This window comes from Anopheles ziemanni, chromosome X (assembly GCF_943734765.1).
Source record: "Anopheles ziemanni chromosome X, idAnoZiCoDA_A2_x.2, whole genome shotgun sequence".
NCBI classification, from domain to species: Eukaryota; Metazoa; Arthropoda; class Insecta; order Diptera; family Culicidae; genus Anopheles; species Anopheles ziemanni.
The window spans coordinates 18,727,275-18,799,363 of record NC_080707.1 but is presented as its reverse complement, the minus strand read 5'-3'; the positions used below and the strand labels follow the sequence as shown (position 1 = coordinate 18,799,363).

Below are 72,089 nucleotides of genomic sequence, written 5' to 3'. Positions count from 1 at the left end.
CATAGCGCGTCTTGCGCCGACGCCATCGCGTACGCTGCCGATGAATCCCGCCAAATATTGTTGGGTCATTACACGAGTGTCCGGTTACTTTCTTTTCACTTCATTTCGCGAACGCGTACTTTAGTCGAAATCAATCGCGAAGCACTTTTTACTGAGAATGACTTTACTAATGTACTGTACTAATTTTTTAGAATGTTGCAAATGCAACGTGAGTGAGAAAACAAAGGAATTCTTTAAGAATTTCGCTAGTGGAATAAACTAAAAAATTAGTCCTTTATTCGTATTGGATTTTTTCACACTAAGTCTGTCACGTCTGTGGCCCCCCTTTATATCCTTTTGCCCGTGAGTTCCACGGGCAAAATAATACGTTGGTACTCATCCCGTTACGTTAAGCTGCTATCGTTACAGGGTTTCTACAAACCATTTGTAACAGTCGGACTTCGATAAACCTAGCCCGCTCGGGGCAGGTAAGATCGTTGGCTTGGTGGTTTCCTCCACAGTTCGCGCAGCAATATTCTCTATTCATTTCGCAAATATTGGTGAGGTGGGCCAAACCGCATTTGGCACATCGTGGGTTTAGGTGGCATGAAGAAGCACCGTGGCCAAACATGAGACAACGATGGCACTGTGTGACATTATTGCGGTTTGGCCGTTCTGGTTCCCACCGGATTTTTACATCACAAAGGAATCGGATGTTGGCTTGTAGCAGCTCCAAACTAACGTCGCCTTTTCTAAACTTTGCTATGTAGATACAGTTGTCTAGGGTAGCTCGACCAATTGGGAAAACCCCCAGTGGTTCGATTCCCAGTTGTTGCTTTAGGTCGGCTTTGATTTCAGACGGCTCAAGCGATGGTAGGCCCTTGATGATTAGTTTAACTGTCTTCATGGTTCTTTCCGGGTGCGTAAAGTAGTTGATTTTACTCTTAACCAGGAGAGCTTCTATTTTTTGCCGGTCTATTGATGTTTTGGTGAAGAATTTGATGCCAATCGAACATGACTTAAATTGTGCATTCAATCCGGCATTTTTTATTAAGTTGCGCATGGCCAAGAGGTTGGTGTCCATGGCCATTATAGTGGAGGAGGACCCAAAATTGGGTGACATGGCAGTCAAAATGTTAATAAATGCCCGGGCAAGCGAATCACTAATAAAAGTCCGAATGCTTACATTTAACCGATTACCATTTAGCCACATGTCATTATTGTACATGTCGTTTATCTCTGCCACTAGTGGATTGAGAAATGACGCGGAGCAAAGCGGTTTTTTACTGCCACAGAATATGGCAACTGGCATCGGGCTAATTTTGAGCATCTCGTGTATCGAAACTAGTATAGGCCAAAACTGCGTGGAGCTTGAACAAAACACGGATATCACATCGACATTCATATTCAATGAGATGGAGTTTGGGACATGCAGATCTCTGAAAAAAGCAAAATAAATTTCTATGATGTATCATACTGCATGTGTTTATTACAGTCTATTTGTTACACAATTAAATCTTACTTACTTCAGAACATGTGAAAGACTTTTTGCAATGCCTTTGTACCAATACTTTCCTCCCGGTATTCCAACAATTATAGTTGTCTCTGTTTTTGATGTTTTCAGCAGTGTTTTTGCTGAACGTGGTAGGTTCGACAATCGACTGACTTGTGACACTGGTTGGTCTTCAGGGCCCACTGTCTAAGCCGTTGAACATAGCTCATCCCAAAAGTTTCAAGCGAAAAACGATTGAGCTGCAATTAAGTAGAAACATACATTATACATGCAGGGAGCTCTGAACTAGATAAACTTACTGGATTAGGTTCACGGACTGGGCAAGATGGATGAACTGGGCTGGAAGAGCCAATTGGGCGTGGTGTACGTAATGGACTTGGCGAGCGGGTAATCACAGATCCATCTGGAACATTTTCCGATGGCTGGCTGATCAAATCTGTTTCAAGGAAGGTAATTCACGTTGTAGTTTGGCAAAATAATGGTATTGTTTACTAATTCACAACTAACCCACCTTCATTAGTGCACTCTAATTTTTTATGCTCTACGAATACTGTTTATTTGACGGTAAAACGTGCCACTGCGCTTCATTCTTACAAGACTGTCCATTTCACACACAATAATACGGCTATAACAAAAACCAAACAACTTATGAAACAACTAGGTTTTTTAGGCCAGGTACCTGGCCCGTCAGCAGTTCCTGGCTCATCTACCGGTCCATTAAAGGTTCCATGTCGTCCCCGTTACAGTTTCTAGGTCTTTCTGCAGAAGGTATATTGTGTTGACAATTGCCGAGCAGTTAGCAGGTTCAAATACAAATATGAATTGTGGGATCAAAACTAACGAAATAATCTGACCCTCTCCCTGTTCGACCAGTGCCTGGTCTTGGCGCACAGAATTTATCCCTTTAACTGAAGCCCCCATCGACATAAATGTAAAAGCACTGTGTTGTAACTACAACTTTCGGATTTCGAAGAAGTTCGAAGCGAATCATTATTTTAGACTTAGTCAACTGACTCGTCAAAATTAAGTTAATTCATCCGTTTTCCTGATCCTAACCCCGAGTCCCTTTCGGGTTTCCCTTTTATATTCCGTCCCGGGCTCCGGTTCAAACATTTGAACTATATACAGTCGACTCTCGATAATTCGAAGTTGGAGGGACCCAGGAAAAAGTTCGATTTATCGAGAGTTCGAATTATCAAGAGTGGTAGGAAATAAGTAGCTACGGTTGCTGAGTTATGAACTGGAAATAAGTATGCGTGTATTGATTTACGCTATGCCTTTACCCACCGTTTTCGCTAACTGTTTTTTCTTCACTTTTCTTTGTGCACCTTCCTACAAAGCATGTGTGCCCCAAATATGTCCGTCTGCCCGTCTACACCATGTAGTCTAATTCGGACGAAAATCTTCGTCCCTGTTCAACAGAGTGTTATAGGGCACCCGCAATGTGACGCGTTCTATTGCGTTTCAACTTGCTCAGAACTTCGAATTGTTGCGAGTTGAGTGGATACAGCTTCGAATTACCGCGTGAAGAGAGCAACCTAGCTTCGAATTTTACTTCGCTTTATCGAGTGTATCAAATAGTATTGTTTTTATTCGAAATAGTGAGAGTTTTCCAAGGGACTACTGATATACTTCGAATTATCGAGAGTTTCGAATTATCGAACGTTTGAATTATCGAGAGTCGACTGTAGTTCTAAGCTAATATTAGTCCCGAGTGAGCGTTCCCGTTCTCACTCCTCAATTCTCACGCTATCACGCATGCAGCCCTGTCGTTTTGACACACTGTAATATCGCAAAATGTTACCAAAAAACTAAACGCGTCTATCACACAGCTCGGTTAATAGGAAATTTTTCAAAGACAGATACTTGTACCGAGTTACAGCATATTGTAACAGTTTCTGTGCTCCACAGCGCATGCCCTGTGGTTGCACCACTTTTTATGCTTAGCTTACATGAACCGCAAAGCAACCTTTGCAAACGGTAAAATGTTGTTAGTGAGTCAGTCAACGGTCAAAATCTGCGCACATTTGTTTTTCGGCCAGCGTGTGAAAAAAAGGTTTACAAAAAAATGTTTTTTGCGTCTCGTGTAAACTAAGCATAACACTCCTACTACGCATGATAATCCGTAAATGCGATTTGCGATGTGAATTGCGCATTGTTTCGGCCAATTGTAAGAATCCTCTCAAACAGTATTAAAACAATTCAGAGATGTCAATTGCATTGCACCTCCTTCTCTCTCCATGCCATCCGTGCCGCATTCGCTGCAAATTCTGGGGCTCACTATTCCCCACGTATCAGTTTCTCCTTTCTTGCGTTTGTAATGAAGAATTCCTTCCATGTGCGTGACGATTCGCGAAAGGCGCAGTAACGACTCGACGTTCGGCACACTCTGCCGCTTTCTATCCCGCACTTCCTGTGTTTCGCGGAAGGAACGACCCCCATCTCTTGCCTTGTTCGTTTCGCGGAAGGTAAAGCTACCTGTCCGAACAACAGTACTCTCGGATCGGTCGTCCGTCTACTCTGCCGTGGATAGCGGTCCCCACTTCTCGCATTCTTCTTTTGTTTTCTTGTATTCGTAGATCCACAAACACAAGCATTGAGATTAGAATACGAATCGATTGGCTGCGTTATAAGCTAATCCTGTATGCGAGCGTGATTGTTCTCACTTCCTCTCACATAATCGCGAAGTGAACTCGGACATACCGTCCAATGCCGTTGGATTTCTCTCTATCTCTCTTTTCTCTCTTTTCCTCTGTCTTTCCCTCTGTCTGTCTTTCTCTGTATTTCTCTCTCTCCCTCTCCCTCTATCTCTCTCTCTCTTTCTCTCTCTCTTTTTCTCTCTCTCTCTCTCCCCTCTCCATCTTACATTTCCCATTTCACATCTAACATCTACCACCTCCCACCTCCCACCTCCCACCACCCAACACCCACCACCCAGCACCCACCTCCCACCACCCACCACCCAACTCTCATCTTTCACCTCCCACCAACATACCTCCCATCTCCCATCACAAACCACAAACCTCCTGCCACAAATCACCCATCTCCCATCTCCTATCTCCCATCGCATTCACACTGTCTCTCTCTCATAATCTCTCTCCCTATTTATTCATCTCTCTCTCTCTCTCTTTCGCTCTCTGGCTATATCTATCCCTATCCCTATGCCTCACTTTGTCATACTTTCCATTTTTGTCTCTCTTTTTCCCACTATGACTGCCTCTATCTTTACTGTATGTCTCTCTCTTTCTCTCTCACTTTCTCGTTCCACCTTTCCCTATTTCTTTCTCTCACTCTTACACACACTTACAACTCAAAATTCCAACAATTGCGCACAGAAGGGTCGGTTTTGTTTAGCAGGCCCTGTTTTCTGATTTTGAATTAGTAGCGACATCGAATCAGACTTCGATCGAATAAGGGTTACTTTTCGCGCGCGTGTTTATTGGGCCATGGTCGACCCTCGGAAGGAAAATTATTATATAGGACGAATACGCTGGTAAAAACACGGTAGAATGCCTGCTAGTTGGCCAGACTTGCACAGTAAACAGTAAACAGTAAACAAACAAAGGTTTAACAGCCTGTTCCTCTCGAAACATTGCGGTGCCTACCAAAAAAAAAAAACATCATTGGTAGGTTATGAGGAGTACATGCCTACCAAAAATACACTTGGCAAGGTTCTTTTTGGTAGGTATGTGCACTTTTGGTAGGAAAGTGCAGCACGGTTCTCCTTGGGGAGGCTTTGAGGATAGTCGTCCACATAATTATCTTGAAGAATAGCATTAGGGGCGTCTGGAAACTCCTTCGACTGAACCTGGGCGTTCGGTTTCTTTACATATTGTGGTGATATGAAAGTCGCCACGTCCATCACGTCCATTGGATCTGGTGGTTTCTTGCGGTAAACGAATGGTTGCAATTGGTGATCAAGGTGGCGGATTCCGATTTGATGAAATATCTGCGTAAGGTCCCCCCCCGACACGGCCACGGGATAGTTTTTGAAGCGACCCAATACTTGGCTGAGCGTTGGCAGGAAATCGGGCCCTTTCATCATTCTTGAGTTAAGGTAAACACCCTTCACCTTAGCTGTAGCCTCCCAGACCAGTCTAAACTTATCAGGATTTTTGGATTTTGAATCACTCCTAGAGGCAAGTAGAAGGCTTTCTCGAATTTGCTTTCTAGTGACTCCATACTTCTTACTGCCGTGGGGTAACCTTCCGTCCAGACGCGGTTGTCTAATTCATTGCGTTGCTCATCTTCCGGGTCCAGGATCCCGCTAACGATGCTGGTGCCATATTCTTCCATTGTGAAGTCCCGGTTGAACAAAATCACTCAGTTCACTCAGATTCCACCCGTCTCTCCATGTTTCCACTATGTATGTTGCCCTGCATGTCCACAAACTTGCTCATCGTGCAACAACATAGAGTCCTCGCCATATAGTTTGAAATCTCAGCTGGATCGGCAGCTTGTTGTTTTCATGCGTTGTAAGTGGAAGTGCAGGCAGCCTTTGCAAAATTAAGCAAATAGGGCTGATAAGATGATTGGCACCGAGCGGTCAGATAAGATAGATAGCTAGACAATAAGAAAGAGACTGATAAATCGAAATATAATTATAAATAGATAGGAAATAATTCCACAAGAAAGGTTATTGAAATTATGGTAATTAGGAGTATAATTTAGGGGTCCGCGACAGCCGAGCGGTAGCGCCGGTTAGAACATCGGCCCATGAGCGCCGGGGCTCACCACCTCGACGGCGTGGGTTCGAATCCCAACCGAGACCGGACCCTCCCCTGTACGAGAGGACTGACTATCCACGTACAACAGGGAAACAAGTCTCGTAAGCCCTTAACGGGCAGGCATGACCAAGAGGTCGTTACGCCAAGAAGAAGAAGAAGAAGGAGTATAATTTAGATAGGGTAAGGTGATCAAATTATATATAGATTCCGAAAAGGATAATATTGCGCATCACAAGCACGCGGTCACCTTACTTTAATTACGTCGTGTCATTGGGCCTTTTGTGAAAGATTAATATAAAAGCGCGCTGCGTGCGAAGGAAGGCTTCGGTGCGCTCCGTTTGGACCGTCTGCTCCATCTGGGCCGTCTGCTCGAGCTCCAAGCTCAACGGCTACTACAATTGTCCCTGGTTCGGTAGCGAGCCGAACCGCCAACCGCCTGCTACGGGACAGCGATCGCGGCCACGATCGAACCGTCACCTTGCTTGAACCTTCTCCCTCAGCGGGCGAATCGGGCAGCCGCTTGCCCTGCTTTTTTTTTTTTTTTTTTTTTTACATGAGGGTTTGTATATTTCTCACTTCAAATTCTATGTCTTACTACTATCACAGATAACCGAGAAATAGCCTAATCCCTCCTCTTGCCCTTGCGTTGCCCCCACACAGCATGCACCTACACGGTAGAGCTGTGTGGGGGCGGGCATCAGACCGTATGGCCCTACTTTCTAACTCCCGATCGGGACCTCAATTCCGTTTATTTTGTTTTTATTTTACAAACTAGGTTTTTTAGGCCAGGTACCTGGCCCGTCAGCAGTTCCTGGCTCATCTACCGGTCCATTAAAGGTTCCATGTCGTCCCCGTTACAGTTTCTAGGTCTTTCTGCAGAAGGTATATTGTGTTGACAATTGCCGAGCAGTTAGCAGGTTCAAATACAAATATGAATTGTGGGATCAAAACTAACGAAATAATCTGACCCTCTCCCTGTTCGACCAGTGCCTGGTCTTGGCGCACAGAATTTATCCCTTTAACTGAAGCCCCCATCGACATAAATGTAAAAGCACTGTGTTGTAACTACAACTTTCGGATTTCGAAGAAGTTCGAAGCGAATCATTATTTTAGACTTAGTCAACTGACTCGTCAAAATTAAGTTAATTCATCCGTTTTCCTGATCCTAACCCCGAGTCCCTTTCGGGTTTCCCTTTTATATTCCGTCCCGGGCTCCGGTTCAAACATTTGAACTATATACAGTCGACTCTCGATAATTCGAAGTTGGAGGGACCCAGGAAAAAGTTCGATTTATCGAGAGTTCGAATTATCAAGAGTGGTAGGAAATAAGTAGCTACGGTTGCTGAGTTATGAACTGGAAATAAGTATGCGTGTATTGATTTACGCTATGCCTTTACCCACCGTTTTCGCTAACTGTTTTTTCTTCACTTTTCTTTGTGCACCTTCCTACAAAGCATGTGTGCCCCAAATATGTCCGTCTGCCCGTCTACACCATGTAGTCTAATTCGGACGAAAATCTTCGTCCCTGTTCAACAGAGTGTTATAGGGCACCCGCAATGTGACGCGTTCTATTGCGTTTCAACTTGCTCAGAACTTCGAATTGTTGCGAGTTGAGTGGATACAGCTTCGAATTACCGCGTGAAGAGAGCAACCTAGCTTCGAATTTTACTTCGCTTTATCGAGTGTATCAAATAGTATTGTTTTTATTCGAAATAGTGAGAGTTTTCCAAGGGACTACTGATATACTTCGAATTATCGAGAGTTTCGAATTATCGAACGTTTGAATTATCGAGAGTCGACTGTAGTTCTAAGCTAATATTAGTCCCGAGTGAGCGTTCCCGTTCTCACTCCTCAATTCTCACGCTATCACGCATGCAGCCCTGTCGTTTTGACACACTGTAATATCGCAAAATGTTACCAAAAAACTAAACGCGTCTATCACACAGCTCGGTTAATAGGAAATTTTTCAAAGACAGATACTTGTACCGAGTTACAGCATATTGTAACAGTTTCTGTGCTCCACAGCGCATGCCCTGTGGTTGCACCACTTTTTATGCTTAGCTTACATGAACCGCAAAGCAACCTTTGCAAACGGTAAAATGTTGTTAGTGAGTCAGTCAACGGTCAAAATCTGCGCACATTTGTTTTTCGGCCAGCGTGTGAAAAAAAGGTTTACAAAAAAATGTTTTTTGCGTCTCGTGTAAACTAAGCATAACACTCCTACTACGCATGATAATCCGTAAATGCGATTTGCGATGTGAATTGCGCATTGTTTCGGCCAATTGTAAGAATCCTCTCAAACAGTATTAAAACAATTCAGAGATGTCAATTGCATTGCACCTCCTTCTCTCTCCATGCCATCCGTGCCGCATTCGCTGCAAATTCTGGGGCTCACTATTCCCCACGTATCAGTTTCTCCTTTCTTGCGTTTGTAATGAAGAATTCCTTCCATGTGCGTGACGATTCGCGAAAGGCGCAGTAACGACTCGACGTTCGGCACACTCTGCCGCTTTCTATCCCGCACTTCCTGTGTTTCGCGGAAGGAACGACCCCCATCTCTTGCCTTGTTCGTTTCGCGGAAGGTAAAGCTACCTGTCCGAACAACAGTACTCTCGGATCGGTCGTCCGTCTACTCTGCCGTGGATAGCGGTCCCCACTTCTCGCATTCTTCTTTTGTTTTCTTGTATTCGTAGATCCACAAACACAAGCATTGAGATTAGAATACGAATCGATTGGCTGCGTTATAAGCTAATCCTGTATGCGAGCGTGATTGTTCTCACTTCCTCTCACATAATCGCGAAGTGAACTCGGACATACCGTCCAATGCCGTTGGATTTCTCTCTATCTCTCTTTTCTCTCTTTTCCTCTGTCTTTCCCTCTGTCTGTCTTTCTCTGTATTTCTCTCTCTCCCTCTCCCTCTATCTCTCTCTCTCTTTCTCTCTCTCTTTTTCTCTCTCTCTCTCTCCCCTCTCCATCTTACATTTCCCATTTCACATCTAACATCTACCACCTCCCACCTCCCACCTCCCACCACCCAACACCCACCACCCAGCACCCACCTCCCACCACCCACCACCCAACTCTCATCTTTCACCTCCCACCAACATACCTCCCATCTCCCATCACAAACCACAAACCTCCTGCCACAAATCACCCATCTCCCATCTCCTATCTCCCATCGCATTCACACTGTCTCTCTCTCATAATCTCTCTCCCTATTTATTCATCTCTCTCTCTCTCTCTTTCGCTCTCTGGCTATATCTATCCCTATCCCTATGCCTCACTTTGTCATACTTTCCATTTTTGTCTCTCTTTTTCCCACTATGACTGCCTCTATCTTTACTGTATGTCTCTCTCTTTCTCTCTCACTTTCTCGTTCCACCTTTCCCTATTTCTTTCTCTCACTCTTACACACACTTACAACTCAAAATTCCAACAATTGCGCACAGAAGGGTCGGTTTTGTTTAGCAGGCCCTGTTTTCTGATTTTGAATTAGTAGCGACATCGAATCAGACTTCGATCGAATAAGGGTTACTTTTCGCGCGCGTGTTTATTGGGCCATGGTCGACCCTCGGAAGGAAAATTATTATATAGGATGGCCCGGCTGGCCTCGATTTTCACCATTTCTCCGGTTCGCCCGCTGGCGTTCATTGACGCGCTCACGTCGAGCGCGCCGGAGGTTTCCTTCAGCTTCTTGCATAGCTGCTGCCGCTGCTTGCTGACCCTCTGGACCCGCATCATGAAGCTGGAGCGCTGCGATGTTCCTGGCCATCGTCGCTGCGTACAAGGCTGGCGGCATCCGATGTTGTCGCCCTCGCAGCCGCCGGATGTTTTGGAGCAGCTGCCGCGCCCGCCTCCTGAAAGCTATCCTGGCGGGCTCCTCCATCGCCAGGACTCTTCCCCGGAGGGTCGGGTCACGTCCAAACCGACCCATCCGGCGCCGCTCCTGCGCCGCCGCGACTGCCTCCGCTTGCGCAACGACTCGCCGTCTCCCCGCCGCCGTCGTCCGCTCCGCTTCAGCTGCCCTGTCCGCATTCCACTGGCGCTGCAGCCTGGAACAGATCACCCTTGCCGCCTCAGCTACCCGGTCCCACGCCTCCGGGCTGTGCAGCATGTAAATGCCAAGGTTGTCGGCCGTCGCTGTCTGCATACCGTGGCCAGTCAGGAGCCGCTGCCGTACCTCGTCAAAACGAGGGCACTGGAACATCACGTGCTCGACTGACTGGTCCACTCCTGGGCATTCGGGGCAGCCCGGGGATCGGATGATCTTCACTGCAAAGTACTGCCGGAAAAATCCGTGCCCCGTCAGCACCTGCGAAAGGAAAAAGTCAACCCGTCCATGTTTCCGGGTCACCCATTGCTCCACATCCGGGATGAGCCGATGCGTCCACCGCACGAACCTGCTCCCTCGCTCCGGATCCTGAGCGAGATCGTCCCAGGTGCGCTGCCATCTCCGGAACGTCTCAGCCCGCTCCTGCTGCCGGATCACCGCGGGGGCTTCGGTGGCTGCTTGGCGGCGCTCGTGACATCGATGGTCCTCATGGATCAGTTCCACAATCGGCGGCAGCGAAGCTACGACAGTGGCCACATCGTACTTGACAGTACGAAACGTACTGGCCACCATATTTGCCGACCGATTGTGAACCCGGTTCAGCCTTCTGCGGTTACACTGGAGTTCGGTCCCCTTCCACCACACTGGAGCCGCGTACCGCATCACGGACGTCGCGACGCTGGCAAGGGTGCGGCGACGAACGCTGGACGGCCCCCCATGGTTCCGCAACAAACAGCCAAGGGCACGGCTTCGCTGCCTTGTCGGTGACCGCCCTGACGTGGAAGTTCCACGACAGGTGATCCTCAACTTGCACCCCCAGGTACTTGATGTGACGGCTCGAGCGTAGTACCGATCCTCCAACACGTACCGGCACCTTCGGATGGCCCCTCCGGAGACTGCTGATCATTACCATCTCCGTTTTGTGCAGGGCTAGGGACAGCTGGTGTTGTTGCATCCACCGCTGCACCGCGAAGACGGACTGGATGGCCAGCCTCGATGCTTCCCGTGGTGTACGGCCGGGGACGGTCAGGACGAGGTCGTCCGCGAATCCAACAAGCTCCACACCAGGAGGTAGCCGCGTCTCGAACACGCCGTCGTACATTACGTTCCAAAGGGTCGGGCCCAGGATGGACCCTTGTGGAACTCCGGCTGTTATGTTGCGTGTGACCGTGCCGCCGCTCGTCGCGTACTGCAAAACTCTGCCCTGGAAGTAGTCCCCGATGATCATCCGCAACTGCGCAGGGACTCCCTTCTGACTCAACGCCTCGCCGATGTGCGTCCAGCTGGCGGAGTTGAACGCATTACGAACATCGAGGGCCACAACCATGCAGCAGCGACGGTCTCTTTTGTTCGTCCGGCCGAAGGACATCGCGCGCCTTCCTGCTGCGACCACCTCCTGAATCGCATCCACAGTCGATCTCCTCTTACCGAACCCGTACTGGCGAGGAGAGAGGCGGGGACCATCTGGCTGTGGGGACTCCAGATGGTCATTAAGGCGATCCAGGACTATGCGCTCAAACACTTTTCCGACAGTGTCGAGCATACATAGGGGCCGGTAAGACGACGCCTGGCCCGGTGGCTTGCCTGCCTTAGGTAGCAGCACCAGTCTCTGCAACTTCCACTGGTCCGGGAATCGTGCACTGTCGAGCAACTGCTGGAAAATGCTCCTGAACGTGGCAGGAAACGCTCTGATGGCAGCAGTCACCGCTCCATTGGGGATCCCATCTGAGGCGCGCTGCGATGGTCATAAGCTCGTCCTCAGTGATGGGCCTAACTTCCGGCTCATCGGTGGGTGCTGTATCTGGCCATTCCGTTGGAGCGTGTGTGGGGAATAGCTCGTCGACGATGCCGCCCAGGACCTCGGGGTCGGTCTCCTGGGGCATCCGAGCACCTTTCACCCACTGCTTGACGAGCTTATACGCGTTCCCCCAAGGATCGTCCTCCACGGTGTTCGCCAGCTCCTCGTTACATCGACGCTTGCTCGCATTGATGGCCTTGCGGAGGCTCTTTCGAAGACTCCGGAAACTACCGGCGCGCAGGGATCGCAGCACCTGGTCGCGGGTCCGACGGACGATTGCCTGGGCGCGCTTGCACGCCGTGCGCAGCCCCGCTATCTCCTCGGTCCACCAGTATACGTGCGTCCAGTCGCAGTCGAGCTTTCGAACCGAGCGGACGTGTTCTGACGGAGCTCCCGTACGAAAGAACAGAGAAACAGAGAATAACCGAAAAAAAAACCGAGTGTTCTGACGGAGCTCCCGTACGAAAGAACAGAGAAACAGAGAATAACCGAAAAAAAAAAAAACCGAGTGCGCCACGAGCGAGGCCATACTCAGCGGCGTGTTCGATCGTGTTTGATCGTGTTTGACTGAGGAATCACGAGTCCCAGTCTGGTATAGTGCGAGTGTGTGTGCTTGTGTGCGCGTGGCAGGCGAAAATCTGCACCAACGGAAATTCCCCAGACTGGAATAGTGTGCTGGCGTTGCTGAGGGCCCAAGTTAAGAGCGGATTTGAATGGCAGCTACACAACAAGCGACGCGATACTCGACCCGCCTGGCAGGGAAACCACCAGGCAACCCGCCGACAAGCAAGCTGACGGTGCGCCCCACGCGAGTGGTTAATAAAGCTGGGTTGACGGACCCGATGTCCTCCGCAGCGCCGACCGGGAGTATAGAGGCACATTCGGCCACACCGCCAGTTTCTTCGCCGGCAAAGAGCAGCCAAGAGAATGTAGAGGCAGCCGAAATCTCCCCCACAGCAGATATAATCTCTTCTTTGACTAAGAGAATAGATGGGCTGAGCGAGAGGGTGGAACTCCTGGCCAAGGAGTTAGATCATGAGCGGCAATGCCGGCAGTCGTTGGAGGCATTGCTTAGAGGGAGAGAGAACCTAAACGTGGGGGAACTGATAACCGAATCGACGGCGGCGATACAGAGGATGATCGCGGAGAGCCTTCCCCAGGCAGGAAAAGAAACTGGGAGATCCCGTGGTAGACGAGGGAGACGAAACCGAAACCGAAAACAAGGGAAAAATTCCCCCCCGGCTGCGGGGGAGCCGCGCGGTGTGGATTCCCAGCTCCAGGAGCAGTCGCAGCAGCAAGACCAACAGCAGCAGCAACAGCACTGTCAGCAGCAACAGCAACAGCAGGAACACCGGCAGCAGCAACAGCAGCAGCAACAGCCCTCGCACCAGCAGCAGAAACATGCTGTGAACAGCAGCAAGTCGAAGCAGCAAACTCGGCCCGTTCAAATAAAAGTAACGGTCCCTGAGGGTAGAACCTATTTGGATATGTACAAACAGATTCGTAGCGATCCGCTCATCAACGAGCATGTGTTGAAGGCAACCAGGGCATCAGATAACGTCCTCAGGATAAGCCTAAAGAGAAACTCGGATGGCTCAACAGCACTGGGCATTGTGCGGAAGGCACTTGGGGAAGCGGGTCAAGCCAGACTGCAGGTCCCTAGGACAGTGGCGGTTGTTTCCGGGATAGACATGCTCGCAACGCCCGAGGACACGATGACTGCCATGGCTGAGGTGTTTGGTGTGACGGTTCTGCCTGAGGACATTGCGCAGTGGCGCAGCCCTAGCGGTCTTCAACGTGCCAGGATTAGCGTGCCCACTGCAACGATGGAAAACATCCGAAACGAATACGTGACGATTGGACTAACGCGTTGCGTAGTAAAAGAGCTGCCGCCAGTTCCAGTCAGTGAGCAGCGCTGCGTGAGATGCCATCATCGAGGCCACCAAGCAAGGAGCTGTACAAGCAAAGTTGACAGGACGAACCTGTGCCTTCGCTGCGGCTCAACAGCGCACAAGGCTCGGACTTGTACAGCGCCACCGAAGTGCCAAGATTGCGGCCGATCCCACATCACGGGGGATCCAGTCTGTGCATCTGGACCATCACCATGCTCCCCCTAAACGCAGACGGCAGACAGCGACCCGCGGCTAGATTGAGGGTGCTGCAGATCAATCTAGCCCGCAGTAGGACAGCACAAGATCTGCTCCTACAGACAGCGAGAGATATGAGCGTGGACGTAGTGGTGGCTTGCGAAATCTACCGCTACCCGGGTAACAATGGCAACTGGTCGGTCGATACCACAGGCAAAGCTGCAATCATTGCTACTGGAACACACCCGATTCAGCGAGTTTGGAGTGATGCCCCCGGGATAGTGGCAGCACAAATTGGCGGCGTGGTATTTGTGAGTTGCTACGCGTCCCCGAGCTTGACCATCACCGGTTTCCAATCGTTCCTTCGGGCCGTGGAAATCGAGGCTCGGGCACACCAAAACATAGTGCTAGCTGGCGACTTTAACGCGTGGCATCAGCATTGGGGCAGCTCGCGTACCAAACCGAAAGGAGAGGAGTTGCTGGCGTTGGTTGACCACCTCGGACTTGTCACGCTCAACCGCGGAAACACCCCGACCTTCTGCGGAAACGGAGCGGCGAGATCAAGTGTAGTCGACGTCACCTTCGCTAGAAACCTATTGGCGCTCCCGGAAACTTGGTACGTAGTAGTCGATCGATACTCGTACAGCGACCACCGGTACGTACGTTTCGACGTGCCTAGCGTCTCAGCGACTGCAGGCCCTCCACACCAACATGTACAACCAGCATACAGCAGACAACGAACGTCAGGTAACCGGTGGAAGATGCGTCAATTTCAGCCAGAGGCGTACAAGTTGGCGCTGGAGGTCACTAACTTCCCGGTGACAGCGGACTCCCCTGAGGGACTCGTGGAGGGTCTTATGCGAGCATGTGATGAGATAATGGAGCGTAACAACCTTTCTGGCTTTCACATCAGGCCACAAATGTTCTGGTGGACCCCAGAGATCGGTAGGCTTCGCGAGGAATGTCTAGCGGCCAGCGAGCGCCTACTCTCTCTCACAGACCCTGTACAAAGAGCCATCGCCACTGATCACCATAAAGAGCTAAGGAAGCAGCTGAATCGCTCCATAAAGGCCAGCAAGGACGATCAATTCAATCAGCTCATCGAAGATGTCCAGGAGAATGTTTTCGGGTCCGGGTACCGAGTAGTGATGACTCGCCTGAGAGGTTACCGTGTGCCACCCGATAGAGACCGAGCTGTGCTGGAGAGGATTGTAGATGACCTGTTCCCGGAGCACGGATCGTTCGAGTGGCCCACACCGCAGGCTGCCGTAATGGAGGCCACCGTACGGGCGGTCACCGAGGAAGAGATTCGTGCCATCGCTACTAACTTGCCCTCCAGGAAAGCGCCAGGCTTGGACGGCATATCCAACGCGGCACTCAAAGTGGCAATTAGGGAGCATGCTGGAATCTTCCGCGACATATATCAGGAATGCTTCGACCGGGGTTTTTTCCCCGCCCCTTGGAAGCGACAGCGCCTGGTACTGCTTCAGAAACCCGGCAAACCTCCTGGCGAGTCTTCTTCCTTCCGCCCCCTGGGAATGCTGGATGGAGCAGGAAAGCTGCTGGAACGATTGATTGTTGATCGGCTGAACGAGCACCTGGAAGACGTGGAGACACCTCGCCTGTCCCCCAACCAGTACGGGTTTCGCCGAGGACGCTCGACTGTGCAGGCCATTCAGCGGGTGGTAGACGCAGGAAAGCTTGCGAGATCTCACCATGCAACGAGCAGGAATGCAGATCGATGTCTAATGGTCGTTTCTTTGGACGTTCGAAATGCCTTTAACTCTGCTAGCTGGTTGGAGATTGCCAAGGCCCTGCATGAGAGGGAAGTCCCAACTCCGATCACGCGAATACTGCAGAGTTGGCTCCAGGATCGTCAGTTAGTCTTTGACACCGATCATGGCGCGGTTGAAAGGCCGTTGTCGGCGGGGGTTCCACAGGGGTCCATCCTTGGCCCCACCCTGTGGAACTGTATGTACGACAGCGTGTTGTCGGTTAATCTACCGGAGGGGACGGAGGCAGTGGCCTATGCTGACGACATAGTGCTACTCGTCCCTGGCCCGACCCCCGAAGTCGCCTCCCGCCGAGCAACCGCAGCCACAGAAGCCGTTAACCAGTGGATGATAGCCCACCGTCTAAGTCTAGCTCCACGAAAGACGGAAGTTGTTATGGTGTCAAAGCTGAGAACAGGACATCGGAACATCCCAGTGGAGATAAACGGCCAGCGGATATCGACACAACAGGACATTAAGTATCTGGGAGTCCGGATTCACGAGCGCCTATCGTGGATTCCACACATCAGGGAGGTTGCCGAAAAAGCATCAAGGGTTTCCAACGCAGTCACGGGCCTGATGCGGAACCACAGCGGACCGAAAGATGCCAAACGGCGGCTCTTGTCCGCGGTCGTCGAGTCAACACTGCGTTATGCTGCTCCCGTGTGGCATGAGGCCGTGGAGACCACAACGGCACGCAGGATTCTATGTCGGGCCCAGCGCAAGTGCACTCTCAGGACGGCCTCTGCATTCCGCACGGTGTCGTACAAAGTGGCTGCCGTGATAGCCACCGTAGTGCCGATATGCCGCCTGGTAAAGGAAGATGAGAGGTGCTTTGCCAGGCTGCAAAGAGAAGGAAACCAGTTGAGTCCCAAGCAGGTTCGCGAGCAGGAGCGGATGACAACTCTCCAAACCCTGCAGGAGGAGTGGGACGAGAAGGCGGCCAGACCAGGTGCTTCACGCTTTGTCAGGTGGACGCATAAAGCGATCCCGGACATTATAGCCTGGATGCAGCGGAAGCATGGATGTGTTAACTTCCACCTGTGCCAGGTTCTCTCTGGACATGGATTTTTTAGAGACTACCTGTGCCGCATGGGTTTCACGCAATCCCCAGACTGTCGACGATGTCAGGGAATCCCAGAGACTGCCGAGCATGCCGTTTTTGAGTGCCCACGGTTCTCTCAAATCCGCCGGGAGTACATCAGTGGACTGGCACCAGACATGCTACAGATATTCCTTCTCCGTGGACCTGAGGAGTGGAGTAGCGTGACGGAACTCGCGACACGGATCACGTCGACCCTTCAGTCGGAGTGGAACGAGGAGCGCGCCAACCTAATGATTGCACGGCAGGGAGATGCAGCCCAGGCAGCAGGGGACACACACGCTGGAAGCTTACGGACTCGCGATAACCACCGGAATGTTCAACGCAACGAGCGGGTGGCAGCGGGCAGTGCTGAGCACGCGAGGCAACAACCATCGCAGGCCCCTCCATCCCCGGGAATCCTTGCTCGCAGAGCGGCAGTAACAGAGCGTGAACGCCGATACTATGAGCGGCTCCGGCTTCGCCAGGCCGGAGAGCAGCAGCAGCACCATCAGCAACAACAACAGTTACAGCGACAGCAACAACAGCAGCAGCAGCAGCAGCAGCATCAGCAGCAGCAGCAGCAGCATCAGCAGCAGCAGCAGCAGCAGCAGCAGCAGCAGCAGCAGCAGCAGCAGCAGCAGCAGCAGCAGCAACAACAACAGCAGCAGCAGCAGCAGCAGCAGCAGCAGCAGCAGCAGCAGCAGCAGCAGCAGCAGCAGCAGCAGCGGCGGCTCCAACAGCAGTGGCCACACCAGCAGCAACAGTCACCATCCGCACAAGTCTCTCGTGAAGAGCGGCGACGTCGTCGCGAGCTTCTGGAGCGCGTAAGACAGGTTGCGCTTGCCCGCGGATACTTTGAGGAGCTATTTCTACTCACGCTCCCTACTATCGACGTTGCTGGTGGCAATGACAGCTCGGGCAGCAGCAGAAGCAGCAACAGCAGCGACAGCGACGGTGAAAGCGGTGACGAGGCTGACGGCTCACGCCGACGAGCCCTCACCTCCGACGAGGACGCAGCAATCACCGAAGCCACAACTTCAGGCCGCTAGTACCCTGGACTGCTGTGGCAGAGTCGTGGTAGCGGCGCCGTTCAGCGCAAGCAGCGGGTGGATGAACCCACATTCGGACACGTCAAGCAGTGTCAGCGCAAGGGCTTAGCGCGAGCCCCAAGCGGGTCGCAGCGTTAAAGCTCCAGAAAGGAGCCAAACCCCTCCCCCAGTAACGCTTCGCGGCAATAACTGGGGGGGATGAGGGTTGCGCCCGTCAGGTGGTTTAGTCGGTAAAAATCCGGCATACGGAGTCGCGCCCGTATCTTCGGAAGATTCCCCTGACGTTAAACAAAAAAAAAAAAAAAAGTATACGTGCGTCCGGTTTCTGGCGCCGGTTAGCCTCGGCATGGTTTCGTCGCATGCTGCCCGAAGTGTTGAAATCAGCGTCGACGCATCCGTCACGACCTCGTCGAAATGCAGCGTCCTTAGGGCCTCGACGAACAGTTCCGCTGAGAAAAGTGCAGTGTCCCAGCGTCGTCCGGGCGGCGCCGACGACCTTGGTCCCGCGGATGGCGTCTGGCTCGTCGCTGCCCGTGTTCCAATGCTGAAAACGATCGGCTGATGGTCGCTAGAGGTGTAATCAGGCAGCACCGCCCAGCTGTCGACTCCCACCAAGCTGGTACTGGCTAGCGTGATATCAATCACCGATGGACGCGCCACGCCGTTCCCAGTAAACGTCGGTGTGTTACCCTCGTTGACGACACGGAGGGAGAGCAACTCCGCCAGGGCGAGGATCTCGTGCCCTCTGCCATCTGTTGTTCTCCTTCCCCACTCCACAGCGGCCGCGTTGAAGTCACCGGCGACGATGACACGCTGGCGTCCGTGGGCTGTTGTCTGGATCGTCTCGATTAGAGCCTTGAACCGGGGGAGATCCCAGGATGGTGGGGCATAACAGCTGATGAAGGTAATTCCGTTAACCTCCACCGCCACCATCCCTTCCACGACGTTGATGATTCGCTGTATCGAGTATCTCCCCAATGCGACGACCGCGGTTCTTGTTGCTGGATCGAAGACCCAGTTGCCATTGTTCGCGGGAACGCGGTGGTAGTCGGACAGTAACGCCACGTCCGCACCACGTTCGCGGGCCAACTGGGTCGAGAGATCCTGGGCCGTCGCACTCCGTCTCAATTTCTGTTGGATCACTGCGAACTTGGACGGCGGTTCTTGCATTGTCCTGCACCCGTGAAGTGCGGTCCTCTGCAATCCAGACACATTTCCGGATTGCTGCAGTTTGCTGCCTTGTGTCCTTTTTCACCACACCGACGGCACAATGCGGTTCGGTCGGGGCCGTTGCAGGAGCTCGCTTTGTGGCCGAGCCACATGCAGCGAGAGCAGCGCATTCTTTCGAGCTGCGGGGGCGGTGCCAGCGTCGCTCGGCAGTTGCTGTAGCCGATGTGGACCCGGTCGTCGATCAGTGCGTTGGCAATTCTCCGCTGGACTCGCACCAGGGCCATTTGATCGCCTTTCAGATAGCGGTGCATCCGCACGGATCCCGCATCCACTGGTTCGCCCATGTGATCCGCCACCGCTTTGGCCACGTCAGCTGCTTCCGCCAGCATATCTACGCCCCGGAACACGACGGTCACCTCATCCAGCCGCAGGTGGACCGCGCTGCCCTCAGGAGCCAACTCCTTCACACGCTGGTAGATTGCCTTGGCATCCGCGCACCGCTTGAGCGTCATCGCGAGGTGGCTGGACGCGGTCCGGATGCCCTTCTGCACCGCTGCTGCCACCCTCGTGTCCGCCCGAACGCTCCTGAATACGTCGAGGAATGTTGTTCCTGGCGCCGGCACGACCGTGATGACATCCAGCCGATGCCTCAGCTTCAGCTTCCTCGTCTTCTTGGTGGTGGCTCCGCCGGAGTGTCCCTCCTCGCAAGTGGCCGCGGCTGTCGGGCGCTCGGTGGACGAGCCGACTACACTGGCGAAGCTCTGCTTTTCCTTCGGAGCACTCTGATGGTCAATTCTCCTGCCTTTGTTGACCTGGGGTTTTTCTTGGTTGGTGTGTTGGTCATGCCCTTGTTTGTTATCAACCGGGCGGCCTTTCTTGCCAACCATCGTAAACCCATCTTCCTGCTGCTGCTGCCGCTTCTCCTGCTGCTGCTGCCGACCCTGCTGCCCATGCGGATGCTGCTGCTGCTTTGACCGCTGCCGCTGCTGATCCGGGTTCTCCCGCCGAGGCTTCGACTGCTGCTGCGGATCTATTTGCTGGCTCCTTTGAGGCTTTTCTTTCGGAGCCGGCTTCTCCTTCTTCTGCTGGCTGCTGGTTGCTTTGCGGCGAGGCTTTTTAGTCTCCGACAAAGGAGCCGTTCCGAGCGTTTCAACTACCAGGTTGTTGATTGTTGCAGCACCTTGTTTAATGGTCTGCGCCAGTTGCTCGTTCTGCTCATTTTTCATGGTCGCCAGCTGCTGGGTGAGGACGCTAACCTGGGTCCGGAGCTCACGGTTGTCATCTCGCAACTCCTTGAGCATCTCCCGCAGTTCAGTGATGACCGTCGCGTTCCGCGATGACTCCTCCCGCATGACGGCCAGCATGTCTGCCATCACCCCTGAATCCTGCCCTCTGTGGGCTTCAGGTTCGGCCGATGATGCTGCCAGGTGGGCCGATGCGCCCTGTTCAACGAGACCATCTCTCTCTGGGGTAGTTCGACCCTCGTCCATCGCCATCGTGCGCCCGATTACTAATGTAGAGATCGGCGTAGCCGGCGGTGGTGATGGTGATGCCGCTGCTGACGATAGTGATGCGCTCGTTGGCTTTGGCGTTGCAATCGAGTGCTCCGAAGTCTCCTCGTCGCTGCTTTCAGTATCAATCGTTACATCGGCCGACCGATTGTTGACTGAGTTCCCCGACGGGGAGGCCGATACCGGGTCTAGTGGCAGTGGTCCCAAGAGCACCCCAAGTCTGTCTCCTATTTTCCGGAAAAACGAGCGTTCCTCTTTAGAATGCTGGCAAGAGCTCACCGAAGCCGAGCGACTCCGGAGTGCCCGATCAGGAACTCGCCCGGCTCTTCCTCCAGCTTATCTTCGGGAGCCTCCCCTTTCGCGGTCCTTGATCTAAGAGTCCTCCTCGGGGTTTCGTCCTCCATGCTGGTGCCTAGGAGAGGAGGGGGGACGCATGGGCGTAGGGGGGTCAGATGGGCCTAGTACGCCTGTTAACGTGAGTATCCTTGCCCGAAAATCCAAAATTTTAATCGTTTGCCGTATTTCGAGCAGATTTTCCGAACTACGACCACCTGCTCGATATCTTAAAAGGTTGGAAAAACCGAAATTTAATATTTTGCGAAATTTCGAGCAGTTTTTCCGAAGTTCGAGCACTTGCTCGAATTTCGAATTTCGAGCACCAGCTCGAACACGTGGTTCTAATTTCCGGCTGTCAATCCGTCATAACAGATTCGGTTGGTCCGCTTTCTCGAGTCTTCAGTTCAATCGACGGATTCGGCAAGATGGTGATCGCCGGATGTTCAGCTGTGAACTCGTTGAACCGGTTGAACCGGTTCGGATTCAGCAAAATCGCTCAGGTCTTCGGATGTCAGACGACAGATTCGGCAAAATCACTCGGGTCTTCAGCCGTCAAGCTGTGTGGCGTCCCAAGTGGGGCTACGCCCCGGCCGAAAAATCTATATTTCTTTCCGGGTCGTTCCACACTGATTCTTTCTGTTCTCCACTATTTTCTCACTCTCTGCTGCTTCGGGCAACTTTTTGGCTACTTTTCTTTCACTTTCCTCGCAAATTTCGCCGATAATTTAACTTTTCTCGCGGAGCGTCGTGAAGTCGACCTCTGGCTTTGACTTCTCGATGACAGCTTTTTTGCCGCTTGCCCTGCTCGTTGCTCGTCCATCGTTGGACGTTGCCGAGGGCGTTGAGCAACTTGAGGGGAAGTATGGGAGAGGAGGGGAGAGTGTGGGCACTCAACCCCGGCCCCAAATGGTTAGTACGTAGGACCACTTACCTCAAAGCGCAACGATTTCACCGAGGAAGATCGGGCCTCCGTTGGGTCGAAAGCGGTCAAACGGGGTACGTCTAACCACCTACACCAACCAATATTTCTACTGGCACCCCAAACACCGTTGTTCCCCACCGAAAAATCCACGAAAATGCGTTAAAACACTTGTTTTGAAAATGTATTTTTCGTTTTTTTTTTGTCGCATGGTCTACGCCTAAGATAGAATCGGGGAGATTCATGACAGAGCCATGAAAGATTCATGAAGATTCATTAAGGTTTCGAAAGATTCATTAAGCTTCGAGGATTCGAATCCCCACCAACAAGAACCGTTTCGATCGCGAACCGGTCACGCCTCCACCGTGGATCGGAGAGTGACGCATACACCAGTCGAATTTGCCGTCGCACTCGCACCGCCGGCGTTCAAAATTTCCGGTTTGGAAAAGATGTAACCGAATCGATTTTGTACCGAGCGCTCGCTAAAAATTGCATACCTGCAGGGACTCTGCATGGAAATCGTATGGGAAACGGTATCACCGATTCGAATTGTATATGAGAGCGAAGAATGGAGAACGTAACATGTATGTCCCTCTCACGTTTTTTTCATACATTTGTTTTGTTTATGTTCCGTTCTGCCATTCGATGCAGCGAGGAGTCGGAAAGAAAACTACACGAAGTTTTAAAAATGCATGATATAAATTCCAAAAAATCTCTGTTGCGGTTTATCGTTGCTAAACACAATCCGAAGACATAATCTTAACCTGAAAAGAATCTTGTCAACTCAGGTCATAACTCCTAAATCGCTTTACAACTGATGGAGTTTTGAACGATCAAAGATCAATGATTTTGAAAGCATTTGGAACATTGCCATATGGTTTTTACAAAACAACAACTGGTAGAAAGATGTCTCTTTGGACAAAGATGGTACCTGCGAGCAGATACCATGTGTTTGACACGTTGTTTGAACAAATCGGTCACAGTTCAACATCAATGAAAATAACAAGCGCATACGCCGCGGTGTAAAACAAAATTTTTGTATCGGGAACAAAGTACAAAAAAGACACAATCGAGTGATTTATCATATTTATGTGTTACCATGAGAGTAAAGTTGTTGAATTTAAAATCCCGACGACCGCGTTGAATTTTTAATCCAACCACGCACTTTCTCGTTTTCAATCAGCAAACAAACAAATCACAACTTTTCCGTTCCACCAGGCTCAAGTAGTGCCAGGCTCAAAGCACCTTCTGTGAAGGGTGGAAGCAATGCGCAATCAAAATATGTGCATTTCCTGCGCTTAAAGGAAAGGTACAAAATAACGGTATTATTTTTCCAGCCTCGATCACTCTTCTCGCGTAGATGCTACATCCGATATTGCTGTATGTTTTGCAACAGTGTCACCAACACTGAATAAACGATTGCACATCAACGTGTTGTCCAAATACTTCATGTTTTCAAAAATCCACTCGATCGATTTTCATAATACAATCGCATCACTAGACGAACTCCAATATTACAATAAGGCCTTGTAATATCGAACCCTAAGCATTTGTGTTCATAGGAAACTTACAAGGTAACGGTAATTTGTCCGGCAGTGATCTTTTTTCTATCCGCCCGTGCAGTTGCTACAGCAATAAAACCGTTTGTTTTGCAACAGTGTTAGCTACGCTGAATAAACAAATGCTATTTATTTATTTATTTTTTTATTTATTTTTTAGAAAGGACTGCCTGGCCGTATTGCATAGAGATATATCTTAACTTAGTGGACATGGCACATTTTGCCATAATGGCAGTTGATACTCTATTGCAGGTGTGTGGAGTTGCTGTTGTGTTTTTTCTTTGCCCGAGATTTGTTTTTGGGCCTCTCTATCGCGGGGTAGGTTGCACCTGGTCGCGAGCTTCTGCCTTCTTATTTTTGTTTTTAACACTAGAACTACCGAGGTTTTTACGCTTGAAACTTTAGCGCAAATTATTTTCAATATTAAAAACAAAATTTTATTTTCGAATAATAAAAATTAACATTCCATTGGATGTGTGAAAGTTATGCATTAACATTTGGTAGAATTGTTCAGCCTTAAGAAATAAATGTGATTGAAAAAGTGACTGACCAGTCAAAATGACTGGTCCGGTAGTTCTAGTGTTAATAAACAAATGCAATTGAACAATAATATTTTGGAATATTCAAAACAAATCAAATGACATCAAGAACATTAGCTTGACGAAATCTTTCCTCTTTAGCCATCATAATACAGGCAAAAATATCAATGTAGGTATGTTGCAATTTGCTAACATTTGGAGATGAGGAGATGTGAGTGAAAAGTAACGTTGGGAGCAAATCTAGTTTTTGATAAGATTTAGATTTTTACCAGGTACCAGAATACGCTCTTATTTCCTTAAATGACAAGCTAGGCTGAAAAATCCGATCCGAAGCCGATTTCTGCATTAAAAGCATGGCAACATGGAGGTGCTGTGTGGCAAGAGAGAAGGAAATACAATGGTATTATCCTTTTGCTTTTTTCATCATAAACAGAACTTGTTACATTATAACCACCTTTCCATCGAATTGCAACACTATTAATCCAACAACACAAGAAGATTCCTAACGAATGATTTTAATTTTTATAGTGTGTGTTGTCTTCATATCACAGTGGTGTGACCGACCGAATGGTGAAACGAGTGTTGTATTTTGTTTTGAATGGTTTGTGACAATTTTAGCAAGGGCACATATTTATACATTTGGGTTGAATTCACGGGCAGAAGGAAGGGTCTTAGGGAATTTTCGTGGAACTTCAAAAACTGCGTTTTAAAAAGGACTTAAAGTTTGTCCAAGACCGCAAGACGCTATCTACCACCGTTTGGGCGCAAGAGCCAAAAGACATGTTCCGATTGAATCCCACAAAAGTCATTGATATCAGTACACAATGAGATGACGCGCATTCGTTTTCTTGAAAAAAAATTTTTTGGTTAAAAAATATATATTTTTCGAAAAAAAAATGACGACCATCAATTCAATACGTCACTGATTGCACCTTGACTACATCACTGACCGCACGTCTCCATAGCCAAGATAATTTATCTTGCTTGATTTTTTTTTTTAATTTCGTCCGTTTGGTGTGTGAATCTCATGTCCCAAACTCGTTGATATATATTGGGTACACAACGTGTTGGATTTCAGGTTGGCAATAGCCTACCTTGTTTCCAGTATTTCTTTCAGATTCAATCATGCCATTTCAAGGGTTCGGGACGTCAACAGCGCTACATACACGACGACCATACAAGAGCGAACGAGACGGACACTCATGTACGGCAAGAGCCGACACCCCGAATACACGTCCATTCCGCAGGAGCATCAACTGCCGACTGACCGACCCGACTCCGACCGCTGAGTGCGAGCGTACGCGCACACACCAGCGGAACGAAAGAGAAGAGATAGGCAAGGCAAGAACCGATATGGGGAAAGCGTGGGAGCTTTTTTTTGCCGTTTTGTGCGTGCCTTTTGCATACCGATCCCCATTACCCGGGAGAAAACGGGGTTTCGGCTCCTATAAGTATGCAACACGGTGTAATCGGTATCGCGGATCGAATGAATCCCCCCGGTTTGACTGGACGACCGTTGAGAGAATCGTTGAGAAAACCGGGATCCATTTTGTATGGAGAAATGTTCATTTTGTGTTACCAGGGAATCCGCAAAGATTCATGAATCCTTCTGAATGAATCTTAGGTGAAGATTCATTCGCACCAAAAGATTCATTAAGCACAACACTAATAAATAGTGCTCATGGTACGACTTCATAATCAGTTGAGTAACATCATTCTTTTTTGGTAAAATAATGGCTGTAAACTCTCTTTTAATGGTTTCCTCCAACCTCGCTCCCAGCACTGCTGCTTGTAGTTCCAAGCGAGGTATAGAAAGCGGTTTGGTGGGCGCCACTCTCGATTTAGCCGCTACTATACTGACATCTAGGCCATCTTCGTGAACAGAACGCAAATAAGCTACCCCTGCAAAGGCCCGTTCCGAAGCATCTACAAATACATGCAACTGTCTGGTGACTACAGTGGCTGCTGGTGAATAGCATCGTGCTGCTTCCCATGATTCGAATAATTTCAATCGTTTCAGCAAGTCTTCCCGTTTCATCATAATAAAGCATGACCATAACTAAATTGAACCAAGGAAAGTGCGCTACTGTGGCGCCTCTAGCGGCGTCAGCCAGAAACTAATATTTTTAATAGTATTAGTAAATAGTAACAATGAAGTTGTGAAAGTTTCAGACCTGTACTATTGTTTTTCGCGAAATGGCGTATAATGGAAATTGAGCGACCAAAACTGAACCCGCATCCCGAAAAATTCCTATTTTCCATATGTCTTAACCATATGTAATAACAATCTAGATTCTATCAAATAGTTTGCTAACAACCCCAGAGGATCAAAATTTTTCATTATTCGTGAAAGTATATTGCTTTTTCTTGCTTCAGAATCAGGTAGTTGAATGTTTTTTACGACGAAGTTAAATGTATCTCTTGAGATATTCCAGTAGTGTGCTAAAACTTTTTCTTTTGTCGATTCCTTTACTTGAACCGCTCTTTCCTCATCTTTTTGCTAACGGCTGTTTGTGCTAAGGGCCTCACCTCGAAGCCTTCAATACTAACGTGCTCCTTCGTTATTTTATCCATGGACGTTTACTGTTTTCCTTGCTTTACGACTACCTTCATCACAGTTTGGAGTTCTGCTTCAGTACATCTACCTCCAAAAATGGTCCAACCAATTGGAGTCTTTACTGCTACTGGTTCGTCCGGCATGCCGGCTCGATATGCCCCTGCCCATGTAGAAGATGTGCATGTGGCAAACCCAGTAAGATTGAAGGATCTCCTTGAATGTACGATGGCAAATCGATAAAATTTAAGTGTCGGTATTTCGACCTTAATTCTTTAGCCTCAACAGATTGCGTGGGAAGGTCTAATGTTCGTACCGTTCTTAGTTCATTTATTTGATATGAAATGCCTTCAGAGCTTCTAATTTTTAACTCGATTTCTACACTTCCAAGCTCCTTTTGTTTGTTTCCTTTGCTCCAAACCATTTCCGTCGGTCTTGGTGTCCCTGGCACGTTAAGTTGTCGTTGCACTTCTTCCTTTATTAAGCTCACTGCAGACCCCGTGTCCAAAAATGCAAAGGTATGCAGTTTGCGGTCTCAATGTTTCACGGTTATCGGAAATATTTGGTAGTATAATTTTTCTCTTAGATTGTGTACATTTAGCCTTGCTGCATTTCCTTGGTTGGTATGTGCCATGTTACGATGTAGCAGTGTGTTATGCTTCCGGCGACAATTACCTTCGCGACATTGAGGTGGTAAATTACAACAGGTGGTTGCGCGAATTGCAACAATTTATGCAAAAACCTAAACGCCGAAAAGTGTCCCATCTTTCGTCAATATTCGCGAATTTGAATCTTCTACAATCTGTGGTTTGATGGTCTCTTTTGCAAATTTGACAACCATATCCTATAAGGGTGGATGGGGTAATACGCACCCCTTAAGGAAAACTATACAATTTTCTAACAACTTGGCTCTTGATTGTTGATTTCATCACTGAATTGGATTCATTAAGGTTCAAACTAGTTACCAGTTCAGAAATTTTTGCTTTTTTTGCTAAGAAAAACGTAATTTTTTCAGTTTTTAAAAAGTTCAATTTTTGATCGATCTGTATCTGGTTGAGGCAAAACGCACCTTTGCTAGGGGCAATACGCACCACAACAAAGGGGCAATACGCACCACAACAAAGAGGCAACATCCATCGTCAATTAAAGATACAATTCACTTCTCAAAAAACAATTTTGGATCATTTAAAAAGCTCAAAAATATCCTGTGATTTGACCGGAAGCTAATGAAATTCAACAAGTCAATGCTTTTATAAATCAACATTTTTATTTGGAACGATTAAAAATGTTAACATTTACTTCTAAGTTCGAGATCATAATTCATTCCATATTATAATTATTATGATGATAATGATTAAAGTAATAAAGATAAAAGGAACAATAATAATAATTAATTTAATATTTTACAGTACAACTCATTGCATGTAATAATAATAATAATAATAATGATAATAATAACTGTAATAATGGTAAAAATATTCATGACCATAACTAATCCAACATATATTACAGTTTACATCACTTCTTAGTTCAGTTATCTCTTCTATCTTCGAGATCATAATTCTTTGCTTAAAATAATAAAAACAAAAAAGGTAATAATAATAATAACGAATTCAATATTTCACAGTCCAGATGTAGATCAGCACTCATCACACTTCTCCACGGTCTCAGCACAAATCGCATGATACCACCCTTGACAATAAATGCAATTGGACCACCCATTTCCTTTCGCTGACTGTGAAAACATTTCCCCGCATTTGAAGCAAAGCACATCGTCTACCTTTTCGGATGATTTTGATTTCTGGATTTTGCGCATTCGACCTATTTTTTTAATGTTGGAAATGTCCTTTAGCGCAGTGGTTTCTGTTAGTTTTTTTCGGTAGATGATGATGTGAGTTCAACAGCACCTTCGCTTTTCTTCCCATCTTTCTTGCAACGACTGATACGAGGCTTTTCCTTCATTTTGGTGATTGTACTCGGAGATATGCTGAAATTCTTTGGCACAGTCTTATTTGCATGCTTTTCCCGGTTGTGGTCCCAGCGAACTTTTTTTACAGGATCATCAGATGCTCTGTTCAGAGCAGTGGCATCCTTAAGAGGACTTAATGTTGTCGATGCTTCTGGGCAAACCGAAGAGTCACACAATGCATCTGATAAATCGGTTGGTTCCGTCTGCGTGTGTTGCTCAGTAAAAGAGTATGTATTTTTGCTGCTCATCGACATTGGTCCCAGCTCATTTTGCTCAGCGAATGAATGGCCACTGAACCTGGTTGTAGGATAGTCAACCAATTGGTCCACTACCTCTGAAGATTTGTTCTTGGTTGCCAACAAATAATTTGCACCAGCGAAATCAGCCTCAGGAAAAATTGATCGATTGAAAGGATGAATACCGGTGGCACGAAATCCGTTTTGAGCTGTCGGCATGGTAGCTGCTTTCACAAAAGCTTGTTTGACCAGCGCACAGATGTTATATGGTGTCACTACTTTTCCTGCAAATAAATTTTAAATAATTCTTGTACTTCTAAAATTGCCGTCATTTTCACTAATACCTGGATTATGCTTATGAATGTTGCATGTTTTTAGTGGACCCATCATTGAGACGTCTAGCGGTTGTACTTTGTGCGATGTGTGCGGTGGAATACAAAGGAGGCGCACATGATTCCGTATGGCCTTTTCCAGCATTCGCAAATTTTGTGTATGGGTTGAATGTCCATCCATCACTAATAGTACTGGTGCTTCAGCAGTTGGTCGTGTACGTTCCACAAAATGATCAAACCATTGATCCATCGTAGTGCGCGTGCTCCAGCCAGTAGGATTGCACGCGAAAATGGATCCTTCAGGGGCACCAGCTTTCAGACTGTCGTTCATTCGCATTCTGGCGAAGATAAACATAAGGTCTAGGAATTCCCCGGCAGCTGACATGGCCACGACCACCGTTGTGTTTATACCTTGCTCGCCTGACGAAATACCCGACACTTGATGCTGCCCTTTTTTGGCTAAAATTTTTGATGACCTTGTTGGAACCTAAAATGGAATATTTATTATGAAATCCGGAATAGTACAACAACTAGATCACTTACCTTAGAAAAACCAGTCACATCCATGTTCCATATGTGATGAGCTGGATATTGACGCTCTTCCCAAATGTGCTCGAAAAGATTGAAAAATGTTCCAACACTCGTCTGATTAAATCCGTTTGCTCTTGCCAGGGACGTTCTTTCAGCAGTCCGCAACGAAAGCGCCGGATGCCTTTTCAGAAAGCCCCTAAGCCACTCGTGACCCGCTAACTTTTCAGACTGGTCGAAGGGATGCGGGATTCCGTTCATGTCAGCAAGTTCGAAAGCCAAACTTCTAACATCCCGTGGCGTAAGCCCGTAGAAACATTCGCTCATTTCCAAAATGTGAGCCATCAGTTCAATCAATCACATCTCTCAAAGCTTTTACCCTATCCTCCAACTCGCTCTCTGTACAGGCGTAAATTAAAATGTCGTCTAAATAAACTAGTATCGCTATACAAACTCCGCTAACTGAGTGGTTCCATTAGACAGTACGATTGAGCGAAACGAGCACGTAAGCGAGATGCACAATTTCAACAATTTCTACCTTGAGCTTAGATAGCAATAGCACCGTTGAACGAGCGAAGCGAGCGTGAAAGTGAGATGCACAATTCCTACGCTCCGGTTTTCCCACGCACTTTACAGTTTCCCCAGGCGCTATACTTTTGCTAAGGATACTACGGATGCAGGATGGTAGGGGAAATTTTTCTTGCGCTGAACGAGTTTTTGATAATCGATGGTTACTTTGCCGAAATAAAACAAAGCAAAGCGTGAACGTGGTATACAGTTTCATTCAAACTTTGCAGTACAAAGGAAATGAAACGTTTTCGATATTTTAGGGACAATTTTTTCGAAAATAAAAACGGGCCGTGTTACCAGGGCATGTAAAAGGGACCTGTCAACGGGCCGGCTTACCAGGGCCTGTAAACTGAGTCCTGTAGCTGGGCCCTGTCACCCGGCCCTATAAACGGGTCCTGTTACCGGGCCGTGTAAACGGGCACTGTAACCGGGCCATGTAAATTGGCCGTGTTACCGGGCCCTGTAACCGGGACCAGTCAACGGGTCCTGTAAACGGGGCCTGTAAACGGGCCCTGTAACCGGGACCTGTCAACGGGCCCTGTAACCGGGACCTGTAAACGGGCACTGTAACCGGGTCCTGTAACTGGGTCCTGTAACTGGGCCGTGTAACCGGGCCGTTTTACCTAGTATTCTTAAAATTTGCAAACACTCTCTCCATTGCACGCTGGAAGTCCTCCGGCGCACGTGATAATCCAAATGGTAGCTGTACGATATTGCGACGCCTAAAGGTAGGCCACAGAACTCTACAAGGTTCTGAACAGTTAGGAATTTTGAATTTAACGAAACCCTACAAGTACCAGTTTATGATAACCTGCTGTTCAAAAATAACGGTTAATTGATAACAGTGTCACCGGTCTTAGACATCGCTAGCACAACATTTGTGACGTAACTAAAGGCGTCCAGAAAACCAAATAAACCCAACTTGAGAAAAAACCACTGGTGTTTGTTAGGCTCTGTCCCCAACATACTTAGCATTATAATCCACAGAAAGTCCCTGGCGGGTAGCGATCTGTGGACACTATATTGCGTTCTCTGGTACCGTTGGACAAACCCAGATTTTTGAAACCATTTTCTTCTTTTCTCTATCCACCTGTTGAGTAACAAGTTCCGGAGTAGGCCGTACCCTACATTTTGGTCCTTCGAACCGGATAGGGCGCAGCGAACCTATCGTGCGCTGAATAGTTTCATACATTCGTCGTCGGAAGAGGAACCTTCATCAACCGGACGGGTTGATCGTACATCGGTGGCAGACCACGGACACCACACGAGGCCGATCCAGTGCGCATCGGTGCCTCAAGGGAAGAGAACCCAAGTCGGGAGTTCTCTTCGGTGGATCCAGCGCTTCGTGCCCAGCGATTGTACATCCCTTTCAACTGGAAACTTCATCAACCGGACGGGTTGATCGTACAGCGGTGGCAGACCACGGACACCACACGAGGCCGATCCAGCGCGCATCGGTGCCTCAAGGGAAGAGAACCCAAATCGGGAGTTCTATTCGGTGGATCCAGCGCTTCGTGCCCAGCGATTATACATCCCCTTCAACTGGAACCTTCATCAACCGGACGGGTTGATCGGACATCGGTGGCAGACCACGGACACCACACGAGGCCGATACAGTGCGCATCGGTGCCTCACGGGAAGCGAACTCAAGGCGTGAGTCTCCTTCGGTGGTAGAATCCAGCGTCTCATCCAGACGAAAAGGTAAACCAGTGTAAAGTTTAAAAACAGTGTGAAGTGAAAAAAGTGAAAAGTGCAACAGACTAACTAATAGTCACAATGAACACTCGCAGTAAAGTGATGCACTCCCCACCACCAGAACACGATGGGAGTGAAAACTCAGATCAAGAGGCTACGGAAGCCACCATACAACAGTGCGCGAGTGACCAGCGATTGGAAGCGACACCACAGCACGTTTCACCAAAACCTTCGACGTCATCGCCAAGTGATCGCGAGTTGGCCGTGCTGCGCGCCAAAATGAAGCTGGCATATCGTCAACTTATGCAGCTTCAGCCGGACATCACTAACAACAAACTCCCTCCGGCCACTGCGCGGGTGCACTTACGCACATTACGGGAACTTCAAGGCACCCACGGCAGGATTATGCAGCACATAATAGATCTCCTGCCAGATGACCTCGAAGTCGACATGGACGCCGACGATGCCTTCCGGAAGATCCACACCACCTGCACAGCCATTCTGGAGGCACAGCTGGACGAAACACCAACAACGTCAGCAGCTCCGGTAACTTCGGCAGCGCATCACCTCAGTGTCCCGATGCCAACCTTTGACGGACGCTACGAAGAGTGGCCCAAATTCAAGGCCATGTTCCTCGACATCATGGGAAGGACACCTGTTTCGGATGCAGCAAAGTTACACCACCTGAACAAGGCACTCACCGGAAAGGCAGCAGGGATAATTAACGCAGCAATGGTGAGCAGCAACAACTACAAGAGTGCCTGGGAGGTGCTAGAAAAGCGGTTCGCGAACCCGAGAGCAATCGTCGACAAGCACATTGCTGGGTTACTGCAACTTAAACCCGTGCAACGCGAATCAGCCAGCGAACTTCGATCACTAGTAGAAACGTGTAAGGGTCACGTTGATGGGTTGCAGTTCTTAGAGAAGAACATCGATGAAACCAGCAACCTCATCATCACCCACATCCTCGCGTCGTGTATGGACTCCAGCACTCGTAAGGCATGGGAGCTTACATTGCAGCACGGCGAGTTTCCGGATTTGTTCCGTACGTTCGACTACATCACGCGACAATGTGAAGTGTTGGAGAGCTGCGCAGCAGGCAATACGGACAAACCATCTCGTCCAAAGCCGGCTCCTACTAAAGCGTTCACGTCGACCGTTACTCCATCACCGACCGCAACGTGTGTGATGTGCCTGGGTCACCATATGCTCAGCAAGTGCGCGGATTTCATAGCACTATCGCTACCAGACAAACGGGACAAGCTCCGAAGTTGGAAACGTTGTTTCAACTGTTTCGGAGCTGGTCATCTCAACAAAGGGTGCCCATCGAAGTGGACGTGTCGTCGGTGCCAGCAGAAACATCACACCTTGCTCCACGACGAAGGGACTAGTGCCGCCAGCGAGATCCGTCACGAACAGCCAACATCTGCAGCAGAACACCGTACAGCTACAATATCGCTTCACACGGCGATACCATCGACAGTGTTGCTGTCAACCGTCATGTTGTACATCACTGACAGCGCAGGGAAGAACCATGCTGCAAGGGCTCTCTTGGACAGTGGAGCACAGTCCAACTTCATTACGGGAAGGTTGGCGCAATTCTTAAACCTACCTCGGAAGTCGGTGAGCATTCCGCTGTCGGGGATTGGTGGCAGCCAAGCGACGAACGTAAAGTCATCAGTACGAGCCACCATCCAGTCACGCTGTTCATCATTTTCGACGTCGCTGGAGATGCTGGTACTGCCCAAGCTGTCAGCAGATGTGCCGGCCCATCGTATAAACCACAGCCAGTGGACGATTCCAGCAACCTGCGTCTTGGCTGACCCAACATTCCACAAGCCTGGTGGAATCGATATCATCCTGGGTGCGGCGTGCTTCTACGAGCTTTTAAAAACCGGACGCATCTCACTTGGAGAAGGTATGCCGTCACTCCAAGAAACAGCATTTGGGTGGGTTGTAAGTGGCACAGCCCAGATAGCAGAGCAGTCGCTGCCAGTGGTGTGTTCAGTCGCCGTACACACCAACGAGCTGACTACGATGATGCGGAAATTCTTCGCAATAGAAGACGTAGGCAGTTTCCCTAGTTGGAGTATCGAGGAGAGAGCCTGTGAGGACCACTACGCGGCCACTACAAGCAGAGACCAAGCCGGCCGATATGTCGTCCGACTTCCGAGAAAGTCTGACATGATCGGGAAACTAGGTGACTCGCGGACGATCGCCCTCCATCGGTTTTTGGCTATCGAGAGACGTATGCAGCGAGAACCCGAAACAAAAAAGGCATACGTGGAGTTCATGGCCGAATACCTCCGCTTAGGCCACATGACAAAGGTGGCAGCAGCAGTTGATAGTCGGGAAACATTCTACCTCCCACACCATCCTGTTTTTAAGGCCGACAGCACCACCACGAAGTGTCGGGTTGTGTTCGACGCATCCAGCAAGTCATCGACAGGAGTGTCGTTGAATGATACGCTGATGATCGGACCAACAATTCAACAAGATGCTACATCGATCCTGATGCGATTCAGAACTCATCAAATTGCACTGACAGGAGATGTGGCAAAAATGTACCGCCAAGTATGGGTACATCCCAGCGATCGCGCCCTACAGCGCATTCTGTGGCGAGCTTCGCCCCATGATCCCATCGAAGAATATGAGCTGAATACTGTAACTTATGGAACCGCATCTGCACCATTCCTGGCGGTGAGATCTCTGCAACAAACAGTATTGGATCATGGGAGTGAGTTTCCAATAGCAGCAGCTCGGTTCGCTGACTTTTACGTGGATGACTTTGTGTCTGGAGCTGATTCACCCGAGGCTGCTCAAACCTTGCAACAGCAAACCGAACAACTGTTTGCCAAAGGTGGATTTGAGCTGCGGAAATGGGCTTCAAACGAGGAAGCGGTGTTGCATCATGTGGACCAACAAAGCCGAGCATCCAGCCCATATCCCAACGATGATGACGACGGATCGTTGGCAACACTTGGAATCATATGGGATACGTCAGCGGACTCTCTGCGCTTCAAAGTCCAAGCCCCGGATGTCAACGAAGATGCAACCAAACGCAAGGTATTGTCCACCATTGGGAAGATTTACGATCCGGTAGGGTTTGTTGACCCAGTGAAGGCGGTTGCCAAGCAACTTCTTCAACGTGTATGGACTCTGAAACACGTCAACCAACAACCCTGGGGATGGGATGCTGAACTTCCGCTGCAGCTACGAACGGAATGGCTCAACTTTCTTGAGCAACTGCATTACCTTCACAACATCAGCATTCCGCGAGTCGCCATTAGATCTTCAGTGACCACCATCCAATACCATGTCTTCTGCGATGCTTCGGAGAAAGGATATGGAGCATGCTGCTACATCCGTAGTTGCGATGCCCAGGGCCATGGCACAATGGAGCTCTTCGCCTCAAAAACCAAAGTGACGCCCCTCAATAGCAAGCACTCTATCGCTCGGCTTGAACTGTGCGCAGCACAGTTGGCCAGCTTGCTATTCGACCGAGTAAGGACTGCGGTCAACCCAGGATCTCTGGCAGTCTTCTGGACAGACTCCATGACTGTGGTACATTGGCTGCGAGCATCACCAAACTCCTGGAAGCCATATGTTGCAAACCGGGTATCGCAGGTGCAACAATTAACAGAAGGTTGCACGTGGCGTCACATCGCAGGAGTCGACAACCCGGCTGACCTTGCTTCGAGAGGATGTTTGGGCAAAGATCTCCTCTCCAGTACCCTATGGTGGCAGGGTCCTTCCTGGATGAGCCTGCCAGAAGATCAATGGCCTCCACCATTGCTTGCGACACCAGATCCTTCAGTGCAAGCAGAGCAGCGAGTAGCAGTTGTGGCATGCGCTGCCATTGAGCTGCCATCTCATCGCATCTTTACGCTTTTCTCATCGTACTCGAAGCTGAGACGGATGACGGCGTACTGGGTTCAGTATTGGAACCGATGCACCAAACGCCGGGCGTACGAGAACCCCGGCCTGACGACGAAGGACTTGACGGATGCAGAAGAAGTGCTGTGCCGCTTGGCTCAACGAGACCACCTGCAGCAAGAAATCAAGGCCTTGCAGCAAAACAAACCCGTTCCTGCGTCGTCCCCGCTCAAATGGTTACATCCGCAACTGGGAGCTGACGGAATCATCCGAGTTGGAGGACGTTTATCCAACTCATCGCTAGCGGAGGATGTGAAGCATCCACTAGTTGTTCCGGCCAGCCATCCATTCGCTCGTCTGCTGATGGAACATTTTCATAAACAGTTACTTCACGCGGGACCGACTCTGATGCTAAACACGTGCAGACAACGCTTCTGGATTACAAGTGGCCGAAATCTCGCCCGGAAGGTATTTCACCAGTGCCACACCTGCTTCCGCGCCCGACCATCGTCATCAGCAACTATAATGGCTGACCTCCCGGCTGTCCGAGTAACACCGGCCCCTCCTTTTTCGATCACCGGTGTTGACTACTGTGGTCCAGTGTTCCTGAAAGGTGGCCACCGACGGGCGGCGCCCGTGAAGGCATACGTCGCCATATTTGTATGCTTCACCACCCGTGCCGTACACATCGAGCTGGTGTCAAACCTGACAACGGAAGCATTTATAGCAGCATTACGACGGTTTGTGTCTCGTCGTGGTTTGCCATTGGAGTTACACTCGGACAACGCGACGAACTTCAAGGGAGCAGCAAACAAGCTGAACGAGTTGTACAAGCTGTTGCGTACAACTGAACACCAGCAGAGCATTCAAACTTGGACACTAGAACGCAAAATTTCATGGAAGTTCATCCCACCAAGAGCTCCTCACTTCGGTGGACTGTGGGAAGCCGCCGTCAAAACCATGAAGTACCACCTAGTGCGCGTTTTAGGAACGACATCACTTTCGTATGAGGACATGTCTACGCTGCTGGACGAGATAGAATGCTGTGTCAACTCCCGACCTATAACATCGATGTCAGATGACCCACACGATATGACAGCCCTCACTCCTGGACATTTCCTGGTTGGAACGAACCTACAGCTTGTTCCGGACCACTGCTTGCTGTACGAAGCCGAAAACCGGTTGAACCACTGGCGTCATGTTCAACAACTTCGCCAGCACTTTTGGAACCGTTGGCAGAAGGAGTATTTACAACAACTGCAGGCGCGTTCTAAATGGACAAAGGAAGGTACAACCACAGTAACGCCAGGAACGTTAGTTATAATTAAGGAAGATAATGTGCACTCGGCGTGTTGGCCATTAGCACGCGTAACCGAGGAGCATCGTGGAAAGGATGGCAAAGCGCGTGTCTTTACATTGCGTACAAGTAAGGGAAGTACAGTGACTAGGCCATTGGTAAAGCTGTGTGTATTACCAAAAGCAAACAGTTAAAATTATTCAATTTTAAGGTGGCAGAATGTACGATATTGCGACGCCTAAAGGTAGGCCACAGAACTCTACAAGGTTCTGAACAGTTAGGAATTTTGAATTTAACGAAACCCTACAAGTACCAGTTTATGATAACCTGCTGTTCAAAAATAACGGTTAATTGATAACAGTGTCACCGGTCTTAGACATCGCTAGCACAACATTTGTGACGTAACTAAAGGCGTCCAGAAAACCAAATAAACCCAACTTGAGAAAAAACCACTGGTGTTTGTTAGGCTCTGTCCCCAACATACTTAGCATTATAATCCACAGAAAGTCCCTGGCGGGTAGCGATCTGTGGACACTATATTGCGTTCTCTGGTACCGTTGGACAAACCCAGATTTTTGAAACCATTTTCTTCTTTTCTCTATCCACCTGTTGAGTAACAAGTTCCGGAGTAGGCCGTACCCTACAGTAGCCTTCTGAACCGCATAAGCCCATTAGCCGACATAAACGTCGTGAGATGGCGCACCTCCTCGCTAAGTTCTATGTGGAAATATGCGTCATTTAAGTCTACCTTTGCGAACCATAACTTTCCTTTACCACTTGGTATATCTGCCCAAATCTTTTCAAGCGACGGTATCAGGTATGGCTCCCTTATAATTCTCTTATTCACCTCTCTGAAGTCCACTACTATTCTAAAATCTTTAACTCCCTTTGGAACCAAAACCAATGGTGATACACATGATATGTCATGTTTTCTGCTATCCACTCTTTCTACAATTCTCCTTTTCTCCATCTGTTCTAGCCTCTCTCCTACCGCTTTTTCGAACGCTTTAGGAATATTATACCTTACAATTTGTTTGGGTGTGATCGTTTCATCGAATCTAATTTTCACTGCTGGTATTGCCATTCTTGGGAATTCCGACTCCCTCCCCAACTGACGGTGACATGCAACATTGCCCCGTTTCCCCACATTCCAACCTCCTTAAATCCAGTACTGTCAGCCTGGATTCTATCTAGCCTGGAGCTATCTTTGACACACTTTGTCTTCCCACTCGTTCTAATGATGAAGGATGAGAAGTTTGATCGTTTGGAAGGATCTTGGAATCGGTAAGTAAACAGTGTGATGGAGCAACATCATGACCGTTAAAACGTCAGGCGTCGATTGGTGTTGTCTTCTGATGCTGTGTGGCACAAGTTATTCATTCTATGTTGTCGTCCATCTGTGTGTTGTAAAGATCTGTTATCCGCTCGGGCTCGTTTGTTCCACAAAATGTTACCCACCTCCAAGTGCTGAAAGTTTTCATACATAAATAATTATAAAGGATATTTATATTTGATTAGTCGCGAACCGCAATCGTTGGTGTTCCCGCGCAGCATCCAAGACCGGTACGCAACCGTCGCAGTCATCCTAGACCTATTTACAATCCGGTTTTAATTTAACAGAAAAATGAACTTCAACGAAAGGATGCGTCAATCGAAAGAAGAAAACAAGCAGCAAAAAAATTTGATGCCTGCAGCATCTAGTAAGTAAACCAGTGGTAATAAGTGTGATAAGTGAAATAATCCGATGTATAATGTGCGATATTTTATGTTTTCTAAATATAATATGGGGGTCCGCGACAGCGGAGCGGTAGCGCCGGTTAGAAAATCGGCCCATGAGCGCCGGGGCTCACCACCTCGACGGCGTGGGTTCGAATCCCATCCGAGACCGGACCCTCCCCTGTACGAGAGGATTGACTATCCACGTACAACAGGGAAACAAGTCTCGTAAGCCCTTAACGGGCAGGCATGTCCAAGAGGTCGTTACGTCAAGAAGAAGATATCAGATTATATTTTGTATAATACTTATATAAATATTTTCTTAGAAATATATCTATTATATAAATATTTTTTTAGAAATAAGTTTAGGCATGCTAAGGAATGTATTCACATACCCGAACGAACTACAACTTCTTGGCACGAAAAATGAAAAGAAAAAGATTGAACTTGTACCATAATTCTACTTTTTGTTTTATTCATGTTTTATTGGCTATTCCACGACTGTGTGGAATAAAGGCACGAATAAACTACTTTCGTCCTCCATCTTTATGTTAACAAACTTACATGTTATTTCATTATACGACTGTGTTATTATATTAACTGTGTTGCAAAAGCCTTTATAAATATAAATGTATCTCGAATCAAAAGGTTCTACAAAGAACTCTTCTGTTCGGTCAAGTTTTTGGCCAGTAATTTTAAGTCCACTTTGGTCCACGATGGCTGATACAAATTTAATAATTTCGCCGTGTTTTGATAGAAACCATCAATTCTTTGGGTCATTTTTCAAAACCAAACCTGGCCGTACGCAGGCTGTGACACGGCTACCATTTATCTTTAGTTCAGGTTTTTTAATTTCGAACGCTCTGGAATTTTCTGATCGAAACTTTTCTAATTCCGACAACCTATTGATGGCTTGCTCTAAGCTTTTATGCCCGCTTCGTATCAAGCGCTTCAGGTGGTATAATTTGTTTTCAAACGGGTACGTCGAAAACGTTGACAGTGGTCCGAAACGTTCACATTCCTCCAGGAGGTGCTGAAGGTTGTGAACATTACTAGTCATCATCTGTTCGCCGTAGACGCTAGGGAACTCTTGAATGAATCGTACAAGCAGCTCCCCAGCGATGGGCCAGTATACTCTAAACGCCGATGAGGACAACAAGGATACAGCACAAAAATATTTCATAAAATGATTGTACTGATGTACGTCAATGTTGTCCCTCAACCCAACAAAGCCGGCGTAATGGAGGAATGACGCGTACTCCGATCCTTTCCAGAACTGAGATTAGTTCACGGATCGCAGATTGGAAGATGGATGCGGGCTTGGTCCTCCGTTATGTTTCTTCGTTGATCCTCGGACCACTTCCGACTGATGGTACCCTTCTTCCATAAGCGCTTAGTAACTCCCAAGTCGATTAGATGAAGGCGATCGCCAACAACGACATCCTTAATAATATCAAAATTGCGAATTTGCAACAGTGATGTCTGCTGTTTGCAATGTTCGGGGTACGCGTTGTTTCGAAACCCTTCGTCGGTCCGTTTTTCTGCCCCCACGCCGGTAAACACCACCTTGTGATAACGGGCCACATAGCGCCCTTTTGTGGTGCATTTCTGGCAGCTGGAGTATCCGTTATGGCCAACTACACCTGAGAACAAGATGTAAAAAAGAAAAATTAAAAATGATTACGACATAAGTAAACTGCAGATATAAAATATATTTACCCTTTATAAAACACCGAGCTACAGTATCGCCAATGGTAGCGCGCAGCCTCACCACAACCCACTTTCCATCGATGTTTAATCCGTGCTCGAGAAGCTTGTTTATTTCATCACACATGGGCCCCAAATACTCGTTCACGTTTAGTGGTTTCGTGAGTCCGCAAAAAATAGCAGCCGTCATGACCGGTTCTTCTGGCACCTCGTGTATATTGTATAAAATTGGCTAAAATTGCATATTGCGGCTATTATGCAATGGCAGCCCATCGATTGAAAAATTCAGCGATATTTCGCTGAGACGGAGTTTCTTAGAGCTGCAACCATAAGATCATAAAATTTTTACCATTCACCCAAAGTTTATACCCTTCAAATATGTTACTTACCGAAAATAGCTGTACAGCGATTTTCCGATTCCGTTGTACCAGAACCGCCCGCCGCTAATTTCAACTATCTCCGTCGATGGGCTGTCAGGGGTTCCGAGGAGTGTCTGGGCAGTTTTAGGAAATTTGGCGTCCGTTTTGAGGAAAAGCCTCAAAACCATGTTTACCGAATGGGTAGACTGGTTAGTGGACAATGCCCAATACCTAAGTCCCATTAACAAAGGCAAAACATCGATACAGTCAAAGTTTTCCTCGTCTTCGTTATCGTCATCGTCATCGGAAAAACTTTCATCTTGATCGACGACGCAAGGTTCGACCTCGACGTCAAGCTCCGGATGAAGTTCCTCTTGTTCCGAAGATCTAGAATGCGCTTCTGGCTCGCTTGATGGAATGGCTGTAGAGCCAGAGGAACCCGCTCCAGCTTGCAGCAGCTTTTCCCGAGCCACAGACCGACGATACAGCGCTCCAGTTGTCCGCAAACGTTTAAACTCTTGCTGCATTTTTTTCACGATTTTTTTTATTCAACAGTTTATCTCGCACTAAAGCACTTTCAAAAACTGATCACGCGTGACTTGCTGATAACACTTCCAACACGAGTCTCAAGTCTGTATGGATGCAAATTATTGTGACGCTCTATCGTAATTGATCAATGGTAGAATGCGCTCTCTGCCAAAGGTCAAAGCTCCTGTGTAGTGTCGCACACTGTTTTGTGGGATCCGTCGGAAGAAGATCAGCAGGTGCAAATCGAACGAGATACACGTGCTTATCACAATCGTTCGATTGATAGTTTCTAAGTGTGCATGAAGATTCTAATGGTAAATGTGCCTTTCTCTTCTCTTGCAGAGGTCTCTATATACGAGATGATGGGATCTTTGCATACTAAATTAGAAATGATGGAGACAGAATTGTTACTGATGAAGTCCAAAAGAAAATTTGGCGCATGGTCATTGAAAAATGGCACCGAGGCTTCTCCGCCTGCCTCGATCCCTATGCGTAATGTCCCAGTGACATAATGACATAATGCATAATGACCCAGAGCGCTGAAAAAGTACAGCACCGTCCATAACGTTTGCATAAAAAATAGACAAATTTTATAAGTTGCTTAATTCGTGATAGGAAGAACATACGAAACCCAGAACCCAGAAACCAGAACACAAACCACTTGTAACCCATAGAAGGAAGAACCTTGACTTAGGTTACAATGTTGCATAACATGCGAGTCAATGTCAACCCACTCTTAAGCTAATGAGTCATAAATTAGAAAGAACACAACTCCGACCTTCGAGGCGCTAACGGAGCATAGGCATGTGTCATACGTCATGTCACACCTAGAGAAAGCGTGAGAACCGCGCGTCGAACCGAGCGCATGACGAAGTGTCTCAAAGCGGAACCAGGAAAAAGGTCTTTCTCCAGGCAAAGCAGGAAACCTAAAAACAGATAACATTAAACAGATGACCATTGTATCAAAGAAACCTTTACTATAAAATAAAGATCACGACGAACGAAGGCAAGTCAGTCCCAGTTCAGTCATCCAAGAAACAACGCAATTTCGCGACGCGAACACCCTGGATCACCGCAGCATCTTCACCAGAACTTAATCCAAAAGAGAAGATTACAAGCACCTGCACCTAAAACCCATCTGAAGAAAGGATACCATCTTACAAGCGGCTTTGTGCAAATCTTTTTCGCATCTTTCAGCAATGATATCAAACGTAGCTGGTTTCATGTTTTGGCTACGGTGGCTTCAATTCAAATGATGAAGTTGTCAAACTTGTCCTAAATTTAAAGAAATATGCTTCTCTTTATTTTGATTTTAACGGAAAGGTGCTAGCATTTTCCGTTTTTGCATAAAAGTCGTCAAAATTTGTCTATTTTTTTAAATGCAAACATTAGTTACATTTCACTTCAACCCTCCACAAATTATGTGTATTACTACCTAGAAAGCCCAGGATAAGACCTAACAGTAGGGAGGAATTGCCCTGAGAATCAAATGCGATTTGTGAGCCAATTCTTGGTTTAAAATACTTTTGGTAAGAAGTTTCCGCTTGAAATAATGTTGTCGTTAATTTCTAATGATAAAAAAAGTTTTTGAAATTTTTTGAAAAAAGTTTTTGCTCGGATGGCACCAAGGGGAATCAATACGGCGCTAAGAGGCGCCAGGAGGCGCCAACGGTCGAGAGAAATGGGAGACGAGATGGAATGTAATAAGCAATACTAAACAATTTATTTATTTTTTTATAAAACGGTCTTAATTTACGCTAGATTACAACAGTTTTTCCTAACGTTCTATTTAACAATTTTACACGTTGGACAAGAAAACAGAAGCATGATTTTCCATACAGAACGCTTTTACCGGGAACATCAATCGCAACATCATTGTTTCCAATAATGTGGATGGTGTAGTTTGCAAAGACGGAGAGCATTGCACTGCGTGTGCCCGCTCTTATTCTGTGTAGAGCGGGCCAGTGCAAGTCAACGAAACGAAACTGGTACCCTGGAGTAACTTGTTGCAGTCGCGTCTGCTGGATGTCCCATGCTAAAGCAACGCAAGGGCATGCTGCAAACTTGTGCTCCAGGGTTTCAACAGCAGGACAAAACGGGCATGCTGGTGTATCGGCTCTGCCGGCACGGAATAGATGCTCTCCGTGTCGCATCTTCCCGTTTGCCAGCAGGTATAGGGCGGAGCGTTGTGCTGACGTCAGCCTCCTGGAGCTTATGTTTCCCCACACTCTTCTCCACAGCGTGTGTGGGGAAGCTCCTACCACCCTTGGGTCCAGAAGGGCGTTTGTTGCTGCGCGTCGCAGACCACGTGTTATTGGCGCTCGTCGCAGAGTTTCTGGTACGTACGCCAGGTGCTGGATAACCTTGCGGAGGCAAGGGTAGGACGACGGGACGGAGTTAGTGTCGGGTGGGTTCCCAGCATTGGCGATGTGCTCGGACCTGATCACCAAGCAACCCTGCTCCGCAAGGTACCGATTTGTAATATTTGAGGGTATTATGATTGGGAGCGCGGGAACGATAAACTTCTCGACGCTGGCCCATACAAAAGGTAAACAACACTTTGAAAAAAGCGAAAAAATGGCTGAGCGTCTCGACGATCCAAAACGACGCCACCTGCGTGTCGAGACGATGCGCGGATACGAAACGACGCGCGTCGTTATCGTCGAGCAGTTTCAAGCACCCCCATCCATCGACCAGGAGGATGGATCTCTATAGACCGTATGTGTCCGAAGCATATGTGGGTTCTATGGATCTTGGTATTTACCAAGAACATGATAATTCAGGATGCACTTTTCATATCAACGTTGTGTTTAGACAAGTCACTTTGATTTATTTAGCCATTTAGCCATAGTATAAAACACACCAATAACTCGATCGTTTTGAAAATTGATTAAAAATCAAAGTGCTCGAAACTTGTTAAAAACTATATATTTATATACCTTGAAATACTTGTATAAATACCCAGGTTGCTATTCGAGCAAATATGCGGAAACTTTCGAGCAATAACGCGGAACTGGATCATAATACCCTCAATTGTCTACTAGCTGATTAACCCGATTTCATCCATCCGGGTAGAAAATAATTCCAAACGAAAGAGTGTTTTCATTCAGTATCTTGAGTTTTACAATGAAAAGAATGTTGGACGTTTCACACTTGAAAGTTGGATTTCTTATAATTATGTTTAGATTAAATTGATTAGATTGATTTTGTGTGATTGAGAATATTTGTAGGAGAAGATAAAAGAAGTCTGAGATGAAGCAATCAAATTGTGACCATTCGATTTAGTGGCCCCAAATACTACGAAAATGATACTCATATCGCATTTTAACCATTGTTGAGCTATAGGGGTAAGATGGTAGCCGCTTTCATCCTTTCCTTACATGGATGAAATTTTATTACATGATGGCTACATATTTCAGTGGTATGTGTACCAATTTTTAAAAAAATCCATTCCAAAATTTTTGAGTTGTTATTATTTTTCATCATTTTAATGGATAGGTGTTTGGTAAGGAGAAGGGAAGGAGGGCATTCGAAAGAAAAAAAATTGCAACACTCCAGCCAAGTTTGGTACAGATAGACTTAGTGAATTTTGAGTAGCATACATGTGATAAGAATTTACACTTTTCGTTTTGAGCATTGCTATTGTTTTACTGAAGAGGAGGAGGGGTGAGGGAGTTTGGGCAAAGGTTGAACATTAAGAGTGAGGCCATTCAATTTAGAGATCACAAATACCACGAAATTGATACCCACATTGCATTTTTACCATTTTTGAGGTATGTGGTAGTGGGAGAGTCCCCCTTTCCCCTTCCCCTAGATGGATGAAATTTTAACCCATGCTATGTCCCTATCTAAGCAGTATTTGTACCAAATTTTGTAAAAATTCGTTTAATAATTGTTCATCTATAATTGTTTTTCATTAATTTTAGAGGGTAGGTGTTGGGGAGGGGTAGGGAGGTATGGGGATATCAACAAACGAAGTTCAGATCATTCAACCATGGAAAATTAGCTACCTTTCTGCCAAGTTTGGTACAAATCGGCCCGGTAGATTTTGCGTGATGCGAGGGCATACATATATATATACAGACAACGGTGACTTTTATATATATAGAGTTATAGCTGGTATAACGGGTAGTGTCAGGTGTGACCCGAGATATGTCATCTACTCTCCGTCAGCACCTGTCACTAGATATCAGGAAGAACGGTCTCTTCGAACTGAACCGTCTAGGAGAACGGACGAAATATATCGATCGGTCGATCATCGAGTACACGACACATTATTGGCGCAGCCGGTAGGATGTGAGTATAGTGGACAGGTTAAAACAGTGCAAATTAGTGATTCACTTTTTTTTTACCAGACGCGACCACGTGAGTGATAGTGAATATAGTGAAAGTGCTGATTCAATAGATTCTGGAAGTTTAGCTCACATTCCGATTGCTAACTTAAACATTGACCTAGGAGCGATGTCACTCGAACAATCGCAATCCCAAATGGGAACGACAGAAAATGTGTTAACGCAAGTGATTTCACAGTTAAACATTTTAAATGATAAAATAGAACAAATAACTGCAAAGCAGGAAGCGTATGAAGCCACGGTACAAAGGCCATCGAACTTTGGAAACACGTGTTCATCCTTATGATGGAAATCGAACCGCCTTATGATGGAAATCAAAAACAGCTACAGTCTTGGTTAACAGTAGTAGAAAACACTCTGAAAATTTTCAAAGATTTAGTAAGCTCCCAGGTGTACGCTATTTACGTACAATCTATTTTAAATAAAATTTGTGGAAATGCTAAGGACGTGCTGTGTTTAGCTGGTAACCCGATAAATTTTGAAGAAGTAAAAATAGTACTAATAGAAGCTTTTGGTGATCGTCAAGAGCTGGCCACATATAAAGCCCAGCTTTGATCGAATAAACAAAGTGATGACATGAGTATTCATGCATATTATAAGAAAACAAAAGAATTGATGCTTAACATTAAAACAATTGCTAAGCAGAACAGCGTGTACAGTGAAAGATGGACAGCCATCTGCAAGTTTATAGAAGACGATGTACTTGCCGCATTCATTGCCGGGCTAAAGCACCCTTATTTCGGTTATGTACAAGCATCTAAGCCTGAAAGTATTGAAACTGCTTATGCATTTCTTTGCAAATTCACTGCAAATGAAAAAATATCCTCTCAATTGACACAAACAAAATATCAAAAATCCGGTGCAGTTAACAAGACATTTGCAACTAATACAAATGCAAAAACATCTTTTGTGCATACCCAAGGGCCAAGTCAAACATATTCACAGGTCAACCCAGATCAACAAAACCATTTTAAAACTCATACAGAACAAATGGAAGTAGATTCCTCCACGAATAGTCGGCTTACAGCCAATAGAAACATTATTAACAATAATGAAATTCCTTGACATAATACTGAAAATTTCGGCGGTGAAGAAGGTGAAATTTTGACAAATTTTTGGCAGGTCAAAGAGAAAATAAATTCAAAAATACTTAACTGGCGATTAGAGTTAGAAGCTTACGATTACGAAGTGAAGTATAAGCAAGGAAAGGCAAACATAGTCGCTGACGCTCTTAGTCGAATACCACCAGAAATTCATGCAAATGAAACAATAACAAAAAACTCTTCGAGTCCTAAGAAACACCTGTTAGATACTACTAACTCCGAAGCCTCAAGTTTAGAAACCATTCATTCTGCCGAAAGATCTGGCGATTATTACGGAAAACAAACTGCTATATTTGCAGAAGAAACTGTAATGCAAACCCAACAAGAAACACTTTGTAATAACAATTTCACAAAAGAGTGTTATGTTAGTACACTACCAGAAACACATAGCAATAACAATTTCACAAAAGAACGTTATGTTAGTACTACGACAATAGGAGATGGTGTGAAACAATCAAACGAACAAAACTACCTTATAATAAGAGAACACACTAGTTGTATCCATAGCTGTGCGATTTATACATTTTATACTGAATCAAACGAACAGATTAGAAACACACACTGTGCAATAACGGATATTCTGAATACGAACATGCACAAATACGAACGATCGGATACTAGATTATTACAAAAACAAGCAGTCACGCAATATAATGCTTGGTCTACACGAAGCGCAAAACTCTGAAAATACACGCGCAAATGTCAATTTTTCTGTCACTTTTTTTCGCTTCGTGTAGACGTGCGTATTCGTGAGCCGGCGCAAATGAAATGTCATTTAGTGTTTGTTTATGTGTAGAAAAGTAAACAAACAGTATCAGAGGTAATGTATATCACCAACATTTCAAGTATTTTGAAAGAAATTAATGATAAATTCAATCATTTTTAGCTATGGAAGTTGTGCTAACGGATCCGCGATGGGTAACGAACATCACAAACTTGACAAATCAGCTTAGAGAAAGAAATCGTCGGAGAAATCGGCGTAGGTGGTGGATGCGACCCGTATTTTTTCGCCGTGAAGAAGACGGCAATCGTCTTCTTGACAACATTTTGGCGGAGAAGATGGATGATACCATCTTAAACTTTTTGCGCATGCGATGGGAGGATTTCTATTGTTTAGAATCCTTGGTGAAACATCATATCCAACGGATGGACACGAACATGCGATCGGCCATAACCCCTCGGGAAAGATTGCTTATAACGCTACGGTTTTTAGCAGCAGGAGAAACGTACACTAGTCTGCAGTATTTGTTTCGGGTAATATAACTTTGTATTGTTATTTGGACGGAGTGTTTTATCATATATTTGCATTTACAGGTTTCAAAATCGTCGATCAGCAAGGTGGTACCGGAAGTTTGCGATGCAATTATGGAGGCATTGCACGATTATATAAAGGTAACGTAGCAAGGACAATTTAATGTTTAGAATTCATTTATTTTTTACTTTATTCATTAGTTATTAATCCATCAACCTAACTATAGCTAAAAATAAGGAATTTAAAATAGTGATTCACTTCGCTATGTCCCGTGTCTCTCGGTGTTTGTTCTTCGCTCGGCAATATCCGATGCAATGTTGTGCATGGCTTGATACAACAAGCCGATTGCCAAGTCTTGTTCTGTGGGATCAAATCGCTCGATCCAGCGAGCAACATTCCCACCGATTATTGAAGACGTTCGCTGCATGTGTTCACTAGTTAAGTCCAATAATGCTTGAAGTGAAGCTGTGATTTCGTTGTCCTGTGCCCGTTGTCTCTGACGTCTTGTACTGGAGGTTGGGATAGATGGATTGGGAAGTGGAGTAGTAGTATGCGAAATACCTTGAAAGGAATTTGACTCGTCAGGTATTGGGGAATTGGATTGGGCAATGGTTACGTCAGGAAAGTTAGAATAACATAGCGGAGATGAGCAAGAGGGCGGAGTTGAAAGGTTGTGATCAGGATAAGGAGAAGTAGGATTGGGGTTGGGTGGTCCGGGAATAGGAGAAGCAGGTAGAAGCATTTCCAAAGGACTTAAGGCATCAGATGAATTCGAAGTCACAGGTTCGGTGTTCCTCAGTATGTTTCCAGCTAGCCCGAGCTGAAAATAAAAAATATTGGTTTAGGTCTATCTTTTCATAAACTGCATTACTTAGGCTATTTATAACTTTTTTATCCCATATATTTTCAGCTACCGTCAACCAAGGAGGAGTGGTTGGATGTTTCGCAACGATTTGAGGAGCGATGGAATTTTCCTCACGCCATCGGAGCGATTGATGGGAAACACATCCATATAAAAGCTCCGAAGCATAGCGGATCGCAATATTTTAATTACAAAGGCTTTCACAGCATCGTTATGCTTGCTCTAGTTGATGCGGACTACAATTTTCTGTATGTCAATGTTGGTGGCCAGGGTGGAGTTTCAGACGGTGGAATTTTTAAAAACACCCGTTTGTATACGATGCTGGAAACAAAACAACTGAATGTTCCAGAACCTGAAGTGCTGCAAGAGCCGTATGCAATAAGAGTACCATATTTTATCCTGGGTGACAAGGCATTCGCCTTTACCGAATATTGTATTCGACCTTATGGGGGAGCATACAACACCCTCGGAGCGATTGAAAGAAATTTTAATTACCGCTAATCACGAGCTCGAATGCCAGTGGAAGACGCATTTGGGATTTTTGCCAATCGCTTTCGAGTTGTGAAAGGCCCTATGCAACTTGCACCCGAAGTGGCTCAAAAAGTGGTGCTTACAGCAGTGTATTTCCACAACTTTTTGAGGAAGCGGATGCCACGAAGAACTGAAACACACCGAAACATGGCACAACGTAACATGAGGCAAGAATCACCTTTACAAAGCCTGCAGGCTGTTTCAAGCAGAACATCGGATCACCTTTTAGTTATAAGAAATCACATGGCAAATTACCTATACTTAAATGGTACGATGTAAAATAAAAAAGGTATGAAATACTTACTGTGTCCGAGGTTTCCACTACATCCGTGCACTCCGAAACAAACCGCATCGCATCGTATGCAAACCAATTTGGTTTGTATACTTCCTTCACGCCTAGGAAAAGAAATTATAATGAAACAATTTATTACATGAAAAAAAGAATTCATTACTACTATTCCTTAAATTTTACCTGATCCAGTCTGTAGGCTTTTCTTCACCTTCGCTTTGTACACTCGGTAGCAGCTAAGAAGAGTTTTCCATTTTTTTTTTGTTTCTGGAATAGGTAATCCCGCCTTTGCTGCTATCTCCGCCCATGCATCGTTTTGTTTGTTCGAATTTTTATATTCTTTGCATCTTTTGTCCCACAAAAAATTCCTTTTTTTAATTTCGTCTATGATGTTAAAGGTTAGTTCGACGTCCTACAATATATGAAATTGTTAACGATCATCAGTTTTACCCACAGGGTTGGTTTAATGTGTTGTTGTCAAATATGTTGTCTTTTTAAGCTAGCTTTGAAACTTGCATTGATATATTTTTTGTTGGCACGTTAAGCGCTACGTCGGTCTCGTGGAACCGACAGCGTTCTTAACCGTATGCCGGCGTCTGTCCGCTCGGACCGACGATACATGATTGAACATGTTAGCACGTTAACGGCTATGCACAAATTGCACTGCTTTCCGTTGGGCCGGCGACTCGTAGCAAACCATCAACGGTTAGCGAGAAGTGCTTTCACGTTCAATCATGTTTCGACGATAAGGAACAAAGCAAAACAAAGAAACGCCGACCTACCAAACCTACTTCGTCGGTCCGAGCTTACCGACGCCGGCATGCGCTTAACGTGTTAACGGGGTAACCATGTTTTGAATTCGCGAGCACCACAAACGGACAGACTATCAATTATTCACGCTCGCTTCCAAATTTCATCAACACAAACGGATGAAGTAGCACTTATTCTTCGTGACCTACGAATTCCATCAATAATTCCAAGTCAACATCACAACGTACGCGATTCAAATCCTGGAGTATGGACAACATAGTTCAACACACATTTCAATTAATTTTCACCGCAACTTACCAGCTTCTCCTTTGTTTTTTTCTGTTTCTCCATTGTTTTGCTAAATTTTTAATACATTTGTAATAAAAAACTCGTTTAAAAACAAATAATATGATATCATTAACCAACGTACCTTCTCTCTTTCGAATGAACCGACAACTGCGCAAATTTTTGCAAAGCTATTTTTCACTCGCCGACCGAAAAACAAATTTGCGCACATTCTGACAGTTGACTGCCCATCTGACAGCATTTTACCGCTAACTCACAGCATTTTACCGTTTGCAAAGGTTGCTTTGCGCTTCGTGTAGACCAAGCATAACAATACAAATCTTCCAACTACAGAATTATTAAGCAACACCGACTATAGAACACCAGAGATTTTGTTCTTTAAGGCAAAAAATAACATGCCAAAGGCAATTAAATCAAATAGACGGATGGCAGAAAATATTGTAAAGCGGGCTTCACCAATATTTAGCGAGTGCCAGAAACTTTTTGGATTACCTAAAATAAGAACAAAAATGCAGCCGCCAGCAAAGAAAATTGTGCCAAAGCGCGTAAAAGAAAAACCGTTCGAAAACGGAAAAGGTGTGATAAGACACAAGGCCTAAATCAAATGACATCGTGCTATATATTTTTGACCACCTTCTTTTTCATTATATAAGACATCTCGTTTAATTTTTCATTTAATCATTCATTAACTATTTCAAATTATGGTATCCATACAAATTTAAAAGTGAACCTATGTAAAAAAGATAATTGTGAATGCACCTTTAATTTGTTTAGATCAGCTTAATTTAGGGCTAATATTAAGAAAAAAAAGAACTATTATAACGAATTACGAAAAAATGTATAACTCCGCACTTCTTCGGACGAGGACGACCGACTTTCACCCCCCGGAGAAGTTATAGCTGGTATAACGGGTAGTGTCAGGTGTGACCCGAGTATACATATGTCATCTACTCTCCGTCAGCACCTGTCACTAGATATCAGGAAGAACGGTCTCTTCGAACTGAACCGTCTAGGAGAACGGACGAAATATATCGATCGGTCGATCATCGAGTACACGACACATTATTATAGATTTGTAATATTGCTGTGATTTGTAATATTGCTACTCCGTTGATTTTCAAACTATCGTGCTCTTTCCAAACCGGTTTGAAATTGTATCGAACATACCACGGTGTACTGTCAAGTTCGATGCATTTTTTAAGACAAAAATAAACCTTCAACTGGTTGTTTCTAGCGGAGCATGCATCTAGAAACAAACACTGATGAACAGCAATCCAATAGACCAATAGAATCTGCAATAATCCCCCCAACTTTTAGTTTCTATTTGTCCCCTCATGTACATTTCTCATACACACACACACACACACCACCCATACAATAGCATGCGGCCTTCTTCCTCAATCATCTTTTCGTATTTTTTCTAGAATAGTGAACCGTCATTTGACAGATCGCCAAATCGTTGTACTGCGACCGATGAAAACCAATAATTCAACTCCAGCGTCCGTCGGCGCGTTGCATATTCGTGTGTAATTAACTACACAGCGGGTGAACGGAACCAATTCGCATTGGTTATCTGTTTTGAGTAATTTTGGATACCGAAAGTGTTAATATGAGTTTATCGTAGCGCGTTGAACTTCTTCAGATCCCGGACATCGTGCAATGGTCGCACCTTCGATTCTCGGGTGGTCTATATTGAGGTAATCGAGCCACTCTGTGCTGTTGGAGTGCCGCCATTTTAAAGAATGGTTTAATGGCACGGAAGATGATAGAACACGTAAAACTCGGAATGCCTACCGTGGCATGTGGTGAATAGTTGGACTAGAATGATCCAGTATAAAGAAGGTAATAGGGTCGCCGAAATGGTTTGTCATATTGGGAAACTTTTAGAAGTGTTGATACTGTTTGTCTGGGATAATTAGTTAGATGAGAAGATCGGATCGTAAGCTTTGGAAAGAATTAGTTTTATCTTAACCGCGATGAAATAGAATCGGCATTTTGGATAAACAGAGGGAACCGGGTGTGTTCATGGCTGCCATCTTGAGCGACGTAAATCCTTGCTTGTGTGCGGCTATGAACCGGAAATACCTAACCTAACATTTTCGCCTTTCGTTCAGTTACGTGTTAACGCGTAAAGTTAGCCTTTTCGTTCAGTTGTGATCAATGTTATTTTGTGTGTTCATAGATAGTTCATTGTGAGTTTCACAGACAGTATTACAATGCCCTACCACCAATTTATTGGAACCGAAGGGGTGTTATCAGTAAAAGGACTATTTCATAAGATTTTATTATTGCGCAGCGATTGTTCACTTTCGTGATCGTTAAGTCAGCAATGTTGATCGAAAAAAACAAGATGGCGACTGAACGAAAGGAATGCAACACAGTATCTGATGTTTTACGACTTCAGTTGGCCGCAGCTCGTGAAAGCGGAAGGATGTCCAATTTGTTGGAGTTGCTAAGTGCAGCTCAAAGTGGACGTTTTTGTACTTAACTAGTAACAAATAACGGGTGAAAGAAGAAAACTGAGTTGTATATGTGAGTTTAGACAAAGTTTACATACTTTACTTTACAACGCTGTTTGACGGTACAAGGAAGTGCGTCGAAGTTTGCTTTCATTGCCGGAGCAAACATATTTCTTATTAAACCTTGCCGACATCACACCATTTGGGTACCCGTCGTCCCATGGAAGCCGCCCTTCCGCATTCTCTTACCATTTACCTTCCTTCGAATTGTCAAACGTTTGGCCCATTTGTTGTTGAACGTAGGATTCTGACGTACTCTTCCGCTCGAATCGACCCAAGCGCGTCCGTCGCTGTCATCCTTTTGGTGTGGTGTTGTTTCGCTGGTTTCGCTTGTCTGTCGGGATATTTTCATTTGTGAAAACAGCAGCAAAATCATTTGCGCACCGTCTGAGGGAATTTGATGGTCAGGATTTCCTCCCTCTCACCGACGGCGGTGGTGTATCGAGGCGATTGTTGCTGGAGGAACGTTGACGAGATGTTGTCGCCGTGCGTTGTTTCATGCTGCAAACCCTTGAGGAGGTGAAGGCATGGTTAGTGTGTTGAGGAGGGACACGATCAGCGTGTGGGCAAGTGTGGGCGTTGGTATGTTCCGTGTGGGTCGGTGTTCGGTGGTTTCATTTAACGGGTTGAATATGAATGGTGCATGGGAACATAAAAACTGAACCGAGCGCTACGATACGACATTACCACACTGTAACGTGATTGTAATCTGATAGTAGACACATTTACTATTCTTTGCCTGCACTAACCATGCGATGCAGTGGACGTAAAACAAATCTACAGTTTTCTATTCCTTTTGCTGCTCGTTTTCTTTGTTTTGTCTTTCTGTTGGTTTGCTGGCCATTTCTAAGCATGGAGAAAAAGTACGATTGTAAGCTAAGCAGCAGCTGTTAAGACTGGGGATACGCTTTTGAGGTATTTGACAGTCGGCCATCTTATTATTAATTTGCTTTTCCCTAGGCTCTATTGCCAACCGTACATGCGGAATGGTATCATCTCAGGTTTTTATTACTTTTGCTTTTGGCTTTCTACAGTTCTATTATGTCATGTAAGAACGGTCGAAAGGAATACAAAGCGGCAAATATTTAGAAAATGAAAAACTTCGTGACAGTTCATGGTTGTTGGAAAAATTTTCATTTTGATCTGAGGGACCGCAAAATAAGGTGATTAGTAATTCGGTATCATACAGATTAATTCGATCGCAGTAACCCGCGACAGTAATTACCATTTTGCTTGTGTCATGGTTGCGAAAATGTAAATGTTATCGACCGTTGATATTATCAGGATGAATATCATCTCATTATTTGAAAAGAATCCTTTAATATGATTCTATTTGAGCTACTTAAAATAATTTCGGTAAAAATTTGTCGTTGATGAAAATTATTTAGTAAAACTTATTCATCTTTTAAATTAACTTTTCCTCATAAAGTGTTCCGGCAATAGAGTATTCTAAAAACTGTTCGTTTTTTTTTCAATTCAGAGCGACGGCGCTACTAGCAATAGGATGATCGCATCAAAACTTGCGTTTTCGAACAATGCCGCCATCTTGGAATCGTAATCCTCCTCATTCATCCCCGTTTGGTGAGGTTAGGTTTCAATAGCAACTGCTAGTGCCTGTTCTCAACGCGTGTTATCGAGTGTAGGTTCTATAGTTTAGTTCTTTCTTAAACGTGAATAACTTCAAGCTTTCCACTCCATAACATAGGGATTGCAGATTTTTCTATGGTTCACTCGAACATATTGGGAGGGCACCCAAAAAGACGTAGTCTTTGCAGCTGCGGCGGATGTTGCTGGCTGATCGTGCCCCGGTTGATTGCGAGAAATATATCTCACCACCGACAAAAGAAGATCTACGAGGTACGGAACCAGTTGCGGTGGTGCCCAAACACCACCATCACGGTTGCGGATTTGTCGCTTAATGCACAGGCAACAACCCGTAGTAGATAGTGACAAACTTGGTGTTCAGCAGCATCAGCGAAATCGGCGTTTGGTACACCAAAAGAGGCAACGGCTTTTCCGAGTCATTCCCTCTGATTGTGCCTACCGTACCACAGTTCCAGACTACTTCCGGAAGCGCCAGCAGCGAAGGGTCGGTCACAAGTTTTCGTTAAAGCGAACGGCAACTCCTGAGGTAACGCAACATCTTAAACGCTCTGATTCATCTGAAGAAATACCAGAAAACATTGCCGCAATCTTAAGTATCGACACATTTAAGCGAATTACAAGGAATATTGTACGATACAGTGGATGATAGGACTGTGGTTTTCGATGTTACAGGAACGGCTAGAAGAGTTGGAACAAGGTGCCGACTCAACCAAAGAAAGTGGTTACTACTCTTCCCCAGAACCAACGCACGATTAGATGGAGGACAAGAAAAGTGGAGACAAAGGTACTCCGAAAAAGGCCTTTGAAGTGTCCGGTGAAAAATGTGTTGTTTCGCCATGTGAAGATGAGACAACCGCAACGAACGGTTTACTTCCGGGGCATAATGAAGAAAATGAAGTTCCTTTGGAGGATGCGTTGACTACTAACCGCACAACACCCCCCTCCACACTGGTCAAAGATACTACGATGGTTGAAGATATTGCTGGTGACGGAGCATTGGAGAAGATTGTGCCGATGGGAATGGTCACACCGCTTTCTACGCGGGGTAAAGAGAGGCAAAAGGATGAGAGTCCGAGGCCACCATACAGCTTACTGCATACATCCAAAAGCGGTATCCTCGACCCATCCTACACCTGTAATATCGAGCTAGAGCACAATATGAATCACAGAACACAATATGAAATGGGCAAATCCATTTCGGATAAACACTTTCACTTCGACTTACCTTACTATTTACGATCCGGTATCATGCATTCATGGATACACAAACGATGGGGGTCCAATTATCACGCCAACGTTATCGCGAAGAGACCTTATGGTGGCTCGCGCAGCCCTTTTATACCCTTCGTGGCCCAAGCCCCATCGCTGCTGCATGGGCCTCGGCCGCTGTCACATTGACTGCTGGTGCAGCTGACAGCGACGGTGTTGTGGTCTCATTCTAGCCGCAACATTCCCCCGGCCAGTGACAAAACAAAGTGTTGTCACTCTCTCAGTCCGTCCTGCTGTCGGCTGGCATCCAGAAAACCATGTGGTACGACTTCTAGAACGGCAATTTCGTGGCGGTCGACTTGTAGACGCCTACTGCAGTGGCATACTTGGCCACGATGGTCTTGACGTCTCTCTGCCAGCTGCCCCGGGGTAAGTAACCATCAGCAGCAACCATTTCATCTTCCTTCTTTGTAGGTCTTGGCTTATCAACAACGGAGGTCGGTTTGCTCCCGTCTGCACTTCCTGAAAGCATATGGTTTGATGTGGTGCGTAAGTAGTCCAGGATATTGTTTTTCGCCAGCCCTTCGTTCGCTGGTTGACGCCGTGGATTCATCCGATGAGACGCTGTCGCCTCCGATCGTACCGACAGCTCCCGGCACTGTTTTAAATCGGAAAACGCCACACCGGGCCGTGGGACCGGAACGGTAGCAGAATCGCACAACTCGTCCACTGCGCTGCCGTGCGTGTTTATGTCGTCCTCGTGGGTGCTGCAATGAACGCGCCCTTGTGCTTTCGTGTTCGATTTCCATTTTTGTACTGTGGTCGGGCAATTGTGGCACCTCTGAAATCGAACCACCATGGTAAGGAGTACTTACGGTAGTAAATCTGGCGTATTCCTTCATGACCTCGTTAAAATTTCCTTTTTCTTCACAGCAAACGATGTTGCACAAGTTGTGCGGAGCGCTAGTGGGACTCGAATGAATAGGTCCGTATACCGTCCAACCCAACCGGGACCTTTCCGCAACTGGCTCACCAAATCCTCCGTCTTTTGTGATGAGTGCCGTGCCTAAATAGCAATTATCAACCCCGATCAGGATCCGTGGGACTGCTCGGTCCTAGGACGCTGGTATGTCCTTTAGATGTTTGAACCGCCTCGCAAGCTCTTCTACGCATACGGATTGCTCACGGAGTGCAAGACTTCTCACAGTGTGTACCTTCGGGAGCTCAAAGATCGTTGCCGAGGGTTCCTTTCCCGAAATCCTTAATTTCACCCGAATAGAGTCCATCTCCCGTTTCACCGTATTCCCCGTCCATTGCAGGTTAACTGGATGCGACTCCCCAACAAGCCCCAGCTCGTCGATCAAGGAGCGTTCAACCAAGGTCGATGATGCCCCATCATCGAAGAACGCAAATGTGTTGACCTTTCGGCCATCAACTCCATACAATACGACGGGCACGTATCTGAAGAGAGCGTCGTGACCGTTCATGCGCGTATTGCAGTGTTCGAGTGCGCGTCCCGATCCGTTTACTGTTGTGGTAGTGTGCGCGATCTCAATGTTCGTTCCAGTGTTAACATTAGTGATGCTCGTTTGGCCGTAAACAGCTGAATCCTCGTTTCGCTCCGGCTCCGGATGGTGCGTGTTACTGCCACTGTTGTTGTAGTGGAGTAGCCGGTGATGCATTCCGCGACATCCGTTCTCGCCACAAGTGTCCCGCACGCGACATGGATAGTTGTGGTAACGTAAGCATCTTTGACAAAGTTTTGCCTCCTTCACCAGTGATGTACGTTGCCGCGGGGTAAGGTCGAGGAAACAGTTGCAGTGTACCAAGGACTGGCACCCTCCACTGCACGCTACGCAGCGGCCATCCTTCTTGGTTTCCGCGGTGTGGTAGTTCAGCCATGATTGTCGCTGCTGTTGTTGTTGCCCGCGGTTCAGGTTACTGCGCAGGGGTGCTGTATCCGTCCTCGGGCGGTCCGGCGTCCTGCTGCTGGTAATAGTGGAAATTTCGCCGCTCACGGCCCTCGCAACTCCCGCAATCCACTTACCATACTCCGTTAGTGACACTTCCGGCAGGAACTCTTTTGTTTGCGCCCACTGAAGCCGTAGCGTAGGGGGGAGCTTTTCCGTTAGCTCCTTAAGCAATGCGACGTTACATTCATAGTCCCGTAAACCGGAAATGCGAATGGTTGCGCACATATTCCGCACCGCTTTCCCGTACGCCGCGACGGTCTCTAGACGCTCCACCCGTGGTCCCGGCATCCTTCGCACCTTGTCGATGGGCGCCTCAATGATAAGGTCCGTCCGACCAAACTCCTCGCGCAGCACGCTCATCGCCTCGTGCAGGCCTTCCGGGTAGAAAAGGAGCTGCTCCACCGCCTCATACGCCGGTCCTTTGAGGGCCTTTTGGAGCCGGAAAATATTTTCGACGTCCGAAAATCCACAAACCTCTGTGGACGTTTCGAAGTTCGAAATAAACATCGGCCATTGCGTGATGTCCCCCGAAAACGTTGGGAGATCATCCGTGATTCTCCTGGCCGCCTTCTGTGTCGCGTTCAGCTCACGTGTGCAGTGTGACGGTTCCCTCGCGGTGCTCGTCGGCCCACCATTTTCCGCTGCCGGAGCCGCCATCGCGTCGTGCCGCTCGCTGGTGGCAGGTTGGCTTCGACCGGCACGGGAATGGTGGAAGTCGTCCAAGTATTGCCGCCATCGCGCATATTCTTGGGACTGACCCTAGAATCACTGCGCCTTGTAAAACGCCGCTGGGTAAAAACTGGATTCTCGCCTGTATATTCAGATTATATCCAGCTCGAGCCGAAGATAAAAACCGAAGTTGCCACGACAAAAACGAAAAATGGAGGCCCCGTTCGGGGCCCTCCCTCTTATTTTCTTCTATTCCTTCTACACATTCTCATGTCTCGAGCTGTTACGCGGAATTGAACCGCGTTGTTTCCACTCCCCAAGGAGCGCCAAATTGACGTTTCGACCCGAACCCATGAAAGTTCCATACAAAAAAACCCCTCCACGACGGGAGAGCTACCCCGCAACCACTCCGTCACCATTTGACATACCCCTCACTTCCTAATGACAATCCAAATGCTGTCTGCTCTATCGTTCCGTCCTTTTCTCTCGCGTTATATTGCCAACAGCATAGACTTGTGTGTGTGTTAGCAACAGCCCGTTGAGGAATTGTTTACATTTTAAAATAACCGCTCGTCCAGTATGTTGTAAAAACTTGGTGTCTATTTTGTACAAGAAATCCCTTGAAAATGTGCTTAAAACCGAATTAAAACATTTGCGAAAGAATGCTGTTTTCTATCGTCGATCTGACAATGTCTGAAAAATGTTCAAAACGCAGCAATCTACAGCAAATATTGAAGCTGTAGCTGACAATATACCCGTGGAAGCAGAAATTCTAGTTGAAGATCGAGATGGAGCTTATGTGGATGAAATGGGGTTTCAACGCTATTTATTAATGGAATGTGGAGTAAACATCAACGGGAATCTAAGGGCTATTATTGCAGACGCTCCAGCAAGAGCATTCATAACAGGTTGACTACAAAACTTATCAGCAGACAATTTTACATGTATTTAATTGTTCTTTCATTTAATTTTCACAGGTGTAGTAGGACATGTTGATTATAGGAGTTGCCAGAAATGTACTGTCGTAGGTCACTACGGCAGCGTTGCTCGCACCATTGTATTTTCTGGGACACAACGAACTGATGGAGGATTCAGGCAAGGCGCCTATCCAGGACACCAAAGAACGATTACACCTCTTTAAGATTTATTTTTTTTACATAGTCTAGGATGTCGTGGTAGCGGATCGTTTGCATCTTATCGATCTTAGCATCATGAAGCGACTGCTGGTGGGCTGGCGAAACGAAACACTGGGAAAGAGAAAATGGGACCAAAGTCAATGTAAAGTAATACCGCAAGCCTTGCAGACGACAAAACTCATGCAACTAATGAAAGAAGAGTTGTTCTCTGATTCACTTGCCAGAAATCGATGGCTTAGATGCTGGTATGATATTAATGGTTGTGAAGGTTGCGTTTGAAAGCTCCTTCTAAAAATAAATGATACACAGTATTTGTCTTATAAATGGCACAAATATAAAGTTATATCTTTGTAACATGATTTCAATAATTACCGTGATTTGTCAATGCTGGTGGAATTTGAAAAGATACACAGTGACGATGGAATGTCCTGAGCCGGTTTTCAGTTGTTTCGGTGGGTTTCACATTGATTGTCCCAGTGGATGTCGTAGCATGAATACTTTCACACTTAACACTTTATTGGCGTGTGCTTTCTGACCAAAACATGCTGCAGTCACCGTCAATTGAGTGTTAAAATCTAAAAAAACTGCACAATAGAAAAATCAAACACATTATTAAACTGCACAAACTTCTTCGAATTTTTCAACTCCAACCTCTAGTCTCATGATTTTATATTACGCACCTTATTTCGCGCGAGTGCAATTTTGAGAAAATGTATCCATCGTTACGTAAAATAAAACAGACAATCAACAAGACACTTTCCAACATCGCCGATGGATCAACCGGTCTGCGCATCGTATGGTATGTATAACGATAAGTGTTCAATCCTCACTAACCAAACAATAAAAATTTCTCTTCAACAGCTACCACCAAATGTAATCACTACCACTGTGTTAACCACGACCGCGACAGTAAAAAAACGAAAGAATATCGAATCAAGTGTGCATTACAGGTAGAGGCTAGGAGAGGGAAGAGGAAAGATAGCGGAATGAGGAGGGAAAACAGACCTAGAGAGGATATTATTTTTGAACCTAGATTGATAATTTTTTTCGAACCCACTATTTTGAATTTGAACCCACCATCAAATTTGAATCTGACAGCCCGTCAACATCCCTGTCAAATCGGGTCGAAATTTACTGCGCATCGTGCCCTGGACCGACCCATTTTCGACGCGAAAACGGGTCGGACCAGGCGCCGGAAATATTTCAAAAATCCCCTTGGGTCCGGTCTCTGCGCACCTACCGCAAGACCGTCGCTCTTTGTTGAGAACGGTGTGCTAAAGGCCCAATATATATCTACTGCGTAGCCGTTTGTATGGACTGTATGGGAATGCATCGGTATACGCTCAACCCGCTCTAGCCATTTAAACCTCTCGCGGAGCGAATTCATATGGCCACCGCGTTTCGGTTTTTGCTCTTCATTTAGCGATCGCTCGCGCTGCGTACGTATGAATGAATGACCGCTCGCGCTGGGTATACCCGTACGGGTACCCGTACGTCCGTATTCGACCGCGCTGGGTATTCGACTGGTCTACGATTGCTCGCGCTGGGTTTTCGATCGCTCGCGCTGGGTCTTCGAAGACCCGATCGCGCAGGGCATTTAAACTTCGTACCGTATTGCATTGTGCATGCGCACTTTGATGCACAAACCTCGATTTTTCAGTTCGGATCGGCTGCCGCGGCAGCAGATGGGTGCGGTAAGGAGAGATTTCTGGCGGTGGCGGGACGGGGAAATTTCTGCGTTGGTGTAAAAGAGACAAGGCTATCACCATCTCGCTCTTGCCCATTGATTTCCAGCCTCAACCCGAAGCTATGGCTGGTAGGGTGACGTTCCTGGTAGTCCAGCCGATTTGGTACAGATGCCAACGAGTGACGCCAACTTGCACTCGCGGCCATGGTGCCCGCCGAACCATGACCTACGGTAGGTCGTTCACCCGGAACGGGGTGAACGCTCGACGGGCGGCTCGGCGCCATCGCGGCTTCGGCTGGTCGCGCACCCGGAGCAGTGTACGGGCTCGACGGGTGGCCCAGCGGCATCGCGGATTCGACCGGTGGCGCACTTGTGGCGGCAAAGTGGCTCAACGAGTGATCCTGTGGTAGCGCGGTTCCGGCAGGTCGCGCACTCGGAGCTGTGTACAGGCTCGACGAGTGGCCTGGCGCCATCGCGTATTCGGGCTGCTGATCACTCGGAGCGGTAAATTTGGCCGGCACGCCTTGGATCAAACCTCGTTCGATCGCGATGGCGAGCTCCTCCAGCTCCAGCTCCCGCTTCGAGATGTCAATCTCGAAGGCCCGTCGCTCCAGCGCGAAGCGTTTCCGCGCCAGCTCCAATTCGCGATCAACAATCGATGGTTTTGCGCGCGATGGCGACGCTGCGCTCGCGCTTCCATCTGACCCCGCGTCACTAAGTGCTTCTTGGGTGTTCTCCATTGGACCGGCGACTCGCGATGTACACCCTTTGGTTTTATAACACCGTACGAATAACACCGAATTCGCGAAAACACTTTTCAACACGACCGGGTAACTTTTAAGCTCTACTCGCGATGTAAACCCCTCGGATTTACAACACCGTTCGACTAGAGAAACTTAATTTGTGGAATCTCGGTTCCTCAATGCTCACACAATAATTTGTGGAATCTTAGTTCCACAATCCTCACAAACTAATTTGTGGAATGTTAGTTCCACAATCCTCACAAACTAATTTTGTGGAATGTTGGCAGTGATATTCGAATAAAATTTGTCGGAATTTTCGGTATCGAAAGAAACCACAAATTAGTGTCTTTATTCCGCCAATTATCACGCCAACGTTATCGCGAAGAGACCTTATGGTGGCTCGCGCAGCCCTTTTATCCCCTTCGTGGCCTAAGCCCCATCGCTGCTGCATGGGCCTCGGCCGCTGTCACATTGACTGCTGGTGCAGCTGACAGCGACGGTGTTGTGGTCTCATTCTAGCCGCAACAAATACCATAAATGATAAAACAATTTGCATGGAACACGGATCGCATGGAGTGCGATTCACTTTATTGCTTACCAGATTGTTTACATCTCGGCAGGTAAGGAATCGTCACCATGATGTGATTGCACACTCCGGTTAAAATACGTTGCTAACTGCTCTGAATCGTAGGTTGATTGAAGTTAAGAAATATTGCCCTGTAGCAGCTGAAATGTAAAAATAACATGTAATTATAAGCGAAAACCTTTAGCGAACTTACCGTGCTGTTTTGTTTACTTCGATGTGTCAAAATCACTCTGCGTGTGAGATCACACGCACATCGTCGCTCGCGTTCTATCGCACAAAACGGACGCTCCTTTGCTATCGCGGCATTTGCGGCGGGCTATGTTCGAGAGCGGCATCGAAAAATTTGGCTAAGTCCGCGAGCGACGGGTCTCCGCCACTATCGCGGCATCTGCGGACGGCAATCATCGAGAGTGGCATCGCAAAAATCGGCTAAGTCCGCGATTTTTTTTTGTATGGAGTTTTCTCCGGGCTGCTCAATTTTCAAATGAAACCCAATTCGAGGCTGGTTGGGTCCAAAAAACCCACCATTTGAATGCTATAAACTTGAGTTCAGTGGGTTATAGCCGGTTATCTGCAAATAATAGCCGGCAGCGACAACTCCCCGCGATAGCAGCGTCTTCGCGGGCTATCCCCGCGGTACAAAATGAGTGCTTGCACACAACTTCCACCCGTTTCACTGACTGTTTTACCCACCCTACCCTACAAACTGCTGCTTGCACACAACTGCTAGCTACTCTTCACCCACCGCCTTCCTGTTTCACCCCCTATGGTATCCATGGTTCAAATATCTCTCACTCCCCTCGAATCCTAACTACATTTGCCACAGTAGGAAGGTTTGATTTACATCTGGTCAAAGTTTTATTCCGTATATATTTTGACAATGTTACTGCCGATTTTTAGTGCGATTGATTAATATATACAACCGGAAGCACTTATAAATAAATAGTATCCAATCAAAAATCTTTTTTTATGGTTGATTTCATCGCAAACACGTTTTTTGCTCACCAATTTGATTTATTTTTGACCATCGTATTTTTCCATAGTAGCCGTCAGCATTCCTGCTGTCTAAAGACAAACCAGTGTAGTGATGGGATAGCTCCAGAAAAGAATGACATCTTCGCATCCGATCCAGCAAAGGAGCGAGTCCTTTCGTCGATAAAAAAATATGGTATTATAACACCATAATCTTTATTCATTTATTCATTATTTTATGCTGCTGATTAAGTCACGAACAAAACGAATATTAGAATTATATTCGCTGCTCGATCAAATACTGCTTTGTATAGTTGACTCGTGCGTCGATAAGATAACTTGATTGCTCAGGCAAGTACGCAGTAAAGCCTGAAATTGGCAATTGATTACTACTAGTCAACCTGTCCCGAGTGAGCAAGGTTAATTATGTGGCTATATTATTTCACAGCTTATGTAATTACAAGCTTTGAAACAATTTGTTACCGGTAAATGATTGCTCCGGAGCAAACAGCTTTCGTCAAATTGTCTGAATGTCAGTCACTTACCACTTACCAACGAGTGGGTCAATCATTATGCACAATGAATCTTCATAATGCAATATGAGGAGCCAATAAAACTAAATTTACGGTCGGAATGAAAAATTGTTTATAGGGAGCAAATGAACTCATACGATCCAGCTCCGATGTTCCAACTCTAGTTCAGTGTTGATAGCTGCCTGCAGTACTTGGCGTGCGTCGAGCGCAGTAAAAATATAAGTGCATAAAATAGTTGTGTTTTCAATCTTATCAAGATTATTGCATGGATAAGATTGATTAATAAAGTGTTTGTTATCATATAACCAAGTAAAGCAAATGAAAATCGTGCTTCTCCGCTTCTTCCGCTCGTTGATGCTGGCGTCCGTCCATCTCCAATTCATCGAAGGAAAGAAGATAAGATAAGTATTCCTTGATTATGTTGTGCATAATTGTGCAAGCAAGTGATTTAATCTTTCTTCTTTTGTAGGTTTCACCAGAAGTAGATCTGGGAGGTGTGCTAGTGAAGTGTAAAAAGAGTACATGAATAAAAGAGTAACATGTACAAATGGTAAATTTCTAAATAGTCTTTGTTTACATTTTCGGATGACATTTCCCTCGTGGGCATTGGGAGACCCGGAGGGTATGGGGAAACATGTGAGAAGGGAGGAACGAGGAGGGGTAACCCATAACAGAAGGGGAGAGAGTGCCTTCCCCTCATTTTTCGAATTACTGAACGCCATATATCAAAAAGACTCCTATTGCTTGGCGTTCAGTGATTCAAGTATATGGCGTTCAGTAATTCTAGTGTATGGCGTTCAGTGATTGCACGCAAGTTTTTGTACACCGGGGATTTCAGTGGTGAGCGCGCGAGCACCCCAGGGCCTTGAGTTACTTTTCCCCGCGGTGTATTTGTTTATTTCACTCCGACGCTTGGCTGTGACGTCACAGGCCGTGCGCCGAATAGATACGCTGAACGAAAATTGTTTTAGTTTGGTTTTCATTTTATTTATTTTTATTTCTTTTGCTGATTACCCACGAATTACACGTTCTATTCAATGCAGAGATAAGTCTGGAATGAAAAAAAGAAAAAAAGTAGAATAAATAATTATTTGCCTTAATAATCTTAAGATTCTTATTTTCAATGATTTTAGAAAATAAAATCTGAAATGCACCTTCCTGGTTCCCACAGCGTTTGTATGGTTCTATTTCGATATGTCTTAGCAGATAACTTACCTAAATAAATTCCTGAAATATTCTGCTGTACTGCAATGTCACCGAAGATGCTGTTCATAAAACTGAAGTTAACAAAGGAAGTGATATAAAGAAAATAAAACCTTGTGACGTTGACCTATCGTGGACGTTAAGCTTGGATGCCTTGAAGAATGCGAATTCTTACACACATCGTGTTGGAACTTTCTTGCTGCCAAAAAAGAGAACATTATTTAAAAATAGATATTAACTAATGCTTTCGAATCGTCAAGTTTAACTTCATATGATGATGATGATGTCATTACATCATATATACCTAATTGATTCCGATTTTTTGTTCTGATGATACCAATCATGTGCGCATTTCCTCTGTCCGTCCAAAATCGTAGCTGTTCATGCAGACTACATGTTAATACAGACTCCTTTGTTATGAAGAAAGCACAGAACAAACAAACAAGATGCACATAAAGCTGAAATTCGAAATAACCATAGCAATGGGGAGCAGTAAGGTGTTAAGCAGTAGCACCTTTTGGGCCAGGTTCAGGTCTTTCACTCGATGAAGCCAGACCAACTGCCGGAACTTCCGGATCACCACGTCCCAGTTGTGAATGAAGTTCACTTAACATTTCCGGACGTAAGGAAGGTGGTTTATACACTCGACTTCCCCGCATTAGGCAATCTTTTTGTAAACCAAATTGTTCTTGGTCTACGCCAAATCTGTATCTTGCAACCACGGTTTTTTCTACTATCAGGGCGCGGAGCAGTTCTTGAATTCTTGAATCATCTTGCATAGTTGCTGTACTCAGTTCGTCCACGGTAAGAGGTAAGGCCTCTATGGCATTTACCTCAATCAAATCTGTTTCCTGAATCTCCGTCTCGGGATCAGTGGTGCAGATTGGCAAACGGGACATCGAGTCTGCGTTGCAATGATTCGACGATCGACGATGACGAATCTTGTAGTCGTAAGCTTGTAAAAATGCCGCATAATGTTGCATACAAATCGCGGACATAGTAGGTAACCCTATTGTCACTTGATCGTCGTTTGTTGTGTGGGTTATCAAAAATTTGCATTATTGATAACGCACAGCGAAAACGATCAGGTAACGGTTCGATGACAAGTAACGTAACGTTCTAATCCCGGTAACGTTCTAATCCCGTTAGATGGCGTGAGCATGGATGGAAAGGAAGAAACGAAAATCGGTCGCTCTCACTCCACCGCCGGGGCTACCACAGGTCGTTGATTTCGGTGCAGACCAGCTGATCGGGTAAACGACCTGTGCACTATGGAGCGAAAAGAGCAAATTGCCGGGATAAAATTCAGAATCAAATGTTTTGCAATTTTTTCATTGTAATATCGTGTAATATTATTATATTACACGAAATTATGATGTTTCGGGACAATCCCGCCAGGTGGCGCTGCAAAAACCTCATATTTTTGGAATTTTCTATGGGTGCATTATTTTTTAATTTTTTTTTTTATACTAACTTAAAGATTTTTTAAAGTTTGATATAAAACAAACTAAATTTACTACAAACTTCCATTCAAAATATTGTCATCTGGAATATAATTGATATTCAAAGCATCTAACGCGGACATAACGTCTCCTAACGAAGAGCTACTATCTGAATATTCTGAACTTGTACCATCATCTTCTTGGGTTTGAATTGGCAAGGGACTGTTACTATTTGAGGAGCTGTAATCTACGAAGAATGTTTTTACTGCGTCTGGGTATGGAATTTGTTTTTTATTTTTCAACGATTTAGCCAGAGATATTGTTGAAATGTATGGATCGGATGATTGTAATGCTCTCATAAAAATGTCTTTAATATTGAATTCTCGTGACATTTTACGGGCGTGTTCTCTTCTATCCCTTCTGTATATTTTATTTCTACCTTCTGCTGCTTCCTCTCCTAAGGATCCCAATGGAGCTGGGGCATTTACAATGATTTCACCTACATGCGCAAGAACTTTATGGACAGTGGAAGGCATTTTGTACCAATTGTAATGATGTATGTAAAACTTGTATGTATCTTTGCAATATAGACTAATAGTTTTTGGATTTAAAGGCTGTGAACAGTTGATGGCTATTAAAATATTTCGAAACCTTTCTATGAGTTCTGTTTCTATTTGCAAAATATCGCTCAATTTTTCTATGTTTGAAAAAGCCCGACGACAAACATTTCCCGTCGTACTATTTCCACCCATTTGCCTTGGTTCATCTACTTTTACACCAAATTCCTTGTACATCTTTTCCAATACAATTTTTTTTCGATCATTGTACATGCTTTTAAAATTTTTAGTAACCTTCCATTTTTTAAATTCAATTCTGTACGAAATGTGAAGCAAGCATTCGAAAAATCTGATCCAACAGTGCAGTGGAGATATTCCATAAGATAAATTCTCAGGAGTTGGAATAAATCCATTTTCTAAGTGCTCTACACTGTTCATTTCGGTTGGTTTTGCACCACATATACAACATGTTTGCATAGATAGAGTGTCGGTTAAATATGCCAAAATTTTTCCATCAATTAAACTCATGTAAAATGAATAGTTTACCGTCACATTACTTGTTTCATTTAGCTGAATTGTATAAGGAACTAACCTGGTTATTTGGCTTTTGATTTCGTCTACTGTTTGTAAAACTTTTTCTTTTGACTCTTTCGCAAACTCGATCACAATTGGCCTGCAAAACCTAACACTTTGAGGCATCAAGTTTATCCAGATGATATCTGAATCGTCACTGATGAACGAAAGACGGATAGGCGTTAATGCCGATACTAATAAATCACTGTCTGATGCAGTATTTTCTCCGGAACCATGAAGCGGTTGATTGTAAATGCTGTGTCCACTAGATCCGTCAATGCCCCACGAGCACAATAATACGACGCTTAGTGAATCACACAAAGAAGATGAAAGGTGTCGCAAGATTTCTGCCTTTTGTATTTCAATTATTCTACACGCAGTGTGATTAACCAACTCTTGTAGATTAACTTCAGCTTTTGTTTCACTAATAGAAATAAAATCTTCACTTGGTGCGCAGGTTTTTTTAAGTTTGTTGATTTGGTAATATGACGGAAAAACTTTTTTTGATACTTTATGCAAATCATTATACTGGGATTTTGAGAAACTATTGTCTATAAAACATGCCAACGCTTCTTCGGCAGATACTAAAACATCACTTTTGGTTGTCATTGGCATAACACTTGAAGGATTTTTCAAAAACATGTCTATCATACTCATCAGCCTTAACTGCTTTTCTTTAAAAGCTAACAACCTCACTGAGTATAATTCCTTTTCGAGATTGCCGTTGATATCTGTCTCTTTGGCCACACTTCGACGTTTATTCCTCACGCAGAGATCATTAAACTCTTTTTTTGGCCGTCCACGACTTTTGTTTTCCGTATAGGCACTAATGTCAAATGGTTTGTTCAACCAGATTTTCGAATCCTTTTGAAAATTCTTCGAGTTTCTAGCACATTTCTTCAATCTAGCCTTGAAACTTTTTTCCAGTATCATCAACTTATTAGTCACTTTCAATTTATCACACGGTTTGATGCTTACTTTACTTTCAATGAACTGTAAAGCATACCCAATGTTTTCCTTGCAAGAAGCATTGTTTTTCAAAACGTTTATGATATCATTGATTATAAAGGAACCCATCGTGAAATTATTAAATCAATCTCAGATAGATTATTTACTTGAAAACTAAAAAAACGTTGTTCGTTCTCCAAGGAGCTTTCTGACAATTGGTGTTTATGCTGTTCAAGGTAAAGCTTGAATGATGTTTTTATAAACGAACGTATGTTATATATGTATCTTTTCAAATGCATACCGCTATGGTATGCCGTTCGAAGGTCAAAATTTTAACATCTACCTTAGCTGTTACTGTATGGTTAGGGTATATTGTTTTCAAAAGCAAATATTATCAAATATTTGTGTTCACTTCTATGAGTTATCCACCCACAATTAGCGGCGTTTTACCATTAGGGTAGAAAAAGAGTGACAGGTATATCTACCCAAAATTCACGGCTTTTACAGGTAAGGGTACAAACAGAACAAAGTGTTAGTGTAGGGTACATTTATTATTATTTATTATTTTAGTGTAGGGTACATTATTCCGAGGAATTTTGGGTATAAAAAAATGGGTTTGTGAGCTGTAGAACAAGTAAAAGCGACCTGATACATTCAAAGCAAACCAAACCAAGTTTCATTCTTTGCCAGTGACTTGGCTTGTCTTTCCCCTTTTATGTGATGTTCAATCACTACCCTGCTTCACATTTTTCATTGAATGAGAATTTCAAATTTGAATGCATTGAATGAGAATTCATATTTCTTACCACACATGATGCTGCATATGGCATGATGGAGGCGCCTAGTAGCTGATAAACTATAAGCTTCACATCTAAAGTACAGAATAACGTAAAGATGCGCGCGTATGCGCAAAAAAAACTATCATTTATTGTTACAAAACATTCTAGGCTATAAGTGGGTATGCATCATATTACAATCTTTCGCAATCCTTAGCGATGGCATAAGGTTAAAAACAGAAAATTGTAAAATTTTCCGGGAGTTTTGCGAAACAATGCTTAATATTTTGTGACATTCAATTTCAATTAGCTTAAACTGTCAATAATTTTAAAGCTTGATAATAAACCTTTCCAAAACTGTGCTTGGAATCCGATTCCGACCATTATTATAGGAGTTACAGACCTTCAAAGTTGATGGATTTTTTTCAATTTTTCACGCAATATTTTCACAAATCTTGACTTTGAGAGGCTGTTTCTCAGAACCTGGAAGAGCAGAGGCTCTAGTTTTTGGGTCATTTCTTAGTTTCATCTTGTAGTTTAAGAAAACATGTCTCTTTTTTCTGAAATCCAAAAATGAATTTTTGATTTTTATCCCGGCTTCGCTCCATCGTGCTGTGGTGCAACCAAAAACGTTGGTGGCTGTGAGAGCGATCGCACTTTCTTATCGCAACCGTCAAGGAGAGTAGAAGTGCATTGTTAATTTTTTAACCGATCAATAAAATTCGTCGCGTTCAAGAAATTGATGTGAAAGTTCTTCTTGGCGGGGGAAAGAAAGCGTCTTGCCGCATCAGGTGCAGCAATACCTATTGTTTCTGAAAATATTTGACTAATGGGTTTGTTGTCTGTTACTAACGTAAATGTACGACCGTAAAGGTACTGGTGAAACTTTCGAATACTAAAAATAATAGCATAAGCTTCTTTATCAATATGCGAGTACTTTTGCTGTGTTCTTGTTAACGTCTGTGAGGCGTATTGCAGGGGTCTTTCTGTTCCATCCGGATACAGGTGACTAAGAACTGCCCCAACTCCATATGGAGATGCATCAGTCGCTAACACTATTGGAAGCTTCGAGTCGTAATGGGTAAGAAATCTATCAGATTGCATTTCTTTTTTTACTGTCACTAATGATTTTTCACATTTGGGACTCCAGATGAAAGGAACATCATCTTTCAATAGATTGTTTAAGGGGAACAGTATTGTGGACAGGTTAGGAAAAAATCGACCGTAGTAGTTTATCAGCCCAACAAAGGATCGCACTTGTTCCTTGTTTATTCGGAGCTTGTATGTTTTGTATTTGGGGGGTCCGCGACAGCCGAGCGGTAGTGCCGGTTAGAAAATCGGCCCATGAGCGCCGGGGCTCACCACCTCGACGGCGTGGGTTCGAATCCCAACCGAGACCGGACCCTCCCCTGTACGAGAGGACTGACTATCCACGTACAACAGGGAAACAAGTCTCGTAAGCCCTTAACGGGCAGGCATGACCAAGAGGTCGTTACGCCAAGAAGAAGAAGAAGAAGAAGATGTTTTGTATTGCATCGATCTTTTTCTGTATTTTATGGATTCCGTCTTTATCGACCATGTATCCGCAATATTCGATTCGGTCACAGAAAAAATCACACTTTGCCCTATTTACTCTAAATAAAAAAAAATAAACAAAGACAGCAACACCTGGAATTCCTTGTAGGATCTCTTCCATCAATCGTTGGAATATGGCTGGAGCAGAGACAATACCATACATAAGTCTGGTGGGTCGAAACAATCCTTTATGGGTACTCAACGTAAGCAAACCCCTACCCTCTGGCCGTACTTCCATTTGCAAATAAGTTTGGGATAGGTCCAGCTTTGAGAATGTTTCACCTCCCGCCACGGTGGCAAACAATTCTTCTACTGTCGGCAGAGGGTGTTCATCATTCAGCAAATTAGGATTTACGGTTATTGTGTAGTCACCACACAAACGCACTCAGTCGCGACCGATAAGTCATCGAGAGCAGACGTATATTTGGTGCACTCCACAGAGGGTAAATTCTGTTATCGATTAGTCGTAGTGATTCG

General features: G+C 45.9%; 2 protein-coding genes across 2 annotated transcripts; both read left to right on the top strand.

Annotated features, from left to right (window-relative positions):
- The first annotated feature begins 32,059 nt into the window (after window positions 1–32,059).
- LOC131291232 (uncharacterized) lies at window positions 32,060–47,669 on the top strand. The gene is made up of 3 exons (XM_058320418.1): window positions 32,060–37,280; window positions 38,321–38,435; window positions 47,654–47,669. The coding sequence occupies exons 1-3, from the start codon at window positions 32,060–32,062 to the stop codon at window positions 47,667–47,669; spliced, it is 5,352 nt and encodes a 1,783-aa protein (XP_058176401.1).
- A 393-nt stretch (window positions 47,670–48,062) lies between these two features.
- LOC131291231 (putative nuclease HARBI1) lies at window positions 48,063–57,015 on the top strand. The gene is made up of 4 exons (XM_058320417.1): window positions 48,063–48,170; window positions 48,231–48,308; window positions 49,079–49,278; window positions 56,889–57,015. The coding sequence occupies exons 1-4, from the start codon at window positions 48,063–48,065 to the stop codon at window positions 57,013–57,015; spliced, it is 513 nt and encodes a 170-aa protein (XP_058176400.1).
- Window positions 57,016–72,089: the final 15,074 nt, after the last annotated feature.

Coding starts and splice junctions, on each gene's coding strand:
- LOC131291232 (XM_058320418.1), top strand. CDS start 32,060: ATGAACACTCGCAGTAAAGTGATGCACTCCCCACCACCAGAACACGAT. Junction 37,281..38,320: donor TGTCTTTACATTGCGTACAA/GTAAGGGAAGTA, acceptor CCTTAAATCCAG/TACTGTCAGCCTGGATTCTA.
- LOC131291231 (XM_058320417.1), top strand. CDS start 48,063: ATGGACACGAACATGCGATCGGCCATAACCCCTCGGGAAAGATTGCTT. Junction 48,171..48,230: donor GTCTGCAGTATTTGTTTCGG/GTAATATAACTT, acceptor TTGCATTTACAG/GTTTCAAAATCGTCGATCAG. Junction 49,279..56,888: donor GATGCGGACTACAATTTTCT/GTATGTCAATGT, acceptor TCGTACCGACAG/CTCCCGGCACTGTTTTAAAT.